Here is a 52,686-nt window from a genome sequence, read left to right on the forward strand (position 1 = left end):
TGCTAGACCCTAACGCCTAGACGAATTTAAGTAAATTTGTTTATATTTCGTGTAAAGAAATGTATGTTTATACTTAGAATATATATAAACAAGAAGATAAAATGATATATATATATATATATATATATATTACGAAGTATTGGAACATAATGAAAATATGGAGAACAAACATATAATGTGTGTTCATTTAAGCATTCAACAAATCTTTTACAATTTACTAAAAAAAATAATATGCAAAATGAAATTCATCTATTTTTTGTCTATGTGAGTTGCAACCTAGGCAGGTGCCTAGGCGGATCTGGGTGGGTTAGGCGGGTGGCTAGGCGATCTAGGCGGGCGCCTTAGCAGGTCTAGGCGCCCTTTCTTAATTTTCAAATGCCTAGGCATTAATCGAGGCGGTGACTAGCCGCCTAGCGCCTAGACGCGGCTTAAGCGGCGCTAAACAGAGATTTTTAGAACAACTTATGCGTGATAGTTGAGCCTAAAATCTATTAGAAAGAGAAGATTCTCGGTTGTACTCAAAGATAGGTATTCCAAGAGTCTGATTGATGTAACTATCAAAAGTAAGAATCACTCATTCCACTTTGAGGAGCCAAAGATTTTCCTTTCATGTTGAAATCAGATCCTCGAATTGCTTTAGTTAGGCCGATCTTTATCTTGTGAGTCTAAAAGACCACTTTCTATTAGGGATTCATGTTTATATTGACTGACCGCGGATATGACAATGAAACATTTGTGAATTTTTTAATGAGCTTTCACAAGATCGAATATCTTGCAAAGATATTACTCATACAATGCATGCATGGATGTTGTGATTACAATGAATAAAAAAAAAAAAAAGAATGTTAAGCTCAGTCGTTTACGTTCAAAATGCGATCGTGAGCTGTTAATACAAGTGATCTTGGCCATATCACCGAACTACGTACATTATGGGACCAAACTATGCATTGGAAAACTAAGCCTAACGTATCTTTGATATTGTATTATAAGATCAAACTACTCATCAGAGAACTAAACTTAACGTATCTTTGATTGTATGTAAGAATTTTTAGCTTACGATGAATCGATGAGGTAGTTGACATCGTTGACTTATACTTACTCTGTCCGAAGAAGCATGACAGTCGCCCAGAGCCATTTCTCTCGTGAAATGCTGTCGTTGCTCATATTCTAAATGTGACCCCTATTTTTCGTGCCTATGGCCTGTCCTTTAATAATATTTATTTTTCCATATAATATTTTAGATCAGAAATTTGATTAGGGGAGTTAGCTGAGCACAAGATTAATTAAAATTAAATATTATCATGAGGTGAAGGATTACCAAACATACAGACTTTAATCAATATCTAATCACAATTATATATTTATAAAATTAAATCACAATATTTAACATATCTTTTGCACCCTTTGAAAAGTCAGAACTTTAAGCTAAGGCTGAAGAAAAAGTCAAACAATGACTCATTTTCTTGGCCTTTTTTTCTACGTAAAAATTCATCCATTTCACACTAAATGTAACGGCCTCAACCACTATTTTTTTTCTTTATTTGGCTCAAATTCTTCATCAATCGAATATTTGTTTCGAAAATGTTAAATTTTCTGTAATATACATATATATATATATATATTTTTTTTTTTTTTTACTGCCATGGAAGAATTAAGTTATTTATTTTTAGAGACTTGAGGTAAAAGGGTAAAAGAATGCCTAAAAATATTTGGAAAGAGACTTTATGATAAGACATGGAGTATTTGCAGTTGCAATTAGCGGAAGACTTGGAAAGAGACTTTATGAAAAAATATAGAATACTTGCAATTGCAGTTAGCGGAAGACTTGGCGCAAAACCGATCACAATCGTTCTAGAATTATACAAAGCACCATATTTAATGAGATAATGTTTCGTTGTTGTTCTTGACATTGTTTATAGTTTTTTTACAAAATAATCTGATCTGGCTGAATATTTTGATTTATTAAATTTTACGACAGCCTAATACTTTGGAGTGGACCCCATAGACAAATCAAAACAAATATTTGACTGTCCATTTCTAATTTTTCTATTTTCTACCCGTTTATTCTGTCCGTACGAAATGGGGACTTTTATGATCGTTCATCATTTCCTCTTTAACTTGTACACCAATTAAATTCAAACAATATTTTAGTTTTTATAGTCATTTTCTTGCATTTTCTTTTATATAAAAATGGTAGATTTACCACTTAGTACTACGATTTAGTAGTCTTCATATTCACTTGTAAGTGAGAGGTCTTAGATTCAATTTTCGTCAAAAGTGAATTTGAACCACATTATTGCTAACTCATTGTAAGGCTAAACCCACCCCTACCGCTTAGCATAGATAATATCGTTTGCTCAAAAAGGAAAATGTAGATTTTGTTTAAAAAAAATTTTAAGTGTTTGGGTGCCAATAGAAGGAGAGGTTTTTCAGTATGCTCATAATACAGGTATATAAGCCATGATGTGCACCATGTCATTATACAAATAGAAAAACATTTGAAAAGAAATGTTTTTTTTCTTCACTTATATATGAAGACTTCGAGCATATTGAAAAATTTCACAAAAGGAGCCTACCAACAATTACGATACAATTCCTAGAATGAGAATCCTCTCTAAATCTTCTTTGTGAGGATTCAGGAAATCCTTCATTTACGTCTGTTCATTGTACATTATGCGATCAGTTTTTGTCAGGTATTATTTATATTCAATTTTAAATAAAAAATTACAATAATTTTTGACTGTATGATATACAATAAACGATTACAAAATTCTCGATACAAAGACCAATTTCTATTCCAAAGGGGGGCCGCTGTGACGCATTGGCTGATCAGAGAAGCCACTAAAGCCGCGACAAGAAGTCGAGTATGAGATTAAATGTCAAGCCTCTGAAAAGGAAGACATTTGTTGTATTATTTATTACTTATTTATCGTGTTATGATGATTAATGAGCCGCAGCTACAAAACGGTTAGGAATTTCATTCCCTTCCTTTCTAGTCCCTCTCTAGTATTGAGAATTGTTATTGGCATTCCAAATATTTCATTTTATATTTCAATTTTTTTATATTTGGAAAGAAAAATACACTTGTGAAGAGTGTAGATCGAGATTTTTAGAGTACCAATAACACTTTCTTCCCCTTTTTTTTATTTAATCGGTTGCAATTAAGCTACAAATTTTTTATATAGAGAAAAAGACAAAAGTGTGAGAGAAGGGGAGAAAATGGAATGGTAATAAGAGGAGAGAGAATTATATTCCAACATTTTAAGGCAAAAGTAACTACTCTTCGTACATAAAAAGCCATTCATATTTGTTCCCGAAAAACTAGAGAAGTTTTATGCACGCTTGCTATATGTGGATATTTAAGGAGAAACGATTCATTTCCTATAGAAACTAAATATTTTCTATTGGGAAATCTCGCACGGAATCGCTGCAAGTGTAAATATTTTTTTTTGTGAAGAATACGGATCTCACGTAAAAGCTAACAGCGTGAATTACAATACATAATGAATGGTTCTACATACTATTTAATATACAAAAGTTGTTTATGATAAAATCTCACACATTTAAGGTGTTGTAACTGATGTTTAAGGAAAATATCAAAGTATTTAGTAGTGAGCCGATGATCTATCTGTTAGAAATAACTCTCATGGCTAATCATTATCATGAACATAATTAAACCAACGTTAAACCCGTAACTTGAGTGAGAGTTGGCTTTCGTTTCACTACAAGAATTACATGGAAGAGAAGTAAAACGCACAGCAGAGGCTGCAGCCATGCAAACCTGTCACACGCACCCACTAGAGAGAGAGAGAGAGAGAGAGATGCAGACAGCACGTAATTTGGATAAGCCCCATTGAACACTCTTTTCTTTTTACCATTTTCCAATCCACCAACGTGCTGCGTGCAGATAAAGAAAACACCAAAAGAAACGCTCAAGTGGGGGATGGCAAGTCAAACCTCTCACACTTTTGTCCTTCCCGAAGGTCGAATAAAAGAACTTTCCCAGCAACCAAACACCCCCACATGTACCTGAAAAATCTGCTATGTTCAAAGCACAGAGCTTTTCTTTGATCTCTTCAATTTTTTCCACTATTCAATTGCTGAGTTATTTCGTGCTCTTGACAGCTAGGTGTTTGTGAAAAAGCCTAGCCGAGAGAGAGAGAGAGAGAGCGTTCACACTGATTGGTGAGACCATCATCTTTGATTCACGGTCTTCTGCTTTTGCTTGCGCTTTGCAACTTGTTTGCAAACTTGGGTTTCTATTTTTTCCTCCTCTTCTGGCAGTTGGGTCTCGAAAGACGTGTTCTTGGGACGTTTTCTGGTGATGGGTTCTTGCTTAAGTTCTAGAATTAAAGCTGACAGCCCCCATCATAATGGTAATTAAGTTTCATCAAGTTTAAGATTCATCATTTAGTTTCTTAACTCTGTTAATTAAAAGTTTGGAACTTTGATCAAAGTTGGTTGTGTTTGATTAATGCAACATGCAGTTTTGGAGTTTATAGCAGCTATAGCATAGTTTGCTGTTTTTTTTTTTTTTTTCTTTTTTTGGAATTTTGTTCTGATGCTGTTCTGATGAGTCCTGCTTCTTGGTTTATGTGACTTTTACTGCTCCGGTTTAAGATAATGAAATTTCAAGGAGAAACTTGAAATTTATTTGTAATTAATGATGAACTTCGTAATTTTCCTTTTTTGTTCTGTTTAAATTTCCTCATATGGAAAAGCAAGACCTCTTGGAACCGAACCTCGAGCACCATGTTAGATTACCATGGTACTTCATAAGCTGTGGCATCATCCGAAGCTAACCATTTTGTTGTTGAAAGTCAATCGATGCCAAATTCGAGATTTAAGTTTTTGTACCATATACAGGAACAACTAACTTAGCCTTACTGTTTTATATTGTGATGTTATAGATTCTTGTTAGAACTTATATATGATGACTGAATGTTGAGCATTATATGGTATTTGAAATGTGTAGGATTACATTCAAATAGCAAGGTGTCGTCTGTCTCAGTGACTTCAACTCCTCGGACAGAGGACGAGATCTTGCAATCCTGCAATTTGAAGAGCTTCGCCTTCAATGAACTGAAAACTGCCACCAGGAACTTCCGTCCTGATAGTATGGTGGGTGAAGGTGGTTTCGGCTCTGTTTATAAGGGGTGGGTTGATGAGAATTCATTAACAGCTGCCAAGCCCGGTACTGGCATGGTTATTGCTGTGAAAAGGCTTAACCAAGAAGGTCTCCAGGGTCACAAAGAATGGTTGGTGAGTATCACTTCTATCCTTCTTTTGCTTACAGGCACTTTCCGAATATCTTTTTTATTTGTTTTTGGTGCAATCAAATATTTGAAAATCTAATATGCATTGACCATCAATTTCTCAGAGTCCCCCATAGAGGAAAAGATGTGTTTAGGTCGAAGGGCTAATATATTGAACCAATCTTAATGAATCTTCTTCCGTTATAGTTGTTGCATGTATATAACGTTACACGTAATATTTTCACGGAATAATTTATTGACTTTGTGGAGCCTCTTGAACTGTAGACGGAAATCAACTACCTTGGGCAGCTGCATCACGAAAATCTTGTAAGGTTGATTGGTTACTGCTTAGAGGATGACCACCGTCTTTTGGTGTATGAATTTATGCCTCGCGGAAGCTTGGATAACCATCTGTTTAGAAGTGAGTTATGAACTTCCCTCACTCTTTAGCCTTTTGATCTATTAAAGTAAGACATTGTTAAGGATATCAAATATTTCAGTATGAACTATGTAAGTATAATTTAGTGAATTAAAATGTTATTGGTGGAACAGGGGCGTCTTACTTTCAACCACTTTCCTGGAACCTTCGTATGAAGATTGCTTTCGGTGCTGCTAAGGGCCTAGCATTTCTTCACAGTGACGAGGCAAAAGTGATCTATCGGGACTTCAAAACTGCTAATATCCTGCTGGATTCGGTAACTGAAACTTTTAATTGTTGAGTTTTATTGCTTCTAGAAGAATTCTGGTAAGACTTTCTCACACAATTTTAATTGAAAAACAACAGACCTACAATGCCAAACTTTCTGATTTTGGTCTAGCCAAGGATGGCCCAGCCGGTGATAAAAGCCATGTCTCAACAAGAGTCATGGGGACATATGGTTACGCAGCGCCTGAGTATATGTCCACAGGTACGTTTAGTTAACAGGATTGAGTTCACATACAAAAGCAACCTACCCTTAAAAATGGGGGATATTTGTTTACAGCTTCATCTACCTTTCACCAAAGTTGTAACCAAATATTTCTAGGTTCTAACCACAGCCAGGCTTCGATCAATTTTAGAAAGAAAAAAAAGACTTGATACCGTCATGGACTATGACATTATCCCGTCTTCGTATGTAGTACATTGGTGTCTGTTTCCCACTACTCAATACCTATGTTGCATCTGAAACCTTCTGCTACAGCCTACATATTATCCTGCCCTTCCTTGAAGATTTCCCTGCTGCAGTACCCTAAGGAATGACCAGCTTTTGGTTTTGATTTTCCTGTTCATTTTTTTCACCTCTTGAAGATTTCCCTGCTGCAGTACCCTAAGGAATGACCAGCTTTTGGTTTTGATTTTCCTGTTCATTTTTTTCACCTCCATATAGTTGCAGAAAGTTCCGCTGTACTTTTTGGATACGTGATTGACTTACTCCTCACTTCGCTGTGGTAGGTAAAAATCTGTTGAAACAATTTGTTTTCCTTTCACACTTCTGCTTAATAAGAGCTTTCGTCCCGATGTCTTCATCATCTTGATCAGTGCTGCAGCAACCATATGGCTGTATTTTCTTCTTAAATATGACAAGAATGCATGATTGCTCCCTGCTGATCCTTATTTCTTTTTTTTTTTAGGTCATTTAACTGCGAGAAGTGACGTGTATAGCTTTGGGGTTGTTATGCTCGAACTATTGTCTGGCAGACGAGCTGTGGACAAGAACCGGCCATCGGGAGAGCACAATTTAGTTGAGTGGGCCAAACCTTACCTTGCAAGCAAACGCAAAGTTACTCAAATTTTTGACGGTCGTATTGAAGGCCAGTACTCTTTGGATGAAGCTCTCAGAGCTGTGAACCTTGCAATTCGATGCTTAGCTGTAGAACCCAGAGTTAGGCCAACCATGGATGACGTGGTAAAAGCGTTGGAGCAACTTCAGGAGCCCAGTGACTCGGAGGGCTCAGGTATCTCCCAAAATGAACATCGCCCAAACCCTCATGCACATTCAAACCACGCCCCCAAACATCGCAGACACAGCATCAACGGAGTCAACAATGCAGCAACTCCTCATCGTCCCAGGGCATCCGCTTCCCCCATCCCAGCATGAGACATTCATAATCCATGCATGCTTTATCATTAGTTTGATTGGTTCAAGGGAAAACTGGGATTCAGTCTGAAAGGAAAGGGAGGGAAAAGAAATAGGAAGAAGAAAGCGGAAGGAAGCAGATAGTGTGTATATTGAATACTGTATCTTGTAACGAGTATGTAACTGCAGACAGTCGAATAATGTACAATTTTGTTTTGTGAATGCCTTCCTGGTTACTTTTCTCTCAAGCATTTTTTGTTTCTGAGCCTGGAATATGAGGAACTAAGCAGACCACATCAAACGAAGCACCAGAATGATGACAGACCTTCAACGCCTCTCGCGCGCATGGTCCTTATTTCCGCCATGCCAGCGGCAAGCATGGATCTCTGTACACCACAACAGCTTCTACTCTAGCAGCTCCGTACGTAGAAATCCTTTTTCAGTTGTATGCCCGTACCCGTAGCGGAATCTTTAAAACATCTAGAGCCGTATATTATACTGTATTTCTAGTTTTTAGAGTGTATGTAACAAGGTTCTAAAAGATGCTAGTCGGACGGCGGGCAAAGACCTAGCACCTAGACAGATTTAAGTAAATCTATTGTATTTCGTGTAAATAAATGTTTGTTTATACCTACAATATATATAATTTCATTATAAACTAGAAAATAAAATGATATATATATTATGAGGTATTAGAACAAACATTGATCTTCATCGGCAAACATTGATCTTCATCGGCAAACGTACAAAGTGTTTTTAGGTATCTATTTTTTAACTACATAAATCATCTAGATGCCTCGCAATCTAAGTATTCATTCCCAATTTTGGCACTCGTATTTCCGTAGTTGTACTAGGACCCAGCCGTACCTTTAATCATTTACTAGAATTGTAAGGGACACCCACAGAGGTGCGCCCCTCCAAAAATAGGCGTATGCCACTTATAGCTATGAACACACGGTATTCTTTAGTAAAAGGCGAAAGAATAGTTCGCTATGTGCTCAACGCATGGCTCCGTGATTTCAACGCCTTACACGCCGCTTTATTTTATATTGCCTATTCTAGCTCGTTCTTCACGCTCTCGTCGATGTGGGACTTACCTTCCGTTTAGGTACTTGCAGTTCAACAAAAACAGTCTGCACAAGAAAACTTGGCTCAACAAAAGTTTAGCTCCAATTCTTTTTGTCGTCTGCCCAGTTACATTTAGCCTTCAAATAGCCTTCAAAAATCATCTCCCATTATTTCCCCTTGATTTGATAAACTAACTGAAGCTCCATGATTAAATTAAACTTCCAGTCCCAAACCAAGTTTCATGAAGAACCAGTTTCTAGCAAACTCTCATTTTGTTTGTCTTCTGTTGGAGATAATTATATGAATGATAAGCAGCAGCCGATTCTGAAACGCGACCACGGGTGGTTAAGATGGGGACACTATCGGTGTTGGACAAGTTAGACAGCGGGCATGCATCGCCTGTTGGAAATTTCAAAACTCATTCTGTTATTAGTTTTTTTTTTTTTTTTTTTTTCCGTGGGTTTGGTTTTGCATCGCTATTGTATTCAATGAAAACGTTGAAAAGTCTGTTTATATATGCTGTCTATGATCGTGTAGAAATTTCAAATAAAAAACATGGTTACAAAATGTGTCTGGTCAACTGTAATATGTAAACTTGGTAATCTTTGTTCTTGTTACTTGTTTCTCCTCCGCCTTGCAGTTGCATGACGACCTCTCTGCAGTCCCCTTTACTCGGTCCCTCGACTCCCTCCTCGATCATCGACCGTGAGTTTTCATTACATTCATCGGCCTTTGAATTCAATTTTACTTGTATATGCGTCATCATGTAAATTTATATGATCGTTTTAATTTTACAACTGCTCATCTTCGATTTAAATAACCTTAGTTGATTAACAAGGATAAGGCTGTGTAGGATAAACATTCATCCTCGTTGCTGGCTTGGGATTGCTCTCTTTTAGTTGATTAAAAAATTTGCAATTCGATGAAAAGGCTGCATATCATCTGAGTTTGGAATACAGAACATGTTTTGTGGAGTGCAGCAGTACTCAAATCAATTGAGTTCATATTTACTTATGAAGTCCGGAAAATTTTATTAAATGAATGTTATGGTCTGTTTGATGACCATTTTATTTTTTCGTTTTTAGTTTTCATTTTTGTGTTGGAGAGATGAGGAAAGTGAAACAACTTAGAACAAAATACGAAACGGTTATCAAATACTGATCGTTAAGGGTAATAGTTTCATTTCAAGTTTCAGTTATTGAGGACAGTTTCATAGTAATGCGCCCCAATTGACTGCAGCTGCTGATTGCATAGACAAGAAACCAGCTAATGAAGATTCACCTTCGAACCCACCTCGCGATGGTAGGTTTGCGACTTGCGATTCATTCACTCTTTAGCTGATTGCATGGATAAAAAATCGTGTGTTGTATATGATTGATGAATTTTAATACACATTGAAAATGACTCTTTAGTTGTTAGTTACTAGTACACCATAGCCTACAAGTTACAAGTAATATATGGCATGCTAACATTTACATGTCCAGGATTGAATTCGAATGTGAGGGCTTCGTCTGTCTCGGTGCCTTCAACTCCACAGATAGAGGGTGAGATCTTGCAGCCCTTCAACTTGAAGAGCTTCTGCATTGATGAACTGAAAACAGCCACAAGGAACTTCCGTATTAATGCAACAGTCAATGGAGTTCGTATGCGACGTGTCTTTAAGGGGTGGATTGATGAGAATTCGCTCACAGCTACCGTACCTGGTACCGGCATGGCCATTGCTCTATGTGTAGGGATGGGCAAATACTCATTGGATATGGGTGACTACGATTATCCTTCCGTAACCAATGAGTATTTGCCCATCCCTAGTGAGGATCCTCTTGACCAAGTCCATTAGACCGTTGAAATTTATCCAACGGCTACAATTATTATAACTTTTAGAGGGGTCCCTTGTTTGTAACTGTTAGATAAAATTTCAACAGCCCGATGGGCTTGGTCAAGAGGATCCTCATCCTTTTCTCAGGAGAGGATCTTGATCCATATGTTTTGAGATGGGTCTAATGTAAAAGAAACATTAACAAAATAAAAATAAATAAATAAAAAACTCAAAAAAAAAAATTGAATGGGGGGATTGGTAGAAAGATAGCGACTGTTAATATATTAGTCGCTATATTTTTAGCGATTATTCTTACAGAGAATAGCTAGCAAAGTACCGATCGTATCATTTTTTTTTCCATTGAATAGCTATAGTAGAGAAAAATAGTAATCACAATGCAAAATATCAACCTAACAATAAAAGTGCTGACACATAGAGTCCTATTCATGGACCTAAATAAAAAAATAACTAAAAATTGGACTAATCTAATTGTTAGGCCAAAAATTGGGAAATGAATCATTTTCGGATCTCTTCCACTAAATCCACCCAATCATCTAATTCAGACCCTTGAAATTTAATTCAACGGCTAAAATTATTATAACTTTTAAAAGGGCCCCCTGTTTGTAGTCGTTGGATCAAAATTTAAGGGCCTGGATCGATTGATTTAGTGAATTTGGTGGAAGAGGTCCAGAGAGGATCTCTTTCCATAAAATTAGACATATTTCAAGCTAGTTTATTTACATATAATAGATTTGTAAGGAAGAAGTTAATTTAAACCATATATTAATGAAACTCTTTTTCTCAACTATAAGATGGTGAAAAAACATTTTTGTCTTCTATCACAAAATAAAATTATGGACAATAAAGTAATTTGCACAAACTAAATTTTACAGTTGTTTTTAAAAGTATCATCTACATGTAATCCTAACAAATCACCTACAAGAACTCCGGATTTTTACGGATGTATTGTTTTATGAAACTTCGAATTTTTATAACACTTAATTTCAAAATTTCAAGTTCAAGTTTAAGTACGAACTCTAGGTTCATGATACATGCAAACAAACACAATATACATATGTAGTGAACGGGAATAGCTTCAGGATCTATTTGTGAAAAGAATGAGTGACGACCCAAAATATGGTGTTGTTGTGGCTTGCAAGCTCAAAAGAGTGGTTGTTGGGTTGCTGGGCAACAAATGAGAAGTAAATAGGTTAACAAATTATATACCCAATTATTGAGCTAAGAAGGAAAAGTGAAAAACAAGGCCTAACCCATGGGCTTGTTATTTCATGTGAGCCAAAAATAAAACAAGGCCCAAAAGAAAAAGAAAACAAGCGGGACAATTTGGTGCATATGCCCAATTGGGTTGCGGGTCGATAACAGGCAGCCCAGGTCTGTAAGAAAGGTGATGCAAAATGGCTTTATTTTGGACCTTAGAGTTTTGGAGCAGGAACGACTTGGTGGTTGGGGTAGCGCGGCTTCATGCTGCGGCTCTCATGCATGTAGGGTTTGAAAAATCCCATTTTTTTTCTTCTCTTATTCATGCATATTCAATTCATCAGAATTATAAGAGCAATAAATGTAAGCTGAATCTATAATTTGAAAGAAAAAAAAAACGTAAAATTAGAGTTCATGCTTCATGGTGAATGTTTCATGTAATCATTGCTGAAAAAATATCTAAATTGAAACCATGTTTTATAGATTACTTGGATTGCTTGATGAATATTGTGAACGACTTTGTAGTAAATAAGCATTTAGTTCCTTAGCTCAGTGTCATAAGCGTGTTTAATAATGCGTTATGACCTAAATTTAACTGAAGGAGAGAGAGGGGGTGCATCTGCATAAAGAGAAAAGATAGGCTTAAGAATTATTGTGATGATATTTCTCCGTACCTTGTGCCTTTTTTAAGAAAAATAATGGGGTTACTTGCCCTACAAGTAATACAAAGTTGTGCCTTTTTGTTTTTTTTTTTTTTTGTAATTAATTCTTGAATTGTTTCTAACTAACATTAGTAGTTGTTGAGACTATAAATACTCAAGTAATGATTTCTTTTGTGAAATTGGTGTGGATGCCCACATAAAGAAAACAACCACATATGGCTAATGGTGGAAAGTGGAAGAATAGAAGTCAAAATTATATTGCTTAAATAGTAGAAGTTTGGTTTTTATTATTTTGGTGTGTAAGCCTTTTACATGCATTAAAAGAGACGTATGTTTGTGTCGTATGAATAGTACAAAAAGATGAAAAGCATAAAGTAATAATCATGTTTTCCTCATGTGTTCCTCTCTACGTTCATTTCTCTTATTTGATACTAGTGAAGAAAATAAACAAAATAATATATGACTCTCGTTTCACTTTAATCTCTAACAACTCTAATAATATATATAGGTACGCATCATCTGATAATAACATGTTTCTAAATGCTCAAATCATCATCTTGAATTGGTTAAAGCTCTAAAAGACTCCAAAACAAAATTGTCGAACACTCTAATGCTTTAGCATATTCAATCACATATATTAAAAATTAGCATGTTCTATCAACTATATTTTTTCTCTCAAATGAGGCATAAATATATATATATATATATATATATATATATTATGTGGCCCTTTATAACCAAATATATCTCAGGATACTAAACCTAGTTAGAAACTAATTTTTTATTTTATTTTTTTAAGTTTTACATATATTAAAATAAACGGTTAAATGGGTACTCGTTTATAACCGCGGGTAATACCCATAACCGTCCATTTAAATTTCACGGATAAACGGTTACCCATAACCATAACCGTTAAATTTAAATGGATGGATAACCGCAGTTTCCTATAACCAATGCGTATTTGCCCATCCCTACCTACGGTGCCAAGCTTTATGATTTTTTTGTTGGCGAGGATCGATCAGCAAGTTATAGAAACCATGTTTCAACAGACGTCATGGCAACACATGGTTATGCAGCTCCTGAGCATATAGCCACAGGTATCTTTTGTTTAGTTAAGAGATTGTTCGTGTTCATACACAAAAACAACCCGAGTAATCAGTTGTTCTTCATTCGCTTTCTGAAGGTGATTGTACCGCGAAATGTGATGTGTATGGTTTCGGAGTTGTTCTGCTTGAAACGCTGACTGGCAGACGAGCTGTGGACAAGAACCGGCCATCTGAGGAACAAAATTTAGTCGAATGGGCGAGGCGTTACCTTGCCAGCAAACGTAAAGTTGTCCGAATTTTCGATGATCGTCTTGAAGGCCAGTACTCTGTGGGGGTAGCTCTTGGAGCAGCTAACCTTGCAAGCCAATGCTTATCAATAGAACCCAGGTGTAGGCCAAATATGGATGAAGTGGTAAAAGCACTGGAGAAACTTCAGGGTTAATCCTGTGACTTAGCTAAAAACATGGGGTTAAATTTTAAACCTTGCAATTTATTTATTTGTTAGCTGCGTGCTATTTTTTATTGCGAGAATTTCCATGATTTTAAAAAATATTTGCACATCAGGTGCAAAATGTACTCAAAAGGGTATAAATGATATTCGGAAAAGTTAGTAAACATACATCCTTAAAAACAAGCTAAGTCATCGTTATAAAATAGGAAAATTGCTTAGTTGGATCATAAGTCAATGAACCTAAATTGTTAAATGAAATCTCAAAATCTAATAATTAACTACATCACTGGTCTTATATCTAAATAACTATAACACGAGAATAACGTAAGTTTTATATAAAAACATTTCAAGAGCCTAATGAACAGTGATACCACCAATCTTGATTTGGGGGAGTAACGTCATACTGATCCTCCCCCTTTCAAAAAATTTGGCAGTTTTTTTCTTGCCATAACACCAAATTATCGTCTCTATATTCTAGAAGATGTATTTTATGGTGTAAAATCTCTTATAATCCCACAAAACGAAATAAAAGGAACAATTTATAGTATTTGAATACCCTATAAAATACCTCATCTTATAATTCGTGAAGAAGCATACTAAAACAAACTCGATAATTGAGAAGACAAATTTAATAATTAAGAACGAGTTTGAACTACATTATTACTTCTTATTGTGAGGTTAAATCCATTATTTTTCTTTAGCGTAGATAATATCGTTTATTCAAAATAATAATAATAATAAATAGTATATGCCCACATATAAAGTGTGTGAAATTTTATACTTTGGTTGTTTTAAATTGAAGGTGAGAGGAAGAGAGTGAGAGAGAAGTGGGAGTGAGGAGAGATGTTTTTTATTATCTTAAAAAAAAAAAAAAAAGATGATAAACTTACATGTAGGTGAGGTTTAAAAAAAAAAAAAAAATTGTTTTGTGAAATTACGTTAATATCCTTAACTTTTTTGTTGCAATAGAAGCAGTGTTTGAAATATCCTAAATATGCTCGATATTTCCATGGAAATATCCAAAAATTCAAGGAATAATATGGAAAGAGGGGATGAAATCTAAACTTCATCTCATATCCCCGATATTTTTGAAAATTAATCAAATTTCTCGATATTTTCGATATTTTAAGGAAATATCTAGGGTTTGCAGGAAATATGCATGAGCCTTTTGCATTGTTTTTTTTTTCTTCGGTTTTTTAAATTTCTTTCTTTATGGTATTAGTTTACTTCAATAAAACGTGTGCTGCTTTCGTGACGAAAATTTCAATTAAGATATGTATAATTTATTATTTCTAGTGAAATGCTTTACCTTATTACTTGTCACTATATTAAAGTTTTTCTTCTCACATATCACATACTTATTGTTTACACAGTATCTAATCATTAATTCTTGATTCATACGTGTGTTATAGCTTCATATAACATTCCCTAAAAAATAATTTCAAATTCCCATGTTTTTGAGCAAATTTCATCATTTCCATCGAAAGCAATCAATATTCGATATATCTACTGATATTTCCATAAATTTACCTTTCGATATTTTCATCGATACCGATATTTTAAACATTGGATAGAAGACAAAGATGTAGTTTTTGATTAAGTAGGAGAATATTCAGGACGTGTGCTAGCAGGAAGTGAAATTAAGGGCCCAAAAACTGGTCACAGAAACCCGGCCCAACGGCCCACCAAAAGTACGTCATCAGATGGACTGTCTGAAGACTCAACCGTAGACTCGGGGCTCTTAAAAATCAGGGTTTCGAAAATCTTTCCCTTCAGAAAATTCAGATCCACAAAAGTACACTTTCTTCGTAGCTCTCTCATCGTCCGTACGATTCACTGTGTTCAGAAACTCGCAGGTAAATCTCTTCTCTCGAATCTTCAAAGTCTTCATCCGATCAGAGAAATTGGCAAAACCCTGATTCCAATCGTTGCTTCTTCTTGCTATGTGATCGTGAAACCAATCAATTTGGGTACTTTTTGCAGTATTGGATATGAGGAGGTACAGCCCACAGTACTATAGTCCTCCGAGGAGGAGCTACGGCGGCGGCGGAGGAGGTGGGCGAGGAAGAAGCCCCCCAAGAAGGCGCAAGGAACAGAATAATGGAAGTCTTTTGGTCCGGAACATTCCTCTGGATTGCAGGTCCTGTGAAAGAAAAGTTTGAATTTTTGGTTTGATTTGTTTGCTGGTCTGTTTTCTGACATTTGGGGTTTTTTGTCTAATTTTGCAGAGCTGAAGAGCTGAGAGCTCCCTTTGAAAGATATGGGGAAGTTCGGGATGTCTACATTCCCAAGGACTACTATACTGGGTGAGCTTTAATTTTGTCAATGCGTGTTCGATGCATCGATAATGGTGTTGTAGGCTATAATCTTGAAAATGAACCTGAGCTTGCTATGTTTGACAAGTGAATGAGCACTATCCAGATTATATAAAAGCTTCAAATGGGTGAATTAGTTGGTTTGAGGTCGGCATCTATTTACACATCGTGCTTATAGTTCCTACGATTTGTTTGAGGTCAACAAGTGAAACTCGGTTGATAAGATTGCTATTTGAAATTTTATTTCTTTCAAATTTCGTACTTCCTACATGTTGGCATTCTTGGTTAGAATATACAAGCAGGGAATATATTACATGTGTGTGGAATTTCGTAAACTATTTTTTGAAATATTTATTTTCCTTTTTCATAGTGAATATTTGAACTGGTTTGTCAGGGGTGTTTTCGAAGTTAAAACAAGCCCAAGCCTCACATTTGATGAAGGCCTACTGTTTATCATTGCCTAACATAGTGGTATTCCAAGCGTGTTAGGAGTAATGTCAATGAAGAATGTTCTTTTTTATGAAGCGAAATTATATAATTACAACAATCAAATAGAAGTTTGGTGAGGACTACGTTGATTTCAAGTGCTTATAATCACAAGAATGTGAAGAATTTGTGGGCAACGTTGATTTCAAGTGCTTCTTAAAGAATGAGAAGAATTTCCAAGTTACTTGCATATTTTGAAGTTGCCTTTCATACTTGACTATAAAGAAAAGGTCAGCCACTAAGCTTCGAGTTTATCTGCTTTTCTTAAATTCAGCATCCACTTAAGTGGAAGTGCTCAAGAGCTGACGTAAGATATGTGTACAGAGTAATGGCACTGTGGTGGTAACTTACTATGCTAATTTTGAAAAGTCATTGCCCTCATACATTCTGTCTTTGCTCACTCTTAATCTCTGCTTCTTTGTACTGTACTAAGTTTTTTTTGAACTTCTATGTAGGGAACCTCGGGGATTTGCATTTATTCAGTTTGTGGATTCTTATGAGGCCGCAGAGGCTCAGTATCATATGAATGGGAAGATTTTTGCTGGGAGGGAGATATCTGTGGTTGTTGCTGCAGAGACTAGGAAAAGGCCGGAGGAGATGCGCCAAAGGACTAGGGTTAGGTAGTTTCTACTATTCTGACTCGCTCTCACTCTCTTGGTATCTTTCTTACTAACTTGACTCTGTAAGTTTGAAATACCATTTGCCTGTTTTGCTTTTTGCAGAGAGCCATCAGGCCATGGGGGAAGACGATCATCTTATTATGGTATGTTTCTTATGACAGTACAAGTTATACTCATTATGGCATGCTGTTTCTGACCACAATGAGGGATGGTCCTCAACATTATTGATCATGTTGGCTTCACTAAGTAATCAGAAATCTGCAGCCATATGATTGCCTTCCTATTCATTGCTGAAGTGAATAATCAAATTAGTTAAGAAATGGTTTGTTATATTTGTGATGCCATTTCTGCTAAACATAATCGCCATTCTGTATCTGATATGTCACAGGGCGTTCACGTTCTCGTTCTCGCTCTCCACGCTATCCATCAGGTTCTAGAAGTCGATACCGCTCAAGGTAAGCTTTGAAGGTGACAGATTTCCCTGATTTCACTATATATTATTTTTGGAAAGCCCGCTGATGCAGGTACATTGGCAAATAACTTTCTCAGGTCCTATTCTCCTGCACCAAGACAGCGAGGCGACTCTATTTCACCGAGAAGAAGGCACCGAGACAACCCAAGATCACCCCAAGATCTTCCATCACTGCGAGACGGTGATCATGATCGCAGACCATATTCTCCAGGTTATGACAATGGGGCTGGACCAATTGAAAACGCCGATGGGTATGACAAGTGAGTCTCCAATTGCTTCACTTTTCTAGCTTATACTGCAGGGTTCACATCATACATAATCTTTCGGACTATGCTGTCATTATAAAGTGGTTGATTTTTATTTAGTATGTATGTGAACGCAATGCCTGATCTTTTACGTTGATCATGTGTTCTTGTTTCGCTGTTGTAGGAAACCTATGCGTGAAGATAAGGACGGAAGAGATCACTGGAGGTCTCCTGATAGAGCATCAAGATCACCATCTGGATCTAGGTCCAGATCTGCTGAGTTATCACCTCCGCGCAACAGATAAGGAAAAAGGCCGCCATGTGAATGCACAAACATTCGTTCGATAACGTCTGGCAGATTTTTGAGTATTTCGGGTTTGTAATATCAGTTTATTGTGCCTGAGTTGTAGGCTTGTGTGCAAACATTTGGAACAATTAAAACCTTTGGTTTGGTTTCTTTGGACCGCTAAAGTTCTCTGGTTTTATTTAATGTGTCCTAAATTGAATCAAATAATAATAATTCGTACTGTGGTCAAAAATCTGCTGCTCAATTCATATCTTAAGTACGAAATTTCAAGGATGATAGATTAAAAATGCCAATGTGGGTTTTATAGAGAAGAGGATTTGTTCCAACACCGGTTGTATAGAATCATGTTCACGTTGGGAGAGGCACGTGAGGGTAGGATCGTTAAAAGGTCTATTAAGAGGGATATAGGCACATGGTTATATGACCGTCAATGGTAATGCGGGAGATCAAATTTGCAAATCAAATGGCGTGGTGGTTGATAATTGGATTATTACTTAAGTGTTGATTAACATGCTTATTTTTTACTGATAACATATCATCTGGTTTACAAATTTGATTTATAAATTTGGTCTCCAAGCATTACGCGATCGTCAAAGGGGCAGAGATCTGATTCTATATAAATAGTTTGGACTTTGGAGCAATGTTATTAGCAGCAATTTCAGTTGGTTGCTAACAAATTATGTCCCATAAGCAAATGCATCATGAACTAAACCCTATACCTACATATAAACAAGAGAAGCAAGAAGATACTAACATTACGATCTAGTAGTATACCTCTTTTTATTTAATTGTCGAGTGAGTCCAGGTCAAATAGTTCACCTGCTTTGGCAAATCCACTTGAGATTTGGAAATAGTTTTGAGTTAATAGGAAGACCTGGCCTTGGAACAACTCCACCCCACTAAGGCAATTACTGCTCGGGCTATTGATCTAATGCAATTACTGCCTTAGTGAAAACAACTATCCGAGTGCATCTTCGCCCCTAAAATTGAATGGCCTGGGCTATTCACATTAAAAAAAAATATATATATATATTAAAAAAAAAAATCATATTGTTTATTTTCAAATAGGACTTTTAACAACCCTATCAAGCCATGTGTGATTATTTCAAATTACAATCTCATCCCAGTCACGCTACGGTTCATACTCTTAATTTTATTTTTATTTTTGTAATTTTTATGTTTATTTACAATTTTCAAACATTGTTAATGACATAATTAATATGGACCGTTGGATGGCTTTTTCTTTCGCAATCCAAGTGTTCAGGTTGTGCCACGTGGAGAGGAAATCTTTTACAGATTCTTTTCTATTATTTGAATATTTAAAAACCATAATAAAAATGGACCGTCGGATTTGGAAAATCCAAAGGCGCATATTAAAAGACTACTGTAGTAGGGCCCACATCTGGATTTTTGTTGAACCACTAGCGGCCACACGCATTTGAAGCACATACGCTTTGGTGCAAAAGAAAATTATAACGTGGGTGACGTTAAATAACCTCAAGCGATGCCTCAAGTCATTTTCGCCCGATTGCTCAGAGCCTCAGCCAGTGGGTCTTGGGGGGAGTTGGGCCCACCCAATGGCATGTGCTGGAGCTAATTTTATTGGGGTAAGAGGATTTAATCACCTAATTACCAGGGGAGTTCTATGGGGTGGAGTTGCTCTTAAGTTGACCGCTCAAGAAGAACCAAGTGTCCTTTTGTTTGTATTATATATAGCTTGGAGTCCTTCGTTACAAACCATGTCAAAGCTCTCACCTTTAGTACAACAATATCATTCCAATAGGTGGAGCAATTGGCATGTGCTGGTGCAAATTTTTTTGGGGTAGGGGGATTCAATCACCCAATTGCAAGGGGAATTCTATGGGGTGCAGTTGCTTTTAGGTTGACCATCGTGGAAGAATCAAGTGCCCTTTTGTATGTATTATATATAACTTGGAATCCTTCGTTACAAACCATGTCAAAGCTCTCAGCTTTAGTACAAGAATTCCATTGAATCTGATATTCGCATATCTCAGGAGAGAGAGAGAGAGAGAGAGAGAGAGAGATGGCAGTTGGGTTATTGGAGGTGAATCTTGTGAGTGCGAAGGGCCTTGGAGAAACCCATTTATTCAGTATAATCTTCTCTCTTCTTTCTTTCTTTTGTATTTTTACAACATTTTGTTTAATTTATAGCTTGCTCAATGATTTATTCAGTTGTTTGAGCTTGTAACTAGTTGAAAGCATTCACGAACATGCGTTCTTTAAAATTTTTGTTTCTGTGTTTATTCATCTCCATGTCACTCTTGAAAAGTTCAAAACTTCAAACGATTTGGCCACAATATACTGCATATATTAGAAACTATAAAAATGTACTCGTTTTTATTACCAGCACAAGTGGTTTTTTTTCGTTTTTGCTACGTGACCTTCGCCTACTCGTACTCATCACCCAACCCACCAGCACCACTAGGCCAACCCCAGTGTCTTACCGAACCGGTTTTTTTTCTCCACTAGAGATTGTGCATCAACTTCTGCATGAAAAATTACCGCATCGTTGATGTTGTTGTTGTTGTTGTGAGCGTGGAATGATTGTATTTTTAAGACAAAGTATGATTTAGCAGGTCGTATGGATCCGTATGTTGTGATTGAATACAAAGGCCAAGAGAGAAAGAGCAGCGTCGCCAGAGGTAACTTCTAAAGTTTCTAATTCACCTCCACCTGCACCAAACACTTGAATGTAACCATATTCGTACTTCTGCTTTCTTGAGTTTTTGCACAAGCAAGGCAAGTCATTGCAAGAACAAATTCAAATATCATGTGGGGGTCACTCCGTAATGTATCTTAACGATCTAAATTGTCTAATTTTTAGGTCTTTCCTCAAAGATCATGTTTACCAAAACTCACTTAAATTCAAAACCATATAATCGTAGATTAAGAATTTAGGGTTTCTTTTTAGAATCGTATTTATCTATTTTCTTTACTGCAAATGAGTATCTTAATAGTTTTGAATTTGTCTAATTTTTTTCAAGGGTGATCTATAAATAATATTGTAAAAGATAAACGATTCAGAAAGTTAAAACACATTATGAAGTGGGCCTATAAAAACTTTTGTAAAAAATCATTTAAAAAAAAGTAATGTCACGCATCCGTCACTATATATATATATATATATATATTTATTCTATGAATTGTTGCGTAATGCATCGAATTAGTGTACTTTTTTCTAGCACAACTATAGGAGACTTTGAGAAATAAAGTGGTATTAGATGGAATTATCTACCCTGTACTGCAGGTATTTCTAGACCGGTGGGCGTACTAATATATTGATCAACGCTTTCTCCTTCCCTTTAAAATTGTAATTAATTAAAACAGCGTGAACAAGCTGCCTTCCAGAAGCTGAAGTACTCAACATCTCATGGTCTGCAAGTAAACACTTAATTAATCAATTACATCAAATGATCACGGCACCGGCACGAAAGCCCTGCTTGTAATATTAAAACAGTCGCACTGTAATTCTTCATCATTGTGGCAACTTCAACTTTTGTGTTGTTCTGTGTTGTGTTGTGTTGCGTAACTAAAAAAAAAAAGCAGATGGACTGATTTGAAACGATAATGCAGAACAAGGAAGCAGTCCGGAGTGGAACGAGAAATTTACGTTCAGGGCAGAATATCCAGGTTCAGGGGGAGAGTATAAGATCACTCTCAAGATCATGGACAAAGACACCTTCACTTCTGATGACTTTATCGGCCAAGCGACGTAAGTCACAACATTGTTATTTCACATACAATTTTGATGTAGAGCTCAGCCTAAACACAAGAAACTTTTTAGTCACGTGATGCTACTAATCCACTTTTTAATGGACGGATGAAATGTGACACAAAGACCTATCAATCACCGAAAATAGATATGTCCTTATTTAGTCACGACTGATGTATGGAAGATCAAATTTGGTCTTAATTTGCAGAATATACGTGAAAGACTTGTTGGCACTGGGAGTGCAGAATGGAACTGCCGAACAACATCCTCTTTACTATAGCGTTGTTCGCGCTAATAATACTTATCATGGGGAGATCAAAGTCGGCCTAACTTTCACTCCGCAAGTAACTTTTTTCTCGCTTCATTTTTTTCCTTAAAAGTTTAGCGAACATTTTCAGCAATGACCATTCTTGTTTGACTGATGTGGGTGTGGTTTTTTTTGGTCTGCATTTTATAGGTAGAACAGGATGACGGGGAACAATCGTTTGGAGGATGGAAGAACAGTGCTGCATATCCATAGAGAAACAATACGTCTGCAGATGGGGTTGCACTGCAGAGTAGGGTTTGAGTTTGAGTCCGGGTCCACACTCGAACTGTGGGACCCATGCTGACCGTAATCTCTCAAATTCTTGGTTTTAGGTTTCAAAGCAAATTCCGTAATGATTTTATCTTCTTGCACATCTATGCTTCCGACTCTGTAAAATTATGTATACGAGTTTTTTTTCCTTACTATCGATTGTATAAATAAAAATATTTCGCCCTTTTATTCAGAGTAAGAAATTACTTGTTTGGTTTATTTTGTGATTAGTCTCAACTCCCAACTGTCCCACTCTCACAGATTTTCAAAGGTCCCTAATAACTCATGGGAGAGATTAACAACGGAATCAAAAAACTTAATTATTCAAATCCAATCATCCGCCGTCTTAGCTCAGCTGGTAGAGCGCATGGCTTTTAACCATGTGGTCGTGGGTTCGATTCCCACAGACGGCGTTCTAAATTATATAATTATATTCTCTGTATTTTTTTTTTCTTTTTTTTCTGTTTACTTTTTCAAATTTGGTGTCTTATTTTTCTTTGTTTTTTTGTTTACTTTTTCAAATTTGGTGTCTTATTTTTCTGTTCATGGACTTCACGTCCCCACCGTCCTCTTCCTGCCGTTGAAATTAAATAGAAATTCAACTCGTAGAAAAAAGAGATCATGGGATTGCCATGCACTTCACTAACACCAACAATAATGATAACAATTCCAACTGTATACAATCACATATTTACGTCCTTCAAAGATTCTTCCAACACACCAACTAGCTTTCTATTTAGTGATATTTATCTTCATTTGAAATTTGAATAGAATAAGTCTCTTTTTTAACTCGCGTAAATTAATGATGATTACAATATATATTTGTGATGAGTTTGATACCTAGTTATCCGAAAGATTCTTTCACCGCACATTCTCCATTCTCTCATGCATTTCAATCTCCCAATTTTTCCCTCGTCTCTTTCCTTCCCTCCCAATCTTCTCAAATCTCATCCTCCTCCTCTTGTCTAATACCTACCCTTAATGGCAACCACGAAGTCACGTCACTCTCCCTTTGTTTAGGCACCTCTCCCTGCCTCAACAACTTCCATTATTGCTGCAGCCCTCATATTCTTGCTTCCAAACTGTTAGCTGGTGGTGATCTTTGCCTCTCCAAATAATGAAATTCGAAGACTTTCTAATGCAGCGAAGCGAGGAGAAGCAGAAAAGACTCGATCTTGAGGAAGAGGTGATGATTGTTATAAGTTTTTCGCTTGTTTCCAGCGTAGAATTTTGTGTAACATGTTAAAAAAATTTCACATAAGCTTGACACAGAGTCAAATTCCTGTATTTATACAGGTTAAGAAATTGCAGGCAGAGTTGGATGGAGAACAAACACTTGGCAGGTTTCTGCATTGTGCACTTCATGGACCTGTTCAGTCACATCCATGTCTTTTATCGTTGTTTCCACCTCAGGTATCGTTGTGTTAGTATAACGAGAGACTTTCTGTTGACAGAATGTGAATCTATACCGGTTTGGTCACATTGATTCTTTCATGAAAATGCGGTCTAGATTTGCAGTATGACGATATAAGCATTTATAGAGAAGGGACACAACCTCGATGTTGTTGAAATAATATCGGTAAGTTTTGTTTGCTACAATGATATCAACACATTTTTGTATGGCAGTTTCAGGAGCTGTTTTTGGAGCTGGCAATGGTGGAGGAAGAGATAGGTCAACTCGAAAGAAAAGTCGAAGAGCTGAAACTGAGGTTGTACCAAGAGAGGGAACAAACAAGAGAATGGGAAGTGCAGCGGAAGCAATTAGGGCAACAGAATCACTTGTTGTGCAGGGTGGGAAGCCAGTCAGTGGTGAATGAAGAGAGATGCAGATCACAGAACTACGAAGCTTTGAGAAATTTGAGAAAAGAAAGAAGGTTGAAGGATAGAAGAGCTTCTGTAGGTTCTGCAGCAGATCTCCCAAGATGGAATTTCACATATGCTGATGGTAAACTGCTTGTTATTACCAAAGGTGTCAATGCTATTAGTAATTGAACCACTCAACGTACGATGTATTTTATTTTGAAAGATTTCCGATGTGAGATTGTATACTCTTCAATGAATCTGACTGGAATTGGATTGTTCCAATAGTCTAATTTCAGTAGATGCCAATCCCGTCAAGATGTATGCAGGACGTCTGTTCTTTATCAAAGGACGGAAGTATCATGGAAATCTTACTTATTATCATATTTACTCAACTCCGATTTAATCTCGTTTATTGATAGGGTTGATTAAAATGTTGATCAAATCATCGCGATTTTACACCCTAAAAGACTAAAACAATCAACCCATGTCAATAAACGGGATCGAAATTTAAGATTACTACGTAGAAATGACTGTTTCTCGACGTATCCGTTCGTTACAAATAAATAACTCTTCTTTATGTGTGTTTGAACAGGTGAAACTGCTGAATTATCAAGGAGACAAAGGGGAAGAAGCAGAAACCAGGGCCATGGAGAAAATGATCTGAAACCAAATGAACTCTCAGAAGAACTTCTCAAGTGCCTTGTATCCATATTTCTTGAACTGAAACAAGCATCACTCGACAAAGAGGGATCATCTGTTGTCCCAAAGCTTGCACTTTCCTGCATGAACTCTAAGGGCCTCATTCCGAAGACCTCATTCAACTGCACATCATCCACAATTTTCTTCAACGACAACACCTCGTCCAATGCAGACCCTTACTGCATATTGCCGGACTTAGACGGTGCTGTCAGGGACATTGGCCCGTACAAAAACTTCATCCAGATCACGAGGAGCTCATTCGATGTCAGCCGATTGTCTGAGTGTTTGAATGCAATCGAAAAGTTGAGGTAATTACTTGCTTGGCCTACAAGCATTGTCAAAACTGGAAAGTATTGTTTTGATAACCTCTTTTTTTGTGAATTCAGGAATTTGACGCATCAACTGTGTGATGCGGACTTGACTTTCTTGACCTACAAGCAAAAGTTGGCGTTCTGGATCAACATCTACAATGCCTGCATCATGCATGTACTGTAAGAGATCTTAAGCAATGTTTAGTAAAAAACCGAAAAATCCGAGAATGATATGTAATCGGAGCTTCTATTTCTTGTCAAATTTCAGGCATTTCTGGAACATGGGCTGCCGTCCACACCGGAGAAACTGCTGGCACTTATGAACAAGGTACACCAATTCTGGCATTCGTAGAAAAAATCGTAAAACATTCAGTTGGGAGTGCAGACAGCTAAAAAATGAGGTTAGATTTACAGCTTTCATATAATACTGAGACTAAATGATCCCGTTTTCACCTAGGTTGCTCTAAATGTCGGAGGCATAGTGCTGAATGCTCTGGCTATCGAGCATTTCATTCTCCGCCATCCATCTGAATCGAAACATGTACGTGAAACAGAATCAATACTTGAGCTCCAACTGCACCCTCTTTTTTTTCATATGTTTTTTTCCTGACCAATTTGCACCTCACTCGGTAGGGGCCTGCCTATGAGAAGGAAATGCTACTAAGAAATGCGTATGGTCTCGGATACCCTGAACCTAATGTCACATTTGCTCTTTGCCGCGGCAGTTGGTCCTCACCAGCAGTAAGTAGTGCCTAGCTCTCCCCTACTCGCAACATTTTTCTCCGTAAATTTGATGAAATTAAGCTCTGCTGTGCATGCAGTTGAGGGTTTATACCTCCGATGACATAGTCAATGAGTTGGAGAGAGCAAAACTGGAGTACTTGGAAGCTTCGGTGGGAGTCACAAGCAAGAAGAAGATTGTGGTGCCCAAGCTTCTTCAATGGAACATGCTCGATTTTGCAGACGGTATGGAATCATTGCTGGAATGGATTTACAGCCAACTACCGCGGTCTGGTTCACTGAAACGATTGATAATGGAGTGCTTGAATGGAGAAACAAAGTCTCCGATAATCAGAATGGTGGAAGTCCAACCTTATGATTCCGAGTTCCGGTACCTGTTGCCGTTGTGAGCCAAAATAACAAGAGTTGCAGAAAGGCATAGCGTAGCTTTAACGTCATCGGTTAATCGAAATGTAACTAGCTCCGGCGAAAGATTAATCACTGTGCAAAGAAATTAATTGTGATTAGCCAATAACTTATTGTACACTCTCTTCAATCATTCCACTGGAAATGTGTACTTCATATGGATTTAAATTACATAAAATTTCATGTCCCATAAATTACAAAAAGTACAGACTGAAAATCAAGAACAAACACTTTCCGAGCGAAAGAAAATGAACTCGAGACAATTCTGTGAATGAGTATAATACCGAGCTTTTGCCCGCTGTACAGAAAATACATTAAACATCCGGATAGCCAGAAGAGTTGGCAGTACACGGCGGGTTTTCTATGTTCTCTCCAAAACTCAATTACTTGTTTCCAATGTCCTGCCGAACTACACGTGGGGATGGGAGGGCTCAACAGAGAAATTTACGATCCTGTTCAGAAGATTCAACCCAAACACAGTTTCTTCACAGTTTACTTTAACTGACATTTCCAATGGTTCGGAACATCTACCTTCAACAGTAATGGTTATCAAGCAGGGGGCAGAGGTGCTTAAAATCTTGCTGCTGAACCGTAAGCTCAAACCTGTTGCATCATCAAGCTTTGCTGCAACTGGCAAATCAACGGATACAAGATAAAGATTTGCATTGCTGAGCATCTTCAATGCAAGACTTCGGCAGATTACGAGAAATTTGTCTTCTACCAATGAATTATCACCCTTGTCCTTGTCCAACTCCTTCATGTGGTCAGTGAAGGTGCACCTGTTGAAGAAAACACAACATTATAGAATAACAAAGACCGAATGAGAAGGGGTTTTTTGGAAACTATTATCAATAAGTGAGACATTTGCCTATACGACAATAGGAAAAAAAAGTCAGTTTACCTTCTTACGCATTCAAACATTCCACGCAGTTGAGACTCCTTATTTGTAAAGGCTTCAACATCCATAGGAAGAGCTTTTACAAAGTATCCAATGTCAGGGCGCAACTTAATAGGATGCCTCTTGCCGTTACAATATATGGCCAGTTTTAGAGGCAAGAGGTGGTGATGGAAGCGGACCTGGATGCTTCTTGTCATTGTCTGACCAGGTTCCAGAGATGTGATCTCTTCTACAGAAACTAGATTTGGCTCATTACTTTGAGGTATCGTGGAGCTGCGGTATCAAGATAATCGTAACAAAAGATTAGGCCCTTACAAGAGAAATAAACATTCTTAATACATGATCCAAGAAAAAAACAAATGCATTTTATCAAATCATCCTGCTCGATTATGAATAGTGGAACCCCCGGGCATAGCACGGACCAGTCTGGAGACTATAAAAATCCACTAAAGCCTAACCGAACTACTCCATTACATCTCACTTAGGATATCAATAATAACTTAATATGCAAAAACCAAACATTAAGAATAGTAAGATATAATGATAGTAGACCTTAAAGAAATCTCCAGAAATGCTTTTGCGCGCAAATTTATTTGACAAATCCACCATAAAAACAACTTATTTGGCCTACTAACCTCAACCTAAAGTATAACACATGGGTTTTAACAAAGTAATAATTATCCAGTTCTATAACCAAAAATGGTCGAGTCCCTAACCAAAAGATAGCCAATTTATGTATCTCAGGCATGATATATCAAGTATTTATATTTTGGAATGTGAGTTAAATTACCAGACATGTACAGTTAAATTACCTTTCATCTGAAAACGACGATTGCTCTACAGAATCCTTGCCTTTTCCAGATTCCTCATCCACCAAAGTTATATCAGACATTGTCTCCTTTGAGCAGTTCTTGAAGGAAACTTCTATACATATAAACAGAGGAGAGATACTTGAAATCTCAGATGAAAATGAATAGTCAACCTTTAAGCCATTTCCGTTCACAGGGTCCAAGAGTGGATAGCTTTTAGGTCTAACTTGACCTCCAATATCACCGATGGAGATTCTTGCTGAAGATGTACGGACTTGACTGTGTTCTGAAGTATTTGGTTTTGAAAAACCAGGTTGGTCATCTAACCATGATTCTAAAGCTCTATTTGACAACAATTCCCCAAAATCAGAAGCAGACTGAGAAGCTCCATTTTTCCTTTCATCTGAAAACTGAATCAACTGATGAGAATTGTCATCGTCTTCACTTGCAGAACCAGCCTCTTCACTGCCATCAGTCCCACTTGAATCCACATTAGAATGTTGCGAACTATAACTAGAAGCAATTTCCTCATCCAAAGATTCAGACGCTGAGTCCTCATCGTCTGTAACATGTGGATCACCGTTTTCATCCATTTCGGGGTCATCACAGCGCAAACTACAGGGCTTTGGGAGAGGCTCATACCCTGGAGCAGCATGAAGTACTATCTGCGATAAAGATCCAGGAAGGTAAAACCGGTGATCAATGGGCTCATGCGACACTGATTTATTTTGTTTCCCAAACAAGTTTTCTGCCAGGAGACGTGAACTATCTTTATGTTGGCCCGGATGGTTGGTTTCCTCCTCCAAACATTGAGAATCTAAATAAGTTGACAGAAGTTTCTTTAAGAAATGAGCTCGGTCACGAACGTCATAATTTAAGTCGCATTTGGCCAGCTCCAACACGTAGATTAAAACCATTTTGATTGTCAACAAGTCATTCCCTTTTGCCCCCAATAAAACCTGCAGAACAGATCACCTCAACATTTAGAAACAAACATAGTCACATTTACCACATTTACTTAGAGAAGACCACCATGCAGTAGTACCTTAACAGCGGTATTACAAATCTGAAGCTTTGTTTCCACTTCTTCAGAAGCAAAGCACCCTGCAAGATACTTGAGCACTGTAGCTAACATCCTTGGGATGAGATCACCTAAAGAGTTATACTCCCCCACCATCCAAACAACCATAGCACGCGCAGCAGGCACCTTTATTGAAGTTAAACTTCGAACCAATTGAATAATAACCTTGAAAAGGCATAAAAGTCACTTAATAAATGCCCCAAAAAACAGAGAGAAGAAAGACAAGGTAACAAAGCATCACAAACGACACTAGTAAATAACCTCTACATCCCTGACTACATATCTAATGACAGCAACTCAGCAGAAAATTGAAAATACCTTTTCATGACTGGGAGGGTCTAGCTGAATGATTGATTTAATAGACATTATTGCTTGAATCAATATATCTGCTTCAGTATCCACTGACCCAAACTCACCAGTCATAAGTTCTGCAAAATTAGATAATAATTCAGAAATCAAGAAGCAAAACTTTCTGAAGATCAATACAACAGGTAGATAGTCACAAACGCTGTCTGGTCAAAGCCAATAGAAATTCCAAGCATGCATTTGCCATTTCTGGAAGTCGTTGTGCACATATGCCAATTCCAGCAACAGTATCAGCAGCAAATCTCCTGTCCGGATCTCTAATATAATCCTAGCAACAAACAAAAACAATATGCAAAGCATACACACCTTTCATTTTATAAATTGTGACACACATACAAGTTTGAAATTCTCAAATGAAGTTGTTGATGCATAACTAAGTCTAAAACCCTACTAGGTAACTAATAAATCAAGCAAACATGCACTTGGAATTATGAACAATCTAGCAGACATGAGTATCTGTTGTAAGAGGAAAGGTAAAATTTAATTTCAAAGGAAAAACAATTACCTGAAATTCTTTGAGTATAAATGAAATTGATGAATCTGTAGCGATGTAAGCCAGTATATCCAGTTTCAAAGCTTTGATTTGATATGAATCCGAAGAGCATATAAAGAAGTCTTCAAAGTATCGAGAGAAGAGTGAAGGAATTGCTTTGGCAAATACTTGAATGTTACATAAAACCTGCAATGGTCAATCAATAAAACAATCCTCACCATCTTACCAACTGTAAGTTAAGAAAAGAAAGTTCAAAGAGGACAAAAGAAATGTTTATGAAATATTTCAAAAATATATGAATTCACGGTCACGTGCATGCATCAATAAACTTAAAAAAAGTACTTCAATGCTACATACAAACTAATTAACTGTAAGGAAATGTTAACTACCACATATTTTGAGGCATTGGATGATCTTAGAACGAACAAGAGCGGCTTAATGATTCTTTTCAAATCCTCTGTTGGCGCCATAATCCAATGTACACCAGCAGCTGCTAGTACAACTGCACTATTATTACTCCACAACAATGGCGATGTACATTGCAGCAGGATCTTCACATCATCATTATTCTTTCCGGATGTAAAACGAGCATAATTAAATTCAGAGGAATCCTTATTCATGAAACTTAATCGCGATAAGTATTCAGCTGGTCCTTCAATATAACAACGGGATACAGCATTTGTTAATTCAGACTCATAAAGACCATTACTGTCACCATTGTCATCCAATGCAGAGTTGGTGTCCGAGCAATCCTTTTCAGATCGAGAATTCTCTGTTCCATGCAAAGAGAACATAATGGATTCCTTTACAAGCCCATGCCTTGCAACTACATAGCGCAAAAGGATCCCAATTAAAACTATTTTACCCCATTCTTCCACATCAGGAAGAACCTCGCATAACCTTTTATAGTTCCTCCCAATCAGTGACAAATTATTCGGACAAACAGAAGAGAAAGCAGCAGCAGCAGCTCCAACGACACAAGGGGAAGAGTCATTCAACAATATTCCAATAATCTGCATAGGGAAGACCATTATATGAATATTAATGACACTACACGCTATAGCTACAGTTTCGGTTGTTATAATGATATAAGATAGACATATATACAAATATGACAATGCAGCTAGTACAATACAATGTACAAAATACAAAGGCTGTGATTACTGGGACACGAGCATCGCAAACTTCAAGACATGAAATGAATTTTCATACATATGATTTCAGAACCATATCTGATGAAATATCAACGGGACCAACAAATGGACTTTTTATAGCTTATATAAAAGAACAGACAGCAGATCATATGATTGAATCAAATGAACATCAACATCTTCTTAATGATAAGAACTACAAATACAACATCGAAATCAAACCTCTTCAATCCCCACAGTATTATCCTCAAGGCGCAAATCGTGCAGCTTAGGAAGAGCATTGGCTGCGCATTTCCTAACATATACAGACGGATCTCTAGCACATTTTCCGGCGGCAACAAGAACCAAAGGTGCAATAACATGTAGGCGAATCCCCGCCATGGTTCTCAGCGCCCACGCCCTCACTAACGGATTTGGATCCCCTAAATCCTTCTGGAAATAATTAATCGACAGCAACGCTTCATTCGGACGCCTAAATTAAAGTAAACATGAAAAAAATTAAAACAAAAGCAAAAAAAAAAAAAAAGGCTCAAAATTTGGGTAAACGATTCAGTCGAAATCAAAAGGTTGAATTTAGCTTACTTTTGAGCATAATGCAGCAAGTACAAGTAAACGAGCTTCTTCACTTCCAATGACTGCGACGCTACGTTCTTCACAACCTGCGATTCCAATTCAACCAAATCGAATTTCAAATTACAAAATTGATGGCTACGATCATTCAATTTTTATCTTTTTTTTTTTCGGATTCGAATTCGAGAGTGATGAAGTTGGATAGGTACCTGAGGGAAGAAACTGGAGACTTCGAATCCCTGGGCGATGAGAGCGAGTAAACGCTTGAGAGCCTCGCACTTCTCGGAGTCGAACCTGCTGTCCAGGAGAGGAGCGATGCTGACGTCGTCGGGATCGTCGTAGAGGTGGGCGTCGGTGCCGATCCGGAACACCAGTGTCGACGCCTTGCTTAGAGTCTCCGCCGTTGCTCCGAACTGATTGAACATCTTCCGCCACGGTTTTCTGGTGCTCCTGGAAGCTCACTCGTCTCTGTGTGTGTCTGAGTTTGCGAGATAGACAGGAGCGCTGATGCGAGGGCTACCTGGCAAACGGGTCGGATCTGGCGCGTTAAATTTTATTAGCGGGTTGATGCGCGCCTAACCGACCCGCTAAAACAGTAAATATTAAGTGTTACCATGCCTAATTAACATGTTATATTTTCTCCCGACCAAAAAACATGTTATATTTTCTCACTCATTTTATATTTGATTTCTCGTTCCATAAAATACATAAAGAAAATAAAATAAATAAGCGAACATAATGTTGTTTTGCTGGTTGTACATGATATATACAAGCGATGAAAAATATTTTATATTATACACCTTGTATTTGAATAAATGCTAATGCAATTATATTCTTTAACGATTAAAACAGGTGATATGGTGATTGATATGAAACGACATGTTATTTAGACGAGTGACTATCAGATCCATTGCTACTATCACGACCCGATTAGCCACAACTTGAACATTGAATTTTTCATGTGAATTCATATTGTGTTAACAAATCATGTACAGTTTTTTCAAATATAGTGCAAGGTGGATTTCGATCGTAAAGCATCACCCAAGAGTAGAACCATAGATAGCAATGAGGTGTTTAGATGCCCTTGGCACACTGGTTTTGAAATTTATTGTGTATTTCTTAATAATTTATTTATTCCCAAATTTGTTGATTTGACGCATATTTTCTTCCAAACTTGTAGGTTATATTCAATTAACAACTCATTTTTGACAATTCCTTAAAAATAATACTTTATTTGTTGGACAAACGCATCATACTTATCTATCTATTAATATATCTTCAATAAGATATGCAATAACTTATGTATATGGCATATTTGCACGCAATCACCCATAACGTACCTGTTTCAAAACACTAAAATTTGAGAATGTAAAAGTCACATCTCATGAGTCGATGTAGAAAAAAAAATAGAACAAATATTTATAACCAGACGATACATTCACAAGCGCATGGATCCATAAATTGATTAAAGTGATGCATGTGAAACACAATTGAAGATACTAAACGCATGAGTCACTCATGATTTACTTGCACATGCTTGACAAAATTGGAAAACAACAAACCCACAACACAGATAACTAGGGGTGGTTCGGTATGGGATACCATACCGAAACTAGTATCCCGAATCCCAAACCGAAATTTTTCGGGACGGGAATTTGAAGACCAATCCCAAACCAAATTTTCGGGAATCCCAAATTTCGGGAATCCCGAAATATTTTCGGGATTTTGGGACAAATCGGGAATCCCAAATTGAAATATGAAATTATGAATTGTTCTTCAAATATATAATTCAAGAACACATTTATGAACTAGGAATTTCATTTCATTCACACTACCATTTAATTGAACATTGGCATGCTTGACTTTTTTTATCATAGTCAAAATTGAAATTAATTAAACTCTTTTTGCAATCTGTTGAGAGACAAAAGAATCAAGCCTTCTGAAATCATCAGCCATGGCAGCAGCAATAATAAAATCCACATGAATATCAAACAGAACATGAAAAATATGCAAGGTGTAGGGCATTCTAGGTTGCTAAGCATGAATTAGAAACTACTAGCATCAATTATAAAAGAATAATATATATGTATAAATATATATAATAATTAATATTATATATTTTCGGTTTGGTATGGGATTCCCGAAATATCGAGAAGCCAATCCCGAATCCCATACCGAAATTTTGGGATTGGTTCGGGAATTTCGGTTTGGGAAATTTTTGGTTTGGGATTGGGATTTTTTTGGTTCGGTTCGGGATTTTCGGGAATTTTTTCCACCCCTACAGATAACGTATCTTTTTTATTATAACACTCGCTCTGTAGTCCACCGTGAAAAATGAATGATCTGAACTCTTTTTTAATCCAACAATCACCTTTGTTCCAAATTAAAATCAAACGCATCATAATCATATAGATACAAATAGTGAGTAAATCAACTTAGAAGAAAACTATTTACTTCAATCGAACAAGAAAATGGGAATGTAAAAGAGGTTTTGCATCCCTTTTCGAAATGCTATATATAAAGGTTTGATAGGTTAGGATTGTGACGTCTCCAATTTCATACATTTGTCGCCCTCTCGATTTTGTCCCTTGTCGCGGACAGCACAGTGCTCCAATTACCAATTTCCTCTTTCGCTTTTGTGGCCTCCGCTGAGCACTGAACTGCTTCGACTCACTCAGAGCCCTGCCCCCAATTCTTCTTCCCCCACAAACCCTAATTTTGGAGCTCAGGAGCTCCGATTTCCGCAGGTCAATCTCTCTCTCTCTCTCTCTCTCTCTCTCTCTCTACAATTTAGCTGATCGCTGTTGGGTTTGCTTGTTCCGTTACATGCATGTGCTTGTTTGGTTGAAATGTTGAATTTACAGCATGCATTGTGAATTTTGGGCTTTTGAGTTGTTTGGGTTCGAGTTTTGCAGCTTGAGCTTCCGTTTTGCTTTGTGTTTTCTCCGATCTGCGGCATCTGCTTGTATAATTTGTGTGTGTGTGTTTGTTTAATCGCAGGAATAACATTAGGACACTATTTATGTATGGTTTTCATTTATTTTTTTGGCGATTTTTCTTTCGGAATTTTGATGATTTTTCAGGGTTGTGTGAATTTTGTTACAATGCGGTTTCATATGGCAAGATGTTTCTTTTAAGGCAAAGATAGATTTTTATTTTGGAAATTGTCTTATGAGTGATTTTGCAGTAGAGAATTAAAGGAATGATTCAGAGACCGAACCCGAATTCTATATAAAGCGGTTTCACTGCTGTACAAGGACTAAACTTGTGTGACCCTAAGCCTTGATTTGTGTGATTTCTTTATGTATCCTGAATGTTGGTGTAGCTTGGATTATGCTTGTCCCTTCTTTTTCTGGCTTCACCTTGCTTTTAATTTTGAATCCCTTTTCGGTGTTTAAGGGAGTAACAAATTTACCCATAAGCTTTTCTTTTCTTGAACTCTTTTGGGGACGTTTATGTTGGGTTTTGTGGTGCAAATAGTGTCAAGTTCGAAAGAAATTAGATTAACAGTATTGATCCGTACTAGACACTTCAAACTCAACGGCGGCAACTAAACACTTATATTTACCTTTTTGACTTTAACCTGCCGTTGCACATGTTCTACTTCCCACAAAATGAACCATTAAAAACCATCGAATTCTCACAATTTTGACTAGTGACATTGATATTTAATATTTTGTTTTCATGGTTTAGTGCTCTTTAAACAAAGTTCAAATGGGGAGTGTGGCGGATCATAGCTCTGAAGATGATACCGATATGAGCGAAACAGAACTGGATGAGGATGTAGAAGAATATTATGAAGAGCTGAAGAATGGAAAACACAGTGTGAGAAACTCAGATGGGACATATACTTGCCCTTTCTGCCCGAATAAGAAAAAGCGGGGTTTTGTTCGCAAGGACCTTCTCCAACATGCTTCTGGGGTGGGAAAGAGTACTTCAGAAAAGAGAAGCACAGAAGAAAAGGCCAAACACTTAGCTGTGGTGAAATATTTGGAAAATGATCTAGCAGCTGAAGGTGGCCCATCTAAACCTGTGGGTGAGGAAAAACCCCCAATTGATTGTGACCAGGATGAAAAGTTAGTGTGGCCTTGGACAGGGGTAGTGGTTAATATTCCGACCAGACGGGCCAATGATGGGCGGTATGTTGGAGAAAGTGGATCGAAACTGAGAGATGAGCTAATAAGGAGAGGGTTCAATCCCTTAAGGGTGCACCCTTTATGGAATTTTCGGGGTCACTCGGGAAGTGCGATCGTGGAGTTTAGGAAAGATTGGCCTGGCTATGTTAATGCCATGTCATTTGAGAAGGCTTATGATGTAGACCATCATGGAAAAAAGGACTGGGAGACTAACAGTGACCAAAAATCTGGACTTTATGCTTGGGTTGCTCGTTCAGATGACTATAAAGCTTCCAATATTGTTGGAGAACACCTCCGCAAGATTGGAGACCTTAAATCAATTTCTGAAATTACGGAGGAAGAAGCCAGGAAGCAGGATAGACTAGTAACTAATCTTAACAACATCATTGAGGTCAAGTACAAAGACTTGGAAGAGATGGAGCTGAAATGTAGTGAAACTACAAACTCCATTAAGAGCGTAATCACAGAGAAAGAAAAGATCATTCAGACTTATAATGAAGGTAAGATTTTGCTTTATTTATTAAAAAAAATGGAAGAGTGCTATTTATCATATAGAATGAAGTTGTACAGTGTACAGTGTCCGCATGATTTGGATAAAGTGGCTTGGTTTTCACCATTTTGGGTTTATTATAATTCATTATCATTTTATACTGGTATGAGGCTGTAGCAACATTAATTCCTGACATGCATTTTTATTGTTTTGATAGAGATTAAAAAGATACAAACAAGCGCTCGGGATCACTTTCAGAGGATATTTGGCGACCATGAAAAGCTTAAGTTGCAACTCGAAACTCAAAAGAAAGAGCTAGAGTCCCGCATAGAAGAAATGGAGAAGCGTGCAGTTGCCAACGAAGATGAAAGTAGGAAGCTTGCTGAGGAGATTGAAAAGGTTTACTAGTTTAATATCTGCACCATTGTTGCACATTCTCTCTTAGATTTCATGATTAAATTCTTGCGAACGTATATAAATCATGAATATTGAAAGGATGGAAACTAGTTTGTTGAAAGTTACTGAAAATTAGCATGATATTCAAGTGTCATCAAATTGTATCATGAATATTTTGGGCCTTGAAGCATTTGTGTTTAATTTATTTATATTGTGTGATGTTTTTGTCTTGGTTACTTTTAGATTGCAGAATGAGTTGCATTTAATTTGTAGTCATTGTTGTTGGAGCCTTGAAGGATGGTTCCGAACATTTGATAACAGTGATGTTGTTGTTCGTGTAGAATTCCATAAAAAATAGTTCTCTTCACTTGGCTTCTATGGAGCAACTGAAGGCTAATGCAAATTTATTGAAACTGGCTGAAGATCAGAAGGTTTGTTGGCTATTTTTAAGTGCTTAAAAATGATCTGAACATTATATATTGATTTCAGAGAAGATCTTTGATGTATATGACAACCATTTTGATCCAGAGGCAAAAGGAACAGCTCCACAATAAAATAATTAAACTGCAACAGCAACTGGATACAAAGCAAACTCTTGAATTGGAAATTGAGCAACTAAGAGGGAACTTAAATGTTGTAAGGCGCATGGGGGATGACGGTGATGTTGAAGTGCTGAAAAAGGTGGACAACATGATCAAAGGCTTGAGAGAAAAGGAAGAATCACTAGAAGACTTAGAAGCTTTAAATCAAACTTTGATCGTAAAGGAGCGCAAAAGCAATGATGAGCTGCAGGAAGCCCGGAGGGAATTGATTAATGTAAGTTTTTCTGTTTGATTTTAATATAAATGTTGCTCAATTACTTCTCTTTATACTAAAAAAGACGTCTGACATTTCAGATGATCTTACAAGAATTCAGAATTTAATTATGTGTCCTTACTTTAATATTTTGCAAAAACTGGTTGATATTTAACTGTGAAATTGTAAGGCAGACATGCTTTTGTTTGTTTATGTAAATGCTTTTCACTGGAGTGGATCTTCGATTTTGTACTGTAATGTGGAATGACCCTTTGTGCACCAGATAATTCTTAAGGTTCTGTTCTTAGCTTCTTATGCTTATGATAAGCTACTAATATTCTTAATTCTGCAGGGATTGAAGGAAATATCAAGTAGTGCACAAATTGGTGTTAGGAGAATGGGTGAGCTTGACAGTAAACCGTTCCAAGAAGCACTGAAGAGAAAGTATAATGAGGAAGAAGCAGAAGAGAAGGCAATGGAGCTGTGCTCCTTGTGGGTAGAATACCTAAAGGACCCAGAATGGCATCCTTTCAAAGTTACTACAGTCGACGGGAAGCATAAGGTACTCTCTAATACTCATTGTGTTGGGGTCTTCTGCTGTTTCTCTTAGCACAAGAAAGCATCTGACAAAAAAAAGTATCCAATATGTTGGCATAAATTAAAAAGATTTCTTAGATTGAACTAGTTTGGTTATCCCTGTGAGTTATTTCTCTTTGTTGCATATAAAACTAGTTGTGCCAAATTTGTGATTGTGGTGGCAAAATCCTTTCCCAGTGACGGTAGCTGATGTTCATCAAATATCCGCATAAATTTTTGTCTTATGCTGTTATTTAATCATCTAATTTTTAAGCTTTAATCATACTCTAATGGCTCTCCGTGCTTTTTCCTTGTGAATCACTTGGCACTTGCTCGCTGCCCCTTTGCTTCCTTTTCACTAGTTTATGTTTTTATGTTCAGGAAGTTATATCCGTCGAGGATGAAAAATTGAAAGATTTGAAGAAAGAACTGGGTGAGGAAGTGTGCAACGCTGTAATATCAGCTTTAACAGAGATCAATGAATACAACCCTAGTGGCAGGTACATAACGTCGGAATTGTGGAACTACAAAGAGGGGCGAAGGGCTTCACTAAAAGAAGGAGTTGCATTTATTCTGAATCAGTGGAAAACAAAGAAGCGGCGGATGGAGCTGGATTACTAAAGGTCAGTATTCGGTGTTTGTAATTACGTATTTAAAGATTTGACATAAATTATCTGTAAGTAAGTTCGAATGATGATTGATTTGAGTATTTGCCTTTCTGTTTTTGCAGTTCCATCTGACCAGCTTAATGGATCATCCTCCCAACACAGAATTGCTGAATAAGTGGCTAACCTGAAGGAGTACTCTGCCTTTAGATGCATTCGTAGTGTAAGCTTTCCCAGTCGATATGTGGACAGACGGGACAGTGCCCAACTTCTTATTCAAACTCGCAGGGAACGGAAACCGTTTGGTCATTTCACCTCTATAAAGGTTTGTTCCCGAGAGCGAACTATCGGTATCCGACTTTGGTGTATCTGTATTTAACAATGTACTATACTCCTGCAAACTTTTAAGTTCCTTTGTCTCTCATTTGCTACCTGAATCCTGATGTGATGCTACTCCCATCTGACTCTTAAGTCTTCAGGTCGAAAAAAACTTGCATGAAACGGGCTGTATACACCTTGATCTAACACTCTTCTTGCGGAGAAGTGTATACATCTTACAAAACAAGGTTTTCTCCAAAAAATAAAAGGAAAATAATAATAAATCTGTCAAAGTAAACGGAGAGAATGCTGCAAACGACGTCGTGCAAACATGGGAAAAATTGAAAAAAATGCATTAATTCGTGGACGCAAGATTGATAGTGAAAGGCCAGGATTAAAGGATCCGGACAGATCCGGAGAGGATCTCAGCCCGTCCGTTGAGCCTAAATAAATACAAGAAACCGCGTGATTTCTGGACAGCGGCACATTTCACGACCCAGAACGACGCCGTTTCTGGTATCCAATCTCAATATCTGCTGTTTCTATGGAACCCTAGGGCTATATATTCGTGCTGTCTTCTCAAATCCTCAGAGATCTCCATCGCCTACATCTTCTGTAAAATTAAAAATTAGGGCTGTGATTAGAAAGAGAGAGGCTTGAGCGGAAACCCCAATTAGGACCAAAGTATCACGGAGCGCAAAGAGAAGCAGAAAGATCGCCGCCGCTTTTCACCCGAATCGTAGGCCTTTGGCGTCTCTGCTCGTATCTTTGCGTTCCACTGATTCTTTCGCCCTGATTGGATCCGACCCGCAATGACAGGCCATCCAATTCTATACACTTGATATGAGCCCCCCTTCTTCCTTTTCAATTTCTGATTTTTAGGGATTTTTTTTGTGTGATTTTAGGGTTTTGGGGAATATATAATATATGGCACTTGTTAGGTTTTTGAGAGGAAGCGATTTTGATTTGCTTTCTCGCGTAGACCAATGGTGCTTACAGTGAAGGTCCGATTCGCACCGTTTCGGTGGGAGTCGGACGGCGGCCAGACAACCGTAGTGATGGTATCCACAGATGGCGGGTTCTCTCTGTCCCGTTTTTCTACTAATCTCCATCTCACATTTTCTTATTTTCCAATCAATTTATCCTAAAAACTTTATTTTTTAATTGATTTGTTTTTTCTATTTTTTTTAATTGAAAATTGAAATTCTAATCATTTAATTAAGGGTTGCAGACTATGTTTCATAGTTGGTTGATTTTTGAGTTTTGGATTCGAACCTGAACTGGTTGAACACGATGAGTAATGACCGTAAACCCTAAACCCTAAATCCTGAGGATTCGAGGACTTAAAAATGTACCGGGGGGATTTGAGGAGGACTTAAAACTGTTCGTGGACGATAAGAGAGAGAAGCAACTCTCATTGAACGGACTGACAGTAGGGAAGATGTACGGATATACACCAATCGATCCATCTGAGTTGTTCTCCTAAACTTGAGAAGTTGTAATGAAACCAATTTGAAAGTCTTACCAAGTTCTATGAATTACACATTACACCAGCAAAGAATCCAATGTAGAAACAAAGAATCCAATGTAGAAGACGTAGTCACGATTTCAGTTTAGTCGTATGTGAAGGAGAGAAAAAGGTGACTTAGGAGAGAAAAACGTGACTCATTATGGAGTATTGTCATGTTGTATATATTTACTAACTATACCTCGATTACAAGTTATCTGTCAACACGATTGTCAACATAAATCTTATGAAAAGACGCTTATCAACATTAATCTTATGAAAAGTAAGTGACGGTGCAATAACCTTTTATTAGATGATCGAATAAGATACGTGATCAGACTGTCCAACCTAAACTTTCTAGGTCATTGTTTAATTTCTCATTCGTCTGCTGGTGGCAGACATCCCTTCAAAGGTCCATGATTGCCGGTAAAATCACACCCCAAATGCAAAGTTGCAAACCATCCCCAAGAGCAAAAAACAGAAAAAATACTAAAATTAAAGTATATAATTATAAATATATTCAGGATCAGATAACCAAAGCAGCGGGCTACCAGCCACCTCAGCTGCCTACAACAACACTTTTGAAGCTTTGAGCTTTTTACACTCCTCCACCCAGCAGTAAAAAAAAAAAAAAAAGTTTTAACTTTAACCCCACCATCGAACATTGCTTTTACTTTCTTGCTCTTCTCTCTTTTACCAAACCCAAAAATTAAAAGGAAAAAAAAGAAAAGCAAAATGATATATTAAAAAGCGGGAAAATTGAAGAATTAGACCCTGAAGTTCTTGCCGGTGAAAGTTTGGCCGAACTGCCAGTTGGAAGGGACGATGTTCCAGGAAGTGGAGGTGCGGCGGTCACTGGCTGTCACCCTGAAGGAGAGTGACTGTCCAACCAGGATGGCGTTTGACTGCCAGTTCTGACCCCAGTTCCGGCTCAGGCTCATCCACGGAGTGTTCGTCCCTTTAACGTACACCTTCACTATATCCCCTGCGCCCGCGACGTTGTGGATCAGAACCAAGTTGAAGTACTTGTGGCCGTTGATTGTGAACCTGATTCCACCTTGCTTCCGGCATGGCACCCTAAACCACAAAAATTCACATAAAAGGGCATTTTAGTCATTTGGCTATTTAGAAACGACCGAAATAATAAAACAAAAACAGAGAGAAAGAGAGAGAGTGCTCACCGGCGGTAAGAAACAGGGACAATGCCGGCACGGTACTCGGCGATCTTGAGGAACATGGGCATGGCGAGATCGAAGTGGGTGCGAGGAGGGTTGCACCAACCGCCATTGTCGCTGGGCTGGGCGAAGTTTGGAGGGCAAAAGTTTGTGGCCGTGACAAAAATGGACGGACTGCCAGATTTGCACCACTGAGGCTGATTCGCGCACTTGATTTCGAAGCAAGCTCCACAGCTCAAACCGTTGTTGAAGAGTGCCGTGCTCAGCGCCGCCGTGTTCACTCCATAGCCCTGGCTGTACAGATTTCCGTAGCCACAGGCCCCTCCTGTATTATACACAGAGACAATCAAAAGGCATGAACTTTTAGTTTTTGTTATAATATTTTGAGAGATTTTGGGAAATTTTGATGTGGGTTTTTGAAATTAGAGGGTCTAAATCCAAAAGGAATGAACTTTATGTTATATTCTGTTTAAAAAATGCAAGGGGGCCGGGTTTAATGAAATCTCATGAGCTTACCCATAGTTCCAGAGGCATCACTGCCGCCATAGAAGGTGGCATGAGCACCCTGCCACGCTCCGCCAGTGTAAACACCAGGAATTCTGGCCTCGACTACAATGGTACTCGCCAGTGCCATGAGAGAAGCAATGCAGAGCAGAGGAGCCATGGCGGCCATTACTTTCTATAGAGAGAGAGAGAGAGAGAGGATGGGGTTTTTGAGTTGGAGGGTTTGGGTGTGAGGAGAAAGCAGAGGGGTGGAGTGCTATTTATGAACAAAGTTGAAGAGAAACTATTGTCAAAAAGTGACAAAATCATCACCTTGATTAATGCGGCTTTGGTCTCCCACGCCACGAGTAGTTGAAGGTGTTTTTTGGCGGTAATTCCGTTCAACTCTTTTTTTATTCTCAATTGACGGAAATGCCCTTTTGGTTCATTCCTTTCAACAAGTTTTAGGGTGAGGATTGTACGTCTAAAATTATGATCTTGATGGCGTTCAAAAAAAAAAAAAAATTATGATCTTGATGCATTGAGGAGAATAGGGGTTTGGTTCTCTTCAATTGCTCTGAACGAAAAAGAGTAGGATGCTTGAAAGACTAGGAGCCGACGATTGAACCTCGATGTATAAATTTTCTCGTTTAATTCTTCAATACTCTCGAGACCGGCCTTGAGGATAGCTAGAATAGGCGGACCGTCTAGGACCCCTACTCTAGAGAGGCCCCCAATTTTTTTCTGATACACGCGTGCGCACGCACACACAATATATTACAAACTTTTTATTTGTTTAAATAAGAAGTTTATGGATTTTGAGATTTTATCTAAATACAATAGCACATTGAGCTGAGCAGGTGAGCCTATTATTTTAAGCGACTCAAACATGTTCTTATTGACTTGAAAACAAGTTTGTTTACTTCTTTTATCTCACTTCCCAAACCGCTAGACACCGAACTCTAAACAAATAAACCCCTTGGTTTTTGTTGCATTCCCCAAACAACACACAAAATCCTAAGCATCATTGTTTTCTAAGGCCCCACTTCAAAGGCTCGTCTACACTCTAGTCCCCATATTCTTAGAATCAAGCCTGAATTTATCATCGGATTGTCCTATTCAATCAATCAAATTACATTCATCTCTCTATTCAAAGAAAGATGCGGGGTTTTGTGGAAAAGGTGAGGGTAGTAAATGTAGGGTCAACAATATCGGGGCTCAAGGGAGTTGTGATCATATTGGATGAATCATGAAACTGGTTTGCTTCGTTTGCAATTTGTGCCATCAACTGCGCACTCTTTGTCTTTTTGGCTGCCAAATTAAGGATTTTCTTTCTTTTTGTTCCTTCATTTTTGTCTCTTGATTCTCTAGATAGTGGGTGCATGTGCATTGTGGACTGTCTAGTGAATAGGAGGGAAGACTTGCTTGGCGTACTTAATGGTACGGATAAAAGGTTTTTGCTTGAAATTTTTTTTAAAGAAATTGACGTTGTAGCGTTTGATTGATTGTAGATTTGGTTAGTTTTATGTATTATTATAAGATAAGGTATTGAACGACAAAGTGTTATCAATAAGGGCTTGAATGTGTGCGCTTGTAGTGGTTGAATCAAGAGTTTCTTTATGTACTGATTTGTGGACGATTTTGCAGATCATTCAACTTTGCATTCTAATTCGTTATGGAGGTGGGGTTGAGATTTGTTATTGGAGAAGATTTTGTTTACTGCACATATTGTATTGCTTGAGCATTGTAATTCTTTGAAAATTCATATCATATCATGTTTATAAAATAAAGAATAACATATCGCTATCAGTAACTTGAACCTCGTATACAACAATTATGATCTAATGTTCCACTTTATGAATATGAAAAGCAATTTCCTTGGCACTACTAACCAGTAGTTAGTATCATCGTCACATTATGAGATATTGGATGAAACCAATTACAGATTTGAAAATTAAACTTGTTTGGTTATACGTAATTTACATTGACAATCTCACATTGAATTTGTTTAGTGTTGAGAGTATGAATCTCACAACGGGAAGAAGAGAGACATTGCATGTGTGTATAAGTAATCGGATTATTTCTCAGACTACCAATTAATTTTACGATGAAACCTCAACTTTCTTTGTTTAACAAAAGAAAAGTTAATGAGTAGCACTAAACGTGAGCAATTTTTAGTCAATAAAAAATATTATCCACAAAAGCACAGACCTTTGACGAAGCTACAATTTTATCTACACATTGTCCATTTTTTTCAATTTTCAAAGCGTGTGGATTGGGCATTTTCCTTCAACGGGGCCCAATCATTTCCGCATTCTACGGTCCTCGTATTACGCCGTGCGTCTGTCGTACAGCTGCGTACGCATCACATGGATACGGTGGACCTACTTGATTGCCTACGTCACTCTTGCTTTGAGCTTCTAGTTAGGTCTAAATACTGAATGTATATGCTTTGTGACACCTACTTCAATCCAAAGAAGATATATTTTTTTTTATTGTAAGTTGTTATCCAATTATCTATCTCGTTTAATGATTTGTTTTTATCTAATTATCATTAACCTAACTCACAAATAAAAATTAATTATAACTAAAACAAAGAATAATTGTAGAGAATAAACGTTCATATATATTCACGTACTTTCACGTCATCTGATATATGTTGTCATGAATGATCGCGTTCTAATACGAACTCAAGATCCTAATCAACAATTTGAAGAGGGAGGACAAAGGAGAGGGTGCATTTCCATTAAACGAGACACTAATAGCTTTATCAGCAAAAGACACAGAGAAGCCACAAAAACGGTTAGGAAGGTAATGCTTTACTGCTTTTTCGCATTAAGGATGTCGATTTGGGTTGACAGAAAAGAGTTTATTTCATATCCATCAACAAAATCTAAGAGAGATATTCACCACGTCATCACATCTCCCAAAATTATTTAGCTGTGTTGTTCAACAACACATCACCAAACCCTTCGCCCAGTCACCCTGTTTTGGATTCACTTCCATGAAAACACGTACGGTCTCAAATCTCAATGCATGTGAATATTTTCCACGACTAGAAGTCTGGTTTAATTATTTTGTAGGTCTTTCATTTGTGTTTTACGTGTTGTTTGTATCATTGTACATGAGAGAGAGAGAGAGAGAGAGAGAGAGAGAGAGAGAGAGAGAGAGTCAAGTCAAACCGAAACTTAAATTTTACTTTAGAGTGTGCACGGCTTTGGTAGCTAGAACATATGACATTATTGATCACCTTCAGAGCTGGTAAGGATCTTGATGTTGCTGATTACTTTGCCTGTGATTCTGTTAACTGCGACACTTACAAGTTTCATCGTCCATACACGTAGTAGTAGTTGATGTGTCGTAACTGGGTGCATGTCGTGTGTGAGAGTGTGTTATGCAATCAGATGAGAGTGGCATGAATGATTGTGAACCATTGATGTATGCGAGTTTCATGAGATTCACTCATTTCACTATAAATAGTGATAGTGGCGGATCTAAAATTTGAACCTTGCGGGCCCGAATGTTAAATACAGGTTCTTTTTATAGGAACAGAGCGTGAAGTGAACGAAAAAGAAACTCAGTTTATTCACTTGCTAGGCTTGTTATGCACATGTCAATAGATCTTGACATATGCCGAAACAATTTAATGAGTGATATATAGAGAGAACTTGTCTAATAATGTTGTTAACGCAACATGTCGAGATAAGCCTAGCATGCATTACATCAAACATTTAGTAGGCACAAAAGAGACTTGTACTAAACATTTGGAGGGTCCTCAGAAGACCTTCACATGTATATTTTCTGGACTCAAGTGGTCCTAGGACCACCTTGGTCCCTATTTCCATCTGCCCCTGTGTAGCAGAGTATGTAAATGGGTGCATGTCGTGTGTGGGTGTGTGTTATGCAATCAGATGAGAGAAGTTTTAGCATGAACGACCGTGGACCATTGATCGATGTGAGTTTCATGGAATTCACTCAAATGAGAGAAATTCTAGCATGAACGACTGTGAACAACTATTGTATGTGAGGTTCATAAGATCCGCTCGTTTCACAGTATATAGCCGAGAAATTTAATGTTTTTAATAAGAATTTGATTATATAAATAGTAGACACAACTTTAGAAAATAATTTCTCAATAAAGTAATTTTAAGAGAAGTGTAAATTACTAACTAGCTATTCAAGAATGTAACAATATTTCTCACTTGGCAAGCAATTCATATAATTATGTAGTATAATAATAACTGAATCCCAAAAAGTCCAATGCGTTTCTTCAAGGTTTGGTAGTTGGTACAATCCATTATACACTAAAAGAATATTAATAATAAGGAAAATTAACTATAAGTCAAAATTTTTTTTTAGTTTTAATGAAAAATGACAAATAAAAGTATAGTGAATACTGAATAGTACCATGAAAAGGTAAAAATGTGATTTTTCGTTAAAAATAGTACCGGAAGTGTTTCGTTAAAACTTCCATAATAATAATAATCATAATCACCAATTAAAGCATACTATTTAAGAGATAATTAATATCTTATATCTCCATTTAATCAAAACAATTTCATCACTCAATGTGCAAAAAAAAAGGGGCACCAAATACATGTGGTGGTTGTAAAATTACAGTCCTAAAACAAATTGACCAACCTAATTATTTTCTTAATATTAATTAGAAAGCTCATCATTCATGCTTTGGAATTGGTTGAAAACTTGACTCATCTTTACTAGACCTAGCAAGGGCAAGGGGACCATTTTTATATTTTGATGTCTCATCTTTAGATGAAAAAAAGGCATGCATCTATATATCTAGGCTCCATTGAGTTTTACGCAAAGCCCCTACCATGGAAAAGAAATAAATTCCAAGTTTCTAAAGCAAGCAAATTTAGAATCATATATTCAACTTTCTTCCTTTTCATGCACCACAACTAGATTAATTATACTCAACTTTTCTATTTATTTATTGATTTATATACAAGTAATATTTGAAAAAGGATTCAAATTCGGTTGCTCAAATGCAAGAGAAAATATTCTTAACCAATTGAGTGACACATCCTGATGCAAATCAGTTCGTCACTGCATTTATTGAATCATTGGGATAAAATCAATGACTATGGCCAATCAGAAGAATTTAATAACATTAGTAGCTCTTAATAATAGCCAGGGCGTTTTGGACGTTTTTTGGCTGATTAGATCACTTTCTTTATGTAATTTTCAATTTTTTGTCATTTTAAGTTTATTGCCTTTTTCATTTATGAATGTATGTTACAAAATGGTTATAAATGCCACCTCTTTCTGTAAGATGAAGGAGTTGGACGTTTTTTATTAATGAAAATTCTCAGAGTGTTTCTCTGTTTCAATTTTGTGCCATTCTCTTTGTGAGATTGTTCTGCCTTGTTGTTCTTCTAGTTGTCTACGTTGTAGGCTGGTACTAGAGACGGGGTTTTGGGGTTTTTAGGTCTCTCCTCGCACTAGGAGATAGTGGACCCTATATAGCAATTTTCCTTTTCGTTTTATTTCGTTTATATCTGCTGCGCCCTGCATCACATCTGTTGCAATTATATTCACTTTATATATGTATACACACACACACACACACACACACACACACACACACACACAAGAATATACTTAAACTATGGGATAAGAGGAATAAATTGGTATCGAATTAGTTATCGACGAAAATTGAACCTAAGATCTCTCACGTATAGGTAAAAAGAAATATCATTTGACATAATACTAAATGGCTGCAATCAGTGGCAGATACATATTAAGGCCAAGGTGGTCCAAAAGACCACCTTTCAAGAAATATATATGTGAAGATTTTTCAAGGACCCTTCAAATATTTGGTATTGGTTCCTTTTGTGACCATCAAGTGTTGAATGTAATGCCTGCTAGGCATTTGTCGGCATCACTTAGTAAGTTGCGTCGAAAATACTCGACAAATTCTCTCGATATCACTCATCATATTGTTTCGATATATATTAATATCTGTTGACATATGCGCAGCATGATTCGTCTAATAACAACAAGCCCATCAAGTGTTTGACAAATGCCTCAATAAATAAATCAAAATTTTCTTGCATGCTTCGCGCTCTGTATCTACTAAAAAACTCAGGCGTTTAACACTAGAACCTCCCAATATTCAATCCTAAATCCGCAAGTGGCTGCAATCATATTCAACTTTAATTTCTTTATTCAATTTTTTGGTTTACGTAGGCCAATTGTTAAAGAGTGCACTGCCTCATGAGGACTCTAACTACCACATCAACTAATCTAACTACCACCCCCATTTATTGGGCAAAAGACCCAAATTACAAATCATTTTCAGAGAGAGTCAATTCAATATTTAAGAGTTCTATTTTACTTTCCATTTTTTGGGCATTTGGGGTCAATTTATCCATATTATATAATATCTTTATTTCTTCAAATATATGTTATTTAATATCAATTGGGCACGTCGAGAAGGAACTTAAAATTTTTTTCTATTGCTAATTACGTCAAACATTCATTGATGAACATGAGCTAGCTAGCCAGTCTTTACGCTGTGAAACTTACATGGTCCACATGGCTTTGTTGCGAAGATAATATATATGTATAAAGTATAAATTAGTACTTATGAGGCAAAAACTCTAGGTTAATTAAATTTTAAGTTTTTTTTATGGGAATATTTTAAGGGTTTTTTGGTTTAAGTCAAAGGGATTTTGTAGGTTAATATACACATTTGTTTGACATTTGCTTCTGAGGCACATGCATGCTTGCTTGCTGAATATAGCATACTACTAACCTACTAGCTGATAAACTATATATAATGGCCAATTGGAGGAGGGATTTTTCGGTGTACCCGGCACACCAAAAAAATTTGGTGTACCCTCACTCATAATGGTGAGGGTGCACCAAAAAAATTTGGTGCACCCTCACTTTTTGTACACCAAAAAAATTCTAATGAGTGAGGGTACACCAAAAAAATTTGGTGTACCCGGTACACCTAAAAATTTTCGCAATTGGAGATATATGACCAAAATGATGGGATTCCTCTTTAACTTTTGTTTCATAATTTTAATTAGACACGTAAAATTTACGTATTGGTTGGCACATTCTTTAATACAGATAAGTGCTATTATTGTATGCAGGATCTTTGTAATACAAATCTTATCGTCATTGTAACCAACGAGGAAGAAACATCCCCTAAAAAAGCCACATCCGAACTCGACAAAAGTACCCAAGAAAGGCTAGATAAGATGATGGAGATTAGAGAAGCTATGTGATTACCTGTTTCAAAGATAATATGTCTACAAGTATGTCAGTTTTGCGAGTCTAAAAATAGTAGTTTGTTTCATTCACTACAGATGGATGTCTTAATAATTTTATATTTGTCTAATTTTTTTTACAAGGATGAATGAATAAATAAAATATTCGGATCGTTGAAATAAATTACAAAGTGAACACAACAAAAATTGTGTAAAAAAAATGGTGTGATAGATCAAATAATAATGAGTAACACACTACCCTCCATCTCTCAAGTCTGTATAATTCCACTATTGCAGACCAAGACCGATCCTATTTTCCTGTTCGCGGGCAGCAGCCGGCGACTTAGGTTTTAGTCCCCGTATGGAAAGCCGACGTCTCTTCCACCCTAGAGATTTCTGTCAAGTTGGGATTTCAAAGTTCTTTCCTTGTTTTCTGATCAATTTATTTTCTCCTGTTCAGGCTATTTTTAATATTATGGTGGTGACCGGTGACAATGAAAACTCTTGGTTCCATCAAATACCCTGGAAATGGATTTTCTCCAGATCCTTTCCACCAAATCCACAAATCCGGACCATTGAAATTTGATCCAACGGCTAAAGTTATTATAATTTTTAAAGGGGTCATGTTTTTAGCCTTGAATCAAATTTCAAGGGTCCGGATTGGTGGATTTGGTGGAAGAGATCCGAAAAAGATCCATTTCCAAATACCCTCATCATTTTTTCACTAGAACATAAAAATTTTATCTTATAAAAACACAGCCAATATCTTGGGCCAATGGACTCGAATAGTTGAATGGAGTTACAAGGAGCTTCATCAGGAATATCAAATATTAATGATCGTCAAAAGAACTAAATTAATCCATGTAATTAATTTCCTTCAAAGATAATATATGTTGAGTAATTATGTAATTATTCTACGATATCGTCTTGGTATTTCTTGCTTTTGGATTAAGAGAACGTAATGCAGTTTAGTGTGTAATTAGTATATAGAATTAGTGTTTGCTTGTAGTAAGTATTACCTGAAATGATTGTGTTATTTGCTTATAGGATGTTCTGTTTTATTTTTGGAGAAAACTATATATTTGGGCCATCAACTTTCTAAAAGTTTAGATTTGGTCCTGAATCAACACTCGGTTTGATAGCCTTTTATTTAGATTTTTTATTTTATTTTTTTTATTTTTTATTTTTTTTGCTTGAGAGGTAAGAAAAGTATATGGAAGAATGATGGGATACATAACAGCAGTCGAAGGGAAGAAGAGAAGTAATAAAAAATGAATAAAAACAAAATCTTAAAAGTGAAAATAACTTAAATAATGTTTGGTTTATGATTTTTAGTACTCATAGTTTGTGTTCTTTTCATTATACATTTCTTCAATATCCCACCATCATTCCTCCATTGTTATGTATCCAATTCATTCCTTCTACGCATTCCCCTCTTCACTAACACAAGAATACAAACTAAATACCAAAAGGCAAATGGTTATCAAATTTGTCGGGATTGACTATAGTACTTACATGTAGTTAATACAATCACCATCTGACAGTCATATACAATTTATGTGAATATATACAATAACCATTTGACTGTCAAGATGGAAATTGTATTGAATACATGTAAGTGTTGTAATCAATCTCAAATATGCCTTGAGATATTTATATTTTACAAAATGTGAAGCATTAGTTCATTCGTGAAATTTCTCCTCCATTTGCTTACTTGGTAAGACATGGAACCCATGCTATCTAACAACTTCGATAAAAAGGATTTGAAGTTGGGTGGGTCTTGCTATGACCCCATATTACCTTGGATCACCTCGTCCAATTGGAACCCAATAGCACTTTTGGGCAGCTTCAGAGAACAAGTCTACTAAACTATCAAGGCTTGGGTTGGGTTTGTTAGATTTTAACTATGTAGAGACCCCCAAAGAGAGACATTTCACAAAAATCCGCAGTCCACTTTCAACTTATAAGGTCCAAACTTGATCCATATTATGCACAGTCCACTACATTTCTATGCTTGCTGTTATAAACTCCATCGTCGTTATGGAGATGGTCTTCGACTCTTTAATTTTTTTTTTTTTTTTGAAACACATGTTCTTCGACTCTTTGGCAGAGACGTTTGAGAACAAAAATGCTATACTTACTATTTATTTGTACTATTACTTGTATCATCTCTCTAATAAAGATGGAACCCACATGAGTTGACGGACCCTATTTCTATTAGAGAGACGGTACAAGTGGTGGTACAACTAGATGGTAAGCGTAGCACTATTTGTTTAAGAATATAAAATGTCTAGAAACGGAAAATTCACAGAATAAATATAGTAATGAAGAATGTTTTGCTATTGATTACAAGGGCTAACTACATTTTATACTCTCAAAATTTGAAGTGATTTTCAAAATGGGTAATGAGGTTTCAATAAAAGGCGTAAATTGATACAGTTTTAAAATCTCAGGGTGCAATGTGAAAAAGCTAAAACCTGATGGTTGAATTTGAAAGTCACTCTAAAGCTAAAGGGTGTAAAATGTAGCGAGCCCTCATTACTATAAGGCATTTTGTGAAAAAAATATCATTTGGAAATGCAGGTAGGGGGTAATATTAGTGCAAGTAATAGGTTGCATATCCATCTATCTGAAATATAACATGGTATCATAGCATGCTAATTGACTGGGCTCAAGTTAGTGGGTCTTTACCTGCTTTGCCCGAATTAATATCAAGGATTTATGTTGAATTGGTTGCAAGTGTGGCCCACTATTTGGTGGTTTCATGTGTAGAAACGTACTGAAAAATCTAAAATTTTTCCATCAAATTTAACAAATTATAATAAAATACATAGTAAATAATTATACTACTAACTGCGTTGAGACAATTTGTAATAAAACTTTATGAGTAGTGGTCGATCTCTACAAGAATTTCTAGTCGTTTAGGCCATTGAGAGACAAATGCTAATGAACATAACTCTTCTATACAAGATATCTAATAAAGTAATATATCCAAGAGTATTATTTTTATGCAGACATAATTCAAGATTCTAAGAAATTAATCATCCATGATCGTTGTATGTACTTGTGTGTGTGTGTGTATATATATATATATATATATTTATACATACATACATACATACATACATAAGCCATGCATACTTATTGTCATCTATACATATCTTCCCCAGCTAGCTCTCATGAATTTTTATCTTATCCCTCACATCTGCATATCCATCCTGCCGCCCACCCCCATGATCCCATCCCTTTTGTTTTAGCCGCAACTCTCTCTCTCTCTCTCTCTCTCTCTCTCTCTCATGGGACATGGGA

General features: G+C 36.9%; 7 protein-coding genes and 2 non-coding genes across 9 annotated transcripts; 6 read left to right on the plus strand and 3 right to left on the minus strand.

Moving 5' to 3' along the window:
- The first annotated feature begins 3,925 nt into the window (after window positions 1-3,925).
- On the plus strand, window positions 3,926-7,534 carry LOC103935495 (receptor-like cytoplasmic kinase 176). The gene is made up of 6 exons (XM_018644518.2): window positions 3,926-4,376; window positions 4,976-5,262; window positions 5,541-5,676; window positions 5,808-5,950; window positions 6,040-6,163; window positions 6,867-7,534. The coding sequence occupies exons 1-6, from the start codon at window positions 4,325-4,327 to the stop codon at window positions 7,331-7,333; spliced, it is 1,209 nt and encodes a 402-aa protein (XP_018500034.1). The 5' UTR covers window positions 3,926-4,324; the 3' UTR covers window positions 7,334-7,534.
- A 672-nt stretch (window positions 7,535-8,206) lies between these two features.
- On the minus strand, window positions 8,207-8,323 carry LOC125480277. Its single transcript, XR_007260655.1, has one exon. It is a non-coding gene; the product is annotated as a U5 spliceosomal RNA (small nuclear RNA).
- Window positions 8,324-13,130: 4,807 nt separating this feature from the next.
- On the plus strand, window positions 13,131-18,182 carry LOC103935469 (serine/arginine-rich SC35-like splicing factor SCL30). Its single transcript, XM_009345240.2, has 10 exons — window positions 13,131-13,173; window positions 13,260-13,559; window positions 15,178-15,429; window positions 15,557-15,713; window positions 15,802-15,879; window positions 16,830-16,994; window positions 17,097-17,137; window positions 17,383-17,449; window positions 17,544-17,726; window positions 17,896-18,182. Exons 1-10 carry the CDS (start codon window positions 13,131-13,133, stop codon window positions 18,014-18,016), a joined length of 1,407 nt encoding a protein of 468 aa, XP_009343515.2. The 3' UTR covers window positions 18,017-18,182.
- A 1,807-nt stretch (window positions 18,183-19,989) lies between these two features.
- Window positions 19,990-22,504, plus strand: LOC103935486 (16 kDa phloem protein 1-like). The gene is made up of 5 exons (XM_009345258.3): window positions 19,990-20,129; window positions 20,616-20,681; window positions 21,613-21,751; window positions 21,960-22,095; window positions 22,209-22,504. The coding sequence occupies exons 1-5, from the start codon at window positions 20,063-20,065 to the stop codon at window positions 22,269-22,271; spliced, it is 471 nt and encodes a 156-aa protein (XP_009343533.1). The 5' UTR covers window positions 19,990-20,062; the 3' UTR covers window positions 22,272-22,504.
- A 164-nt stretch (window positions 22,505-22,668) lies between these two features.
- On the plus strand, window positions 22,669-22,741 carry TRNAK-UUU. The gene has a single exon. It is a non-coding gene; the product is annotated as a tRNA-Lys (tRNA).
- A 25-nt stretch (window positions 22,742-22,766) lies between these two features.
- LOC103935524 lies at window positions 22,767-26,280 on the plus strand. The gene is made up of 9 exons (XM_009345295.3): window positions 22,767-23,514; window positions 23,625-23,741; window positions 23,955-24,273; window positions 24,724-25,138; window positions 25,217-25,316; window positions 25,410-25,469; window positions 25,599-25,682; window positions 25,775-25,882; window positions 25,963-26,280. Exons 1-9 carry the CDS (start codon window positions 23,446-23,448, stop codon window positions 26,269-26,271), a joined length of 1,581 nt encoding a protein of 526 aa, XP_009343570.1. The 5' UTR covers window positions 22,767-23,445; the 3' UTR covers window positions 26,272-26,280.
- Window positions 26,281-26,420: 140 nt separating this feature from the next.
- LOC103935513 (AP3-complex subunit beta-A) lies at window positions 26,421-32,170 on the minus strand. Its single transcript, XM_009345287.3, has 11 exons — window positions 31,865-32,170; window positions 31,668-31,744; window positions 31,308-31,557; window positions 30,324-30,947; window positions 29,947-30,120; window positions 29,583-29,709; window positions 29,394-29,503; window positions 29,040-29,240; window positions 27,998-28,953; window positions 27,189-27,458; window positions 26,421-27,066 (listed from the first exon to the last, which is right to left on the minus strand). Exons 1-11 carry the CDS (start codon window positions 32,078-32,080, stop codon window positions 26,697-26,699), a joined length of 3,375 nt encoding a protein of 1,124 aa, XP_009343562.1. The 5' UTR covers window positions 32,081-32,170; the 3' UTR covers window positions 26,421-26,696.
- A 2,021-nt stretch (window positions 32,171-34,191) lies between these two features.
- On the plus strand, window positions 34,192-39,090 carry LOC103935503 (protein INVOLVED IN DE NOVO 2). The gene is made up of 8 exons (XM_048590495.1): window positions 34,192-34,402; window positions 35,349-36,291; window positions 36,499-36,680; window positions 37,019-37,108; window positions 37,206-37,493; window positions 37,825-38,034; window positions 38,430-38,671; window positions 38,779-39,090. Exons 2-7 carry the CDS (start codon window positions 35,370-35,372, stop codon window positions 38,667-38,669), a joined length of 1,932 nt encoding a protein of 643 aa, XP_048446452.1. The 5' UTR covers window positions 34,192-34,402; window positions 35,349-35,369; the 3' UTR covers window positions 38,670-38,671; window positions 38,779-39,090.
- Window positions 39,091-40,965: 1,875 nt separating this feature from the next.
- Window positions 40,966-42,397, minus strand: LOC103935534 (expansin-A4). The gene is made up of 3 exons (XM_009345306.3): window positions 42,170-42,397; window positions 41,660-41,978; window positions 40,966-41,555 (listed from the first exon to the last, which is right to left on the minus strand). The coding sequence occupies exons 1-3, from the start codon at window positions 42,324-42,326 to the stop codon at window positions 41,246-41,248; spliced, it is 786 nt and encodes a 261-aa protein (XP_009343581.1). The 5' UTR covers window positions 42,327-42,397; the 3' UTR covers window positions 40,966-41,245.
- Window positions 42,398-52,686: the final 10,289 nt, after the last annotated feature.

The sequence above is a fragment of a genome, unplaced genomic scaffold (assembly GCF_019419815.1).
Source record: "Pyrus x bretschneideri cultivar Hongxiangsu unplaced genomic scaffold, Pyrus_bretschneideri_v1 Contig32, whole genome shotgun sequence".
NCBI lineage: Eukaryota > Viridiplantae > Streptophyta > Magnoliopsida > Rosales > Rosaceae > Pyrus > Pyrus x bretschneideri.

Coding starts and splice junctions, on each gene's coding strand:
- LOC103935495 (XM_018644518.2), top strand. CDS start 4,325: ATGGGTTCTTGCTTAAGTTCTAGAATTAAAGCTGACAGCCCCCATCAT. Junction 5,677..5,807: donor GGATAACCATCTGTTTAGAA/GTGAGTTATGAA, acceptor TTGGTGGAACAG/GGGCGTCTTACTTTCAACCA. Junction 6,164..6,866: donor GCCTGAGTATATGTCCACAG/GTACGTTTAGTT, acceptor TTTTTTTTTTAG/GTCATTTAACTGCGAGAAGT.
- LOC103935469 (XM_009345240.2), top strand. CDS start 13,131: ATGGCAACACATGGTTATGCAGCTCCTGAGCATATAGCCACAG. Junction 15,880..16,829: donor CCCAAGGACTACTATACTGG/GTGAGCTTTAAT, acceptor ACTTCTATGTAG/GGAACCTCGGGGATTTGCAT. Junction 16,995..17,096: donor CGCCAAAGGACTAGGGTTAG/GTAGTTTCTACT, acceptor TGCTTTTTGCAG/AGAGCCATCAGGCCATGGGG.
- LOC103935486 (XM_009345258.3), top strand. CDS start 20,063: ATGGCAGTTGGGTTATTGGAGGTGAATCTTGTGAGTGCGAAGGGCCTT. Junction 20,682..21,612: donor AAAGAGCAGCGTCGCCAGAG/GTAACTTCTAAA, acceptor ACGATAATGCAG/AACAAGGAAGCAGTCCGGAG. Junction 21,752..21,959: donor GACTTTATCGGCCAAGCGAC/GTAAGTCACAAC, acceptor CTTAATTTGCAG/AATATACGTGAAAGACTTGT.
- LOC103935524 (XM_009345295.3), top strand. CDS start 23,446: ATGAAATTCGAAGACTTTCTAATGCAGCGAAGCGAGGAGAAGCAGAAA. Junction 25,139..25,216: donor AATGCAATCGAAAAGTTGAG/GTAATTACTTGC, acceptor TTGTGAATTCAG/GAATTTGACGCATCAACTGT. Junction 25,683..25,774: donor ATCCATCTGAATCGAAACAT/GTACGTGAAACA, acceptor CTCACTCGGTAG/GGGCCTGCCTATGAGAAGGA.
- LOC103935513 (XM_009345287.3), bottom strand. CDS start 32,080: ATGTTCAATCAGTTCGGAGCAACGGCGGAGACTCTAAGCAAGGCGTCG. Junction 27,459..27,997: donor TCGTCGTTTTCAGATGAAAG/GTAATTTAACTG, acceptor TTGATACCGCAG/CTCCACGATACCTCAAAGTA. Junction 27,067..27,188: donor ATGTTTGAATGCGTAAGAAG/GTAAACTGACTT, acceptor TTTCTTCAACAG/GTGCACCTTCACTGACCACA.
- LOC103935503 (XM_048590495.1), top strand. CDS start 35,370: ATGGGGAGTGTGGCGGATCATAGCTCTGAAGATGATACCGATATGAGC. Junction 37,494..37,824: donor CCCGGAGGGAATTGATTAAT/GTAAGTTTTTCT, acceptor TTAATTCTGCAG/GGATTGAAGGAAATATCAAG. Junction 38,035..38,429: donor CAGTCGACGGGAAGCATAAG/GTACTCTCTAAT, acceptor TTTTATGTTCAG/GAAGTTATATCCGTCGAGGA.
- LOC103935534 (XM_009345306.3), bottom strand. CDS start 42,326: ATGGCCGCCATGGCTCCTCTGCTCTGCATTGCTTCTCTCATGGCACTG. Junction 41,979..42,169: donor TGATGCCTCTGGAACTATGG/GTAAGCTCATGA, acceptor TGTATAATACAG/GAGGGGCCTGTGGCTACGGA. Junction 41,556..41,659: donor GTCCCTGTTTCTTACCGCCG/GTGAGCACTCTC, acceptor TTTGTGGTTTAG/GGTGCCATGCCGGAAGCAAG.